The sequence below is a fragment of the Zingiber officinale genome, chromosome 7B (genome assembly GCF_018446385.1).
Source record: "Zingiber officinale cultivar Zhangliang chromosome 7B, Zo_v1.1, whole genome shotgun sequence".
Classification (NCBI taxonomy): Eukaryota; Viridiplantae; Streptophyta; class Magnoliopsida; order Zingiberales; family Zingiberaceae; genus Zingiber; species Zingiber officinale.
Window position 1 is genome coordinate 10,227,921 of NC_055999.1, and position 72,089 is coordinate 10,300,009.

General features: G+C 40.1%; 2 protein-coding genes and 1 long non-coding RNA gene across 3 annotated transcripts; 2 read left to right on the forward strand and 1 right to left on the reverse strand.

The window, feature by feature from the left end:
* The first annotated feature begins 13,911 nt into the window (after positions 1-13,911).
* On the forward strand, positions 13,912-18,311 carry LOC122004154 (glucan endo-1,3-beta-glucosidase-like). The gene is made up of 3 exons (XM_042559082.1): positions 13,912-13,992; positions 17,922-18,174; positions 18,286-18,311. The coding sequence occupies exons 1-3, from the start codon at positions 13,912-13,914 to the stop codon at positions 18,309-18,311; spliced, it is 360 nt and encodes a 119-aa protein (XP_042415016.1).
* Positions 18,312-19,040: 729 nt separating this feature from the next.
* LOC122005279 lies at positions 19,041-27,615 on the reverse strand. Its single transcript, XR_006118363.1, has 3 exons — positions 27,306-27,615; positions 25,256-25,635; positions 19,041-19,248 (listed from the first exon to the last, which is right to left on the reverse strand). It is a non-coding gene; the product is annotated as an uncharacterized LOC122005279 (long non-coding RNA).
* Positions 27,616-62,098: 34,483 nt separating this feature from the next.
* Positions 62,099-62,751, forward strand: LOC122004155 (glucan endo-1,3-beta-D-glucosidase-like). The gene is made up of 3 exons (XM_042559083.1): positions 62,099-62,176; positions 62,362-62,614; positions 62,726-62,751. Exons 1-3 carry the CDS (start codon positions 62,099-62,101, stop codon positions 62,749-62,751), a joined length of 357 nt encoding a protein of 118 aa, XP_042415017.1.
* Positions 62,752-72,089: the final 9,338 nt, after the last annotated feature.

A 72,089-nucleotide genomic window follows, 5' to 3' on the forward strand; every position in this document is an offset into this window, starting at 1 on the left:
CCAGAGACCATGAAGGGCTTAGCCGTGTACACCACACGACCGTGCGAGATCTCCAGTGCCAGAGACTGCCCAGGCCGTGTAGATCTACACGGCCATGAGAAGGTAGAAAATGCAAGGTGTGCCATGGCCGTGTCTCACACACGGCCGTGTGAGTTGTGCAGGGAGGGAAGTGAGGCAGGCCATGTGAACCTCACACGGTCGTGCCTCGGGGTCGTGTGGCACCCAAACCTCACTTCTATATAGGCTTTCCTCCTTGATTTGAAATCGGATCTTCTCCCCTTTGGGAGAAAGGAAGATTTGGGTGATTCCTTCCATTCTTGGGTGGATTTCTGGGCGATCTAAGGGAAGATCTTCACCGATTCGACTCCAAGATCAAAGGATTGGATCCGAAGACCATTCTTCTCCGTAGATAAGTTTTTTTTCTCTCCTTTCTTGGATTTGAGGGATTAGAAATGCTTGTAATCTTTGTTTCTTTCGGATTCTTTCTTCAATTTATGGAGTAGACTTCTTGTTCTAGGATGGAGGGAGTATTTGTTAGGGAATCTTGATGTAAAACTCTTGTGGATATGTCAATTCTCATTTCTATGATTTTGTCCTATTTTGTATCTATTTGGTCTTGTGTAGAATGTTGTGATTGTGCCTAATTACCATGCTTGATTGAATGTTTGGATATCTTGTGGATCTTGTAGAGGTAATTCTTCATTCGATTTTTTGAGGGATCTTCGTGACAGGAACATGCCCGTGTAAGGACGTTTGAGGGATTATCTTAAAAGGAAAATTAGGTGTTTCAAGAGGGTGGGATAGATTTATGCACTAATCTTTAAATCTTGATGGGTTGATCAGTGATGGATTCTCATGTTGATTTTCTGAGGGACGCACGTGACAGGCAAGCCCGTGTAAGGACAACATAGATTCATTCCTAATTGATAAATCTAGGTATGGATTTCAGTCCTAGGTCGGTTCTCTATTGCAAGAGAGAACCGACAACCTTCTACAAATGATGGACAATTGAGAAAAAGGATTTGGTAGATCATTTACATTAAAGAACTTTACAAAGAAAACAAAACTCCTAGAATATCCCTTATCATTGCCTTTATTCTTGTTGTCTATTCTTTCATTCTTTCGTTTACTTTTCATAGTTACACCTAGACTTTGTTAATTCATTGATTTGTTGTCTAGCTAATTCATTTTGAGATATTCTTAGTGCTTATTCCAGTCCCTGTGGATACGATAATCTTTTATATTACTTGCGATATTTCTGTACACTTGTGGAGAGACAACAAATTTTTGGCGCCGTTGCCGGGAACTGCGCTATAACATTAGGAATTATCAATTGAGTTAGACTTGACATAACTTTTCTTTTCATTTGCATAGTTGTAACTAATTGTTAGAATTATGTTTTCATAATTTTTTTCATTTCTTGTATAACATTCTTGTCAATTTCTCTCTGTTGTAATTCTAATTCTGCATTTTTGATTCTAACATCTTGTCTAACTTTTCTCTGTTTTCTTTTGATTTAGTCTTGTTCTTTCTTTTTCTTTCGTAAACATATCTTGCTATCTTGTTCTTGTGTATGTGAAGATCTAACTTTGCAGGAGAACTTCTTCCTCTAGACCCTAAGATAGACAGAACATTTCATAGAAGAAAAATTCTGCAAAGACAACAAGAAGAACAAGAACATTCTATTATGGCAAATAGATCATTAAAAGATTATGCAGCACCTTATGCTAGAGGTTTCTGATCTAGTATTTCAAAGCCTTCAGTTGAAGCAAATAATTTTGAGATCAAACCCTCAATTATATCTTTGGTGCAGCAAAATCAATCTGGCAGAGGACCGCATGAAGACCCAAATCAACACTTGGAAGTCTTCTACGAAATATGCAGCACAATGAAAATGAATGGTGTTCCTTCAGAAGCAGTGCATTTACTATTGTTTGGGTTTTCTTTGAGAGATAGAGCCAAGCAATGGTTGAATTCTTTGGCTCCAAATAGCATCACCACATGGGAGCAATGTGAGCAACAATTCCTTGACAAATTCTATCCTCTAAGTAAAATTGCTCATATGAGGAATCTCATTGCAAGCTTCAAACAAGTAGACTCTGAATCTTTATTTGAAGCTTGGGATAGATACAACAGTATGCTTAGACAATGCCCACACCATGGTCTAGAAAGGTGGTTAGTGCTACACATGTTTTATAACGACATCAACTATCATACAAAAGTGTCCCTTGATTCAGCTATTGGAGGGGCACTTATGAACAAGAGTTTAGATGAAGCCGAGGAGATAATCGAGATCATAGCACAAAACCACCATCAATGGACTAATGAAAGAAGTGGTGGCTATTCTTGTATGAACCCAACAACAAAAGCATCAGGAAAATTTGATGTTGATGTAGTGACTTTATTGGCTGCGAAATTGGATGCTCTTACAAAAAAATTTGAGAATATGGGAGCTAGCTCAAGTACAACCAATGTCATTGTTTCTTCTTGTGAAGTATGTGGAAGTTCTGAACATTTAAATGACTCATGTCCATTGGGGGCTATTACTACACAAATCAATCAACTAGAGCAATGCGATGCAATCATGGGTTTTAATCAGAGGCAGAACAACCCATACTCAAATACCTACAACCCTGGATGGAAGAGTCATCCTAATTTCTCTTATAGAAATAACCAAGATCAAGGACCATCCATGGGGGCAAGGCCTAATTTTCAATCCGGGCAACAAAATTTTCAGCAACAATCTTCTTAAGGCTTTCCTTTGTCTAAAATTGAAAATATGTTTGAAGAAATTATGTCCAGCCAGAATGAAATGAAACAATCTCAGAACGAAATGAAGGAAGACATTTTGAAGCTTACTCAGAGAATGGATAATTCTGATAGACATCAAAAGATTTTGGAAAGTCAGATTGCCCAACTAGCTTCCTCATCTTCTAGAGCACCAGGACAATTACCTGGAAAGCTTGATGTCAATTCCATGGAGCATTGCAATAGAATTGAGCTTAGGAGCGGATGGACCTTGGGCTATCCCCAAGTGACTGCTCCAAAAGGGATGCACACTGTAGAAGAGCTCTCTCCTCCAACACCAAATCATATTCAAGTTGATGAGGAGAGTACCACTAAGGTTGAAGACACTCTTCCACCCAACCATCAAAGTATAGCAATCCCTTTTCCTCAAAGATTGATTATGTTAAAGAAAGATGAAGAGTTTGGAAAATTCTTGGAGAAGGTGAAAGAAATATGTGTTGAAGTACCACTCATTGATGCAATCCTTCAAATGCCCAAGTTTGCCAAATTCTTAAAGGGCATCATGTCGAATAAGAGAAGGAAGGGAGATGTAGAGACCATTGCACTTACAGAGGAATGCAGTGCTCTTTTTGAAAAGAACACTTCCCCAAAGTTGAAAGACCCCGGAAGCTTTTATATTCCTTGCAATATAGGAACTGAATTTATTGAAAAGGCTTTTTGTGATTTAGGGGCAAGTGTTAGCCTCATTCCTTATTCTATTTGTAATAAATTAGGTCTCAAAAACTTTAAACTTACTACCATGGTACTACAACTTGTTGATCACTCCTACAGGTACCCTATGGGTATCGTTGAGGATGTGCTGGTAGAAGTAGGTGGGAGTATAATTCTCACCGATTTTGTTGTGTTAGACATGGAGGAGGATCCAAAAATCCCTATCATATTGGGAAGACCATTCCTTGCTAGAGCAGGAGCTATTATTGATGTTAAAAATCATAAACTTTCTTTGGTGATTGGTAAGGAACGGTTGGAATATGATTTATCTAAAACCTCTAACCATGTCTCTTCTCTCTTGAATGCTTGTGGCAGGGCAAGCATTTACAAATTGGAGGAATGGAATTTTCCTCCTCATGGGAGGCCACCAGATAAAGAAAACTATGTGGTGAAAGATGTTGGGAGGAGACCTCCCAACAAAAGTGATAAATATGTCTGCCCTTCAAGGGCAAGGAAAAGAGAGGAGTAATCAGATTGGTCGAGCTAAAGACCTTAAACAAGCGCTTCTTGGGAGGCAACCCAAGGGTTTCTTTTTAGTTAGTTTCATTCCATGTCTCTATTATTCATTGGTAGTGTTGTTACTTGGTTTTTATTTTGTTTTCAGGTTGAAATTTCACTTCCATGAGCTGGCCATGACTTCTTCATGGGCATGGAAGTGTTGGAAGAGCTAGAAAGGAGGAGAAGTGTCAATTGGAGCAAAACAGAGCATGGTCGTGTGCTGCACACGGCCAGGCTTATGGTACAGAGAAGGGAGATGCTTCGGCCGTGTCTACATGACACGACCGTGTGGAGTCTCCAGAGAGGAGAGGTGTATGGTCGTGTCCCAGACACATGTCGTGTAAAGAATCCAGAGGGGGAAAGCTTCTCGGTCGTGTCTCACACACGACCGTGTGAAGGAACCAGTGCAAAAGTCTGCACTGGCCGTGCCATCTGACACGGTCGTGTGCTGAATCCAGAGGAGGAGGTTGTTGGGGACGTGTCCTAGACACGGTCATGCATGGATACCAGTGAGGAAGAAGGAGATGGTCGTGCCAATTGGCACGACCATGTGACTCAACCCGAGAAGGAGAGGGAAGGGGTCGTGTAGATCTACACGGCCCGTGTGGAGAACCTTTGCCAGGCCGTGTCTCCTATACACAGCCAGATCCAGGCCGTGTCCCCCACACACCCTCTTCATCTTAACACCCTCTTCTCTCCAAAATCCCTCTCTTCTTCAACCCTTCTCTCAAACCTTCTCAGATCTAGGTCTAAAACTTTTCCTTTTCTACAAACTTCACCTAGATCTAGATTCTTCTCTTCTCCTACATCTAAGATCTCCATTTCCTTAACCAAAGATCTTGTTCTTTGAGATCTATTTCCTCAAGATCTAGTTCCTCCAACCATAAATAGTACCCATCCCCACTCAAATTTGACATTATGTCCAACTTTTTGAAGAAACTACACAAGGGAGGTGGTGGATCAAGCGGAGACAAAGGGAAGGAGCCAAGCAAGGATAAAGGGAAACAACCGGTCAATGGCAAAAGAAAGAGGACATCACACGACGAAGGTAACGACAATGAATTCAATATTGTATTTAGAAATGATGATCATATAACTAGATTTGCAATTCTTGTCAATAGAAAGATTGTGTGTACAAGATATATGGACCCAACTGTATTTGACATGATAGGAATTAAAGATGATGTAGATTGGATGATAGGGGTTCCTAGATTAGAGTGATATATTGTACTCACATCTACCAACTTATCCTCGACTTGTTTTGGAGTTTTTAAGTTCTCTAGATGTCCATTTTGGCAATGAAGATGATTTTATTGGCAAGATAACTTTTAGGCTGATAAATCAAGACTTTCAATGGGCATTTAGTGACTTTAACACTTGTTTTGGATTGTCTTCCGGTAGTTCTCGAAGGTTTGATTCTTGGTTTAATTGGAATCATTTTTGGAATTCAATCACCGGAGTAGATCACCCTTGTGAACCCTCTAGAGCCAAGACTTCTCACATGCAAAACCCTGTTTTTAGATATCTACATAGAATCATGAGCAAAACTATTTTTGGTAGGGGGGAAAGTGATGGAGTCGTCAAAAAAGTAGAACTTTATTCTCTATGGGCTATGCTACATAAGGTTGATTTTGATTCCGGTTTTCATTTCTTACAAACCTTAGTGAGAATTGCGAGGGCGTCCTCGGGATCAATAGTTCTTGGTGGGTTGAGTACTCAAGTAGCAGTTAACTTGGAACTTGATTTAGATGGGTTGGAGGTTGCCCATGGCAATGATATGATCGATATGGATGCATGTCTTGCCATGAAAATGATTATTAGGGATGAGAACGGTTTTGCATTTCCTAGGAGGAATGGTTTTCCTCTACCTCTTCCTTGTCCCGAACGTACCTCCATTCGTAATCCAGCTAATTGGGTAATCACCGATGTAGACCCCGAGAATGTCCCCTCCATATCCGGAGACACAGAGCCACATGTTGAGCCCTCGACATCTGGATACCCGCAGCCTTTCGGACATCCGGATCCTGCTAGGCATTCTTTTGCCTATGGTACGGGTCCCTCCATATTTGACTTTTTTTATTTTCGTACTTCTCTAGAATCTCTTCACGAGAAGCATGATGCCCAACGAAGAATGTTGGAAGGTCGCTTCTCTTTATCAGATAATCAGTTTAGAGAAGTACAAGAGCACTTTCAGTTCACGAGGAACTTTCAGGGTCAAGTGGCCGAATTTGTCGAGGATTATGATACGGATCAAGCTAGAATGAGGGATTTTATGCAAAGCATGAGTGTCACTAGCCAACAAGTAGATGCTTTGTTTGAGTATCATATAATCCTGAGTGAAACTCCAGGTTTCCCTAGTTTTCCCATTGGCCAACCACGTCATAGGCATCCTTTTCCTCGTCCCCCTCCACCTCCACCTCCACCATATTGATTTCATCGGGACGATGAAAAGTTTAAGTCTGGGGGGGTGTCATTCTAGTTTCATTTTTTGCTTGTTTTCTTGTTTTCTTCATGTTTAGTTTTTGTTTTGCACTTTATTTCGATTGTCTTGCTTTGATTGCTTGTTTTGATAGTCACTTGACAGTCCTTTGAAATTTTGTGGCATACATCTTGAGAACATCAAACTTCTCTTATATGCTTTCTTGTCTTCAAGATTAAATGTTAGCACGTTCATTATCTAGATTCATGATGTTCATATGATGCTAGTAGTATGCTTAATGTACCTCTTTTCTCTAACTTGGGTAGCATGATATAAGCTAATTGAGTATCATTTGGAGATGAGTTTTAGTTTTGGCTTGACCTTAAGGATCTTATTTTCACTACACTTTGACTTGATGCTTGAATGGTTGATATCATTGAAATAGTCATGACTCATCTTGCTTGTTTAGTACTTGGTTTCCATGGTGATTTCTCAAACTTCATTTTGGTTACTGGATGAGGCTCAAATCATGTAAGCTTATTGGGAAAAATCAAAATATCCCAACATTTGTGCTAAAAGTACATTTGTGAATAAGATTTGCACAATGCAAATACTTGGGAAAAATAAAGTGTGGCGCCCAAACCTCACCTCTATATAAGCTTTCCTCCTTGATTTGAAAGGGGATCTTCTCCCCTTTGGGAGAAAGGAAGATTTGGGCGATTCCTTCCATTCTTGGGTGGATTTCTGGGCGATCTAAGGGAAGATCTTCACCGATTCGACTCCAAGATCGAAGGATTGGATCCGAAGACCATTCTTCTCCGTAGATAAGTTTTCTTTCTCTCCTTTCTTGGATTTGAGGGATTAGAAATGCTTGTAATCTTTGTTTCTTTTGGATTCCTTCTTCAATTTATGGAGTAGACTTCTTGTTCTAGGATGGAGGGAGTATTTGTAAAGGAATCTTAATGTAAAACTCTTGTGGATATGCCAATTTCCCATTTATATGATTTTGTCCTATTTTGTATCTATTTGGTCTTGTGTAGAATGTTGTGATTGTGCCTAATTACCATGCTTGATTGAATGTTTGGATATCTTGTGGATCTTGTAGAGGTAATTCTTCATTCGATTTTCCGAGGGATCTTCATGACAGGAACATGCCCGTGTAAGGACGTTTGAGGGATTATCTTGAAAGGGAAATTAGGTATTTCAAGAGGGTATGATAGATTTATGCACTAATCTTTATATCTTGATGGGTTGATGAGTGACGGATTCTCATGTTGATTTTCTAAGGGATGCACGTGACAGGCAAGCCCGTGTAAGGACAACATAGATTCATTCCTAATTGATAAATCTAGGTATGGATTTCAGTCCTAGGTCGGTTCTCTATTGCAAGAGAGAACCGACAACCTTCTACAAATGATGGACAATTGAGAAAAAGGATTTGGTAGATCATTTACATTAAAGAACCTTACAAAGAAACCAAAACTCCTAGAATATCCCTTATCATTGCCTTTATTCTTGTTGCCTATTCTTTCATTCTTTCGTTTATTTTTCATAGTTACACCTAGACTTTGTTAATCCATTGATTTGTTCTCTAGCTAATTCATTTTGAGATATTCTTAGTGCTTATTCCAGTCCCTGTGGATACGATAATCTTTTATATTACTTGCGATATTTCCGTACACTTGTGGAGAGACAACATAACCCTATATGGAAAGTCCTGGTGTCGCGAACCAGGTGGAAGACTGGATGAGTCGGGAAGCGGGAGTCCAGCAGAAAGTCTGGAAGCATCGAGTGCCGAGTAAAAGTCCAGTCGATCTGGAGGATCGTACTGGCAATAGGTAAAACTCCTGAGTGGAGTAGGTGAGGACGTGTTCCCCGCAGAGGGAACAATAGGCGTCGGGTCGACCTAGGATTTCCGGTCGGAAATTCGAAGTCAAATCCAGACAGTCCGAAGACTATCAGAATACTCTATTATCATGATTAATATCTGTGTTAACTTGGTTTTGCAGGATGTGTTTGTATTTGTAGAATAACATGTTTTGTAGGGCCAAGAACTAGAGTTTAGCCTTGGATGAACAGTGTCCGAGGCGCCTCCATGGAGCTTGGACGCGCCTCGAGTGCAAGCCGAAGCCAGCTTTCCAGAGGAGATGGAGGCACCTCGAATGAAGCTGGAGGCGCCTTGGACCAAGGCTTGAAGGTGCCTTGAGGAGGCTTGAAGGCGCCTTAAACCTGATAAGGTGCGACGAGGTTTGTGCTGATCCACCCATGCGACTCGGTAGCCTGGAGGCGCCTTGGACAGGCTTGGAGGCGCCTCCAGCACAGTATAAAAGAAGGGTTTGAGGCAGCACTTAGACAATCAATTTCCAAGCAATCCTTACGCTATAAGCTGCTAACGAGACGATTCCAAAGTGCTGCAACGACTTCCCGACGACCCAGAGCATCAGTTTATCATTTCTCTGTTGTCGGTATTAATCTAATTACTGTCTTTCTCAGTACTTAGTTTGTAATAATTTTCAAACTTATAGTTGTTGCCCACCGGAAGCGATCAACGATCGCGGGCCTTGGAGTAGAAGTCGTCATAGGCTCCGAACAAAGTAACTCCTTATGTCGTTTTATGAGTGTTCCTCTGTTCTTTTATTTCTGCTGCTTAAACTCTCGAACGATTTACGATTCCGAAATGAGTGAAAGTCATGAGCGTTATTCCCCCCCCCCCCCCCCCCTCTAGCACTTCTCGATCCAACACAAATTGCGTTCTCAAGTAGTGTTCCACCAACTTCGAGAAAAGAATACGATTACGAAAACAAAACTAGATCGAAAGACGGTAAGAATACCGATTCCAATCGACTCCGAAAAACTTTAAAAACACCACGAAAAACGTGCTTGATTGGTGGTTGCACCAAATCGAAGCTACCCCGCTCTGATACTAATTGTTGGATCGAGATGCGCTAGAGGGGGGTGAATAGCACTCGTGGCTTTCATGCGTTTTGGTTCGAAAAACCCAACAAGTAATGCAGTGGAAATTTAAATAAGCACAACACAGAAGAACCCAAGTATTTACTTGGTTCGGAGCCTTGGGCGACTTTTACTCCAAGGCCCACGATCGTTGATCGCTTTCGGTGGGCAACAACTATAATATCGTAAAGAGAACAAATGTATATTACAATGAGTGTAATAAAAAATATACCGACAACATGAAATGGAAATCTCGAAGCTCAGGGTCGTTGGGAACTAGTAACAACGCTTCTGGATCGTCTTGTTAGCAGCACACAGGAGACAGAACACTCTGGATTTGATGATCTGAGCTGTTGGTCGAGATGTCCTTTTATTGGACGTTGAGGGTGCCTCCATCAACAGTCCAAGGTACCTCCAAGCTGTGGTCCAAGGCGCCTCAGCTGTCCTCGAGGGCGCCTCCAAGCATGCTGCGCAACCAGCCCACCTTTGCACCCGAGGCGCCTCCAAGCTCTATGGAGGCGCCTCGGATACTGTTCATTCGAGACAAACCTTGTTCTTTTGACCCTGCAAGACATGTTAGTCCCCAAAATAAACACATATCCTGCAAAACAAGGTAGCACATAATAAAAGCATAATTATAAACGTTTGACAGTCACCGGACTGTCCGGTTCTGACTTTGGATTTCCAACCGGAAAACCTAGGTTGAACCGACGCCTACTGTTCCCTCTTCCGTGGAACGCGTCCTCACCTACTCCACTCAGGAGAGCATACCTAATGCCAGTCTGGTCCTCCAGATCAACTGGACTTTTCGCCTAGGGTTACCACCCACCAGGACTTAGGGTTACCACCCCCTAGGATTTTTCGCCATCTAGGGTTACCTCCCCCTAGGACCTAAGGTTACCCCCCTTAGGATTTCCACCACCTAGGGTTACCACCCCCTAGGACCTAAGGTTACCACCCCTTAGGATTAAACCTCCACCTAGGGTTACCATCCCCTAGAACCTAAGGTTACCGTCCCTTACGGTTTTTCACCACTTAGGGTTACCACCACCTAGGATCTAAGGTTACCACTCACTAGGATTTTCTACCTGCCGAACTATATTTAAAACTTTCCTGTAAACTCATTCACACATATCAGAAAATAAACCAACATAACTTTGAACCCTTTGACATAATCAAAACACAGGTTCGATCGTTGGATGCTTCCGCACCAACTTATTTTTCGTTTACTTCTATTCTGCTGTATATTTTGGAAACAAACGTTAAACCCCCAAGCCCTTTTCCCCCCCCCCCCCCCCCCCCCCACCCCCTCTAGTACTTTCGATCCTACAATTAGATCGGACAACAAGGAATCCCGCTCGGATGTTTGGGCCCTTAGCTTAAACTTTTTGGAGATCAATTTAACAACATGTTTAGTCTGCAATTCTTGTAGCTGGGCAGACAGTTGTGTATAGAGCTATTTGTTGGTACGGGAAGCATCCGACGATCAAACCTGTGTTTTGATTATGTCAAAGGGTTCAACGTTAAGTTGTTTTCTAATTTGATATGTTGATTGAGCTTTGCAGGAAAGTCCTAACTGTGGTTAGCCAGGTGGAAAACCCTAGGGGGTGGTAACCCTAGGGGGTGGTAACCCTAGGTGGTGGAAAATCCTAAGGGGTGGTAACCTTAGGTCCTAGGGGGTGGTAACCCAAGGTGGAGGAAAACCCTAAGGGGCGGTAACCTTAGGTCCTAGGGGGTGGTAACCCTAGGTGGTGGAAAATCCTAAGGGGAGGTAACCTTAGGTCCTAGGGGGAGGTAACCCTATGTAGCGAAAAACCCTAGGGGGTGCTAACCCTAGGTCATAGAGGGTGGTAACCCTAGGCAGAAAGTCCAATCGGCCTGGAGGACCGGACTGACATCAGGTATGTTCTCCTGAGTGGAATAGGTGAGGACGCGTTCCCCGTGGAGGGAACATTAGGCGTCGATTCGACCTAGGTTTCCCAGTTGAAAATCCGAAGTCAGTACCGAACAGTCCGGAGACTGTAAGAATATTTTATTATCATGTTTATTATGTGCTAACTTTGTTTTATAGGATATGTGGTTATTTTTGTGGACTAACATATTTTGCAGGGACAAAAGAGCATCTTATGCCTTGGATGAACAGTACCCAAGGCACCCTCATGGAGCTTGGTGGCGCCTCGGGTGAAAGGCTAGAGTGTGCGCACTGCGGAGCTGGAGGCACCCTCATGGAGACTTGAGGCACCTCGGACAGCTTTGAAAGCGCCCTCAAGGAGTATGGAGGCGCCTTCAAGAGGATCAGCGACGACATCTTCAGCGCTTATCCGCGCGGCTGACTTGGTGATTGGAGGCACCCTCAAAGAGGTTGAGGGCCCCCTCAACAAGCTTTATAAGGAGCACTCGACCGGCACATTGAAGATAACACATTCCAAGAGATCCTACTTCCGTGTGCTGCTCAAGAGACATTCCAGAAGTACTGTAGCAACACCCTGACAACTCGGAGCTTCAAATTTGTGATTTCTTATTGTCAGTATAATTTCTAGTACATTTAACTATAATATTCAATTGTACTCATTTGCGCTATTATAGTCGTTGCCCAAAGTAAACACTCAATGAGCGTGGGCCTTGGAGTAGGAGTCGCCCTAGGCTCCGAACCAACTAAATACATGACATCTTTGTGTGTTTGTTTTCTTATTCTGTTGCTTAACTCTCGTCGAATTTCCGAATACAAAAAGTGAACGCCACGAGCGTTATTCACCCCTTCTAGTGCTTCTCGATCCTAGACAGTTGTGTATAGAGCTATTCTCTCTCCGACTCCACTGGTACTCGGGAGTCATGATATCGATCTTATTATTCTCTTCTGACTCAAACATAATTGCATATCAAGTTATTATCTCTTTGACTCCATGGATACTTGTGAATCGCAAGATCAAGCTTATTATTTTCTATCAACTTGAATATAGTCGCAAATCGACCCATTCTCTTCCAACTCAGACATAGTTATGAATCGAGCTATTCTCTCTCCGATTCCATGGGTACTCAAGTGTCATGAGATCAAGCGCACTATTCTCCTGACTAGGATTTAATCATGGATTTGTTACTCTTCTAAGCTTTGACAAACTTCGACTCAATGTCTTCACACCAGGTTTGATCATATGCATTCCATTATTGAATATATTTTGTAGTCCTCCCTTTCAGCTATGCCTTGAGGTACTCAGTCACATGGATGTGGATGATCATTGAACATAATACTTGTCTAGTCAGTCGTCATACACCCTCCTTCGACTAAATTTGAAGGGGATGCAAAGATTAACTAGATGGAACTATTCTTGACACTTTCTTTCTAGTGTGTCGCAGCTAAGATTTCATCCTTTGATGCCTAGTTAACTACTTAAAAAAGCCTAACCACTACACCATTATCACCGGGACAAATTCTTATGACTTTCTAAAACATTGGGCCAAGGATCATGTTTGAAATCTTTGGTCCCTTGAGAATGGCTTGTGAAACTCCTAGTGAAGCATAAACACATTGCATTATTATTTCAGAATCCATGATGGTAAGCTATCAATGAAGGCAATGAATTATATCTTTGCACATTATCTAAATAACCGTTCGAATTTTAAAGTTACGTTGGGTTAATTTAGAATTTTATTTTATTTTTAAAACAATCTCAATATTTTGGTTTATTTGATTCAGTCATGATTTTAAAATTCAGAAATTGATTAAACCAAATCGGTATCAATCAACTATTATATCTTGAGCATTCAATTGATATACCTGAACTAGTGTCTCAAAGAAAATCTCTAAATTACAACTTGACTCTTGATCGGTGAGTCATGGTTCGACTGTCCAATAACAGTCATATAATATGCAAAATAAGTTGGCTGATATGAAAAGTTTGATTAATTTAATAGTCGATTGAATGAATCAATTTTATATTGGATCAATTTTTTCAATTTTATTGACAAATTTTGATCAGTTTATTTATTGAAAAAATTGATTAGATTGGTTTTGATTTGTTCAATTTGATTTTAAATTGATTGCTCGCCCAATAGTAACAAAGGATTAACATGTTATTCACACAGAATAACTAAAAAAAACTAAAAAAAAATAATAAACACTACATCCAGATAAAAATGTCAAACCACTTAGAAACTTTGAATGAAGTTAATGAAGCAGATAACCTCACATGAAAAGATTAAATTAAAAGTTATATAGGTGGTCTTTGGTTCTTTCTTAGGAATCAAAGTGAGAATCAGAATCATAGTATTGTATAATAGGAATGAGTATAAGTATGAATATCACTGTTAAAAATAATATTTAGTCAGTTGAATATTTTCTATCAAAATAAATTAAAATTTCCTTTTATACCCTTAGAGGAAAATAAGAAAAAAAATTAGATGTGATAGAAAGTTGAATGTCAGAGAAAAATATGATGAGAGAAAGTATGACGAGAGAGAAGATGTTAAGGGAAAGAATGAAGAGAGAAAAAGTCTGATGAGAGAAAATAAGGAAAGAGACTGTGATGGAAGAGACCATGGTGGCAAAGCCGACAACGCTCGCCTCCAGTGCCTCGCCAACCCTTTCCAGAACCAACACGGAGAAGGTAAATCACAGGTAGCTAATAGCTTTTAGAATAGTGACTGGCGCATGTGGGAGGCATTTACCTCGGCTCTGCCGAGATTCAAACCCTAGATCTCATGGTGGCAACACCTCATGCAATAGCCACTAGACCGTCCCAAGGGGACAAAAAAAACTATCCGGGTAAATTTTTTATAGTGACCTGCCCCACCGTCGAAACAATCCCATATTAGAAACACACTAAGGGTGCATTTGGTTGGGGGTTATCCTTGATAACCTTGGTTATCCATTCAAGGTTATCAATGAAAATCCTGTTTGGTTTAGGTAATCAATGATTCCCGAGTAATTTCGATGCCTGATATGTCAATAAAAGGGGCATGCAATCCGAAATTAGAAAACCTCGGAAAACTGAGGTTTTTCTTGATTTGAAGGTTAACAAAATTTTTTTACACAAAATACCCTTGAATATTAGAAAAATATGATAAAAAAGAAAAATGTAAAGCAAAAAATAAAAAAAAAAAAAACATAAAAAAAGAAAAAGACGTAAAAAATTGAAAAAATCTAAAAAATTAATAAAATAATTTTAAAAATATTAAAAAATAAAAATAGAAAAATGTAAAAAAAATTAAAAATAAAAAAAATTGGGAAAAAATAAAAAAAACATAAAAATAGAAAAAACGTAAAAATAGAAAAAAAAACTTAAAAATAGAAAAAACGTAAAAAATTTAAAAAAACATTAAAAACATTAAAAGAAATAAAATATAAAAAAAACGTAAAAAATCTTTAATAAATAAAAAAAATTAAAAGGTCAAAAAAATTAAAAAAACATAAAAATAAAGAAAAATGTGAAAAAGAAAAAATAAAAAAACGTAGAGGGTAAATAATAATAATAATAATAATAATATATGATTGGTTTTGTAACTTAGAGTAATATAGTAAAATATTAAACTAGGTTATTCATTAAAACTTTCAAATAAACAAATTTTTGTTGCATTACTTACATTGAAACAAACAACATTTGGTTATGTTTTATTCTCCGTAACCTTGGTTATATGATTACTTGGTAATCATATAACCAAAGTTATACATGATAACTTGAATCAAACACGCCCTTATAAGGGATTTTTTTTGGAGGCACGATACCACTGTGTTGATAAGAGGTCCCACTACCGAGATAGCACCTCAGTCAACAGACCCCTCAAAGGGGGATTTATTTGTTGTTAAGGGGACTCGAACCCGGAACCCCAGTCAACACAAGTCTCCATGCTTACCACTTGGGATAAGTCACTTTGATAAAAAAAAAAATTATGTTGGGTTATTTTTTTAACGTGACTGGCCCCATCGCAGAATGATCTCATACTCTAGAAACCCCAAAAGGGATTTTTTTGAAGAGGGATAGTACCACACTGTTGTTAAGAGGGATTGAACACGGCACTGCAGGCAACATTAATATGTTACTAAGACGACTCAAACCCAGCACCTCAGACAACAGATCTCTTCGTGCTTACCACTAGGACAAAGGTACTTTGATGTGATGAGAGAGACCATGATGAGAGAGGATGAGCAGAAAGAAAATATGATCAGAGAGAAAGTGTGATGGAGAGAGAATGAAGAGAAAGAAAGTGTAATGAGAGAAAATAAGGAAAGAGTGTGTGATGGGAGAAATTGAGGAGAACGAAAGTATGATGAGAGAGAAAGTGTATTGAGAGAGAAAGTGCGATGAGAAAAAATGAGGAAAGAGGGTCTGATGGAAAGAAAATATGATGAGAGAGGATGAGGAGAGAATGAAGAGAGATAAATTGTGATATGAGAATATGAGAAGAGAGAGTGTGATGAGAGAGATTGAAGAAAAAGAAAGTATGATTAGAGAGAAAGTATGATGTGGAAAAATAAGAAAAAAGAGTGTAATGAGAGAGAAAGCATGAAGAGAGAGAATGAGGAGAGAGAAAGTGTGATGAGAGAGAAAATGTAATGGGAGAGAATGAGAGAAAATGTGATGAGAAAAAAAATGAGGAGAGAGAATGTATGATGTAAGAGATTGAGAAGAGAGAAAGTGTAATGATAAAATGAAAAGAGAGAAAGCATGTTGAGAGAGAATAAGGAGAAAGAAAGTGATATGAAAGAAAAATTGAATAAATATATTAAGGATATTTTCGTCCAAAACTTAATTCGCATTCTTATGCCCGTCAAAATATAAAGGAAGATGTGAGTTTCATCAATACTCATATTTTTAGATTTTATTTCAAAATTTTAATTCCATTTCTATCAACCATACATAAGTTAAAATAAATCCATTCTTTTATTTCCAAATCCCTACACCGAATGCCACTTAATTTCAAACTACCTAAAATACAAGACAATATACTTTTTGATAATAAATATAGGAATAAATATTTTCAATAAAACATACTATTTATAATAGATATTATAATTATTTATTATTAAAATAAAAATATTAATCATCATATGATATAAATTAATTTTTTAATTAATTATAATCTTATTTTTAAAAATTGTATTTTTTATTTATCATGTATAAAATTTATTAATATGTTTTTTTATTTTATTTATTTCCTTTCATCTAATGCGATTAACTTTTACTTTTAAAATTCAACCCCGTCATTTTGTCACAAGTGCATCATCTATAAATAGAAACATATCTATTTATAATAGATATTATAATTATTTTTTTATTATTTAAATAAAAATATTAATTATCGTATCATATGATATAAATTTATTTTTTCATTAATTATAATCTTATTTTAAAATATTTATATTTTTATTTATCATGTATAGAATTTATTAATATATATTTTTATTTTGTTAGGACGCATCGTGTTTCAACTCTAAGATCTCATGTGATAATATCTCAAGTCTCAATTATCGCAACACTCCGATAAAACTAAAGTATCATGGTACATCCTTGAAGATTTTTTCATTCAAAATGCAATCTTTAAACATGACTAATTATAATAATAAATTTTATATATAGTGAGAATTTCAAAATGTAACAATCTAAAGTTTTTTATTTTTCTTTTGTATCAAAAAAAAGTGTAATATATATAGCTAATTATATAAATTCTATATAGTAATATGGTTCATATTAATATTTAATTCAATTAGGAAGGTATTATAAATTGAATGAATTTTTTTCCTGGACTATTTAGTAAAGTCATTATTTGATTTTTTTGGGTGAATATTTTATAATAATAGATAGATTTATCATGATATTCTTATAGTATTTATGGGTTGATTCAATCTAAAATTTATTTAAATATTAATGTATAATTACTATTTGCATCTTTTCTCCGCCTTCAGCCTTCCCAATACACAATAATAGAGTTGTCGGGTTGACTAGACCTGTCCTAGAATTTGTTTAAATATTAATGTATAATTATTATTTGCATCTTTGGGTTATATTAATGTAATTATTATTTGTATTTTTTATTTATATATTAAATGTCTAATTAATTATAATAAGCAGTTTCAAAACTTGGCACGGCTAATATTTTTTTTTAATGACATTCTTTTCTAATTTTCCTTTCTCATTCCCTCTGAGTCAAAATAGATAATGTAATAAGACTCTTAATTATTTGCCTTTCTGTTTTTTTCCTCCCACTTCAAGTAGCGCTATATAAACCTTCTTCGAGCCTTTAAAATCCATCAGCAATTTCGATCCAACAATAATGATGAACGTAGTGAGGAAGGCCATAAGTCTACTTATTTTATCTTGGTTCCTCCTCCCGTGCCTAACGAATGGCTGGGTGAGATTCTCTCTCATAAACGCAAATTCATGTTATTTTTTTTTCAATCTTTTGCCAGATAAATAATTATCATTTGATTATTTGATTAAAGTTGAAACCACTTAGAATTTTTTTCTTCCATATTTTGAACTCTATGTCTTGTCATCAAGATTGATCTAATCGATGAATAAATTAATGAATGTGACAGGTAGCATTGGCGGCGAGATCGTGGTGCCTGTCCATGCCAGGAACGACAAGAGAGAAACTCATGGCGAACATCCAATATGCTTGCGGGGGAGGCATAGCAGATTGCAGAGCGATACAGGAAGACGGCCCATGCTACTCCACGGACATCATCAAAGTGGCAAACTACGCCATGAACGCCTATTACTACGCCACCGGGCATGAGGCCCTCAACTGCTACTTCGATGGTACCGGCCGCATAGTCTACGACGACCCCAGTAAGTCGATAATCAATTTTTTGATTAAAATTGCTAATTAATTAATTTGATCAATTTGCACGCCTTTACTATTCTTGATTCTGATGCTTGGTTCACCTCTCATTGTGGTAGCTTACGATAGCTGCGTATATCATTAATGAAGCCTACTGGATCCTTCATGAAGCAAGCTGGATTGCTTGAGGATAAGGTAGCGTTTGAGGTTTAGTTTGGTCGCACCAAAAATAAAACGAACAAATAAATAAAAATTTGCTTATGTGTTTCCATGTATTAAATTCATTAATAAAGCGATCGCTTATCTTTTTTTTTTATTTTCATGCATCAGAGGGATAAATATAAGTATATATAAGGTTAAACATATTAAAAAATAATATCAGCGTACATATTTTTTTCTCTAAATACAACAATCAAATCTAAAAAATCCACACACGTCTCCACACGTCTCCTATGTTAGAAATAAAAAAGAATTTTGAAACCATTTTTATTATATCCGACAATTGTAAAAATTTTGAAAAGGAATAAAACTTTTACGATTACTAGTACGGATTATAACAAGTGATTACAAAAAATGATTTATTAGTTAAAGTTAAGGTGACGTGGTGATTAAAGTAGAGATAAAGGGGTATCCCACACCTGATTCTGTTGATTACTCAGCCTCTATGTTTTTGGATCTCGCTCAGGGAACTCTATAACAGGACACCCAAGCAAGGACGACTGTATATGAACCCGATTAGATATAAAGACTTTAGGCTTTCTGAAACATCTCAAGTTACCCCTCAGTTTTCTTTTTTTTTTTACAAACACTCTCGACATCTGCAATGTAGATAACCGTAATACAATTCTATTGAAATGATATAGCTTATTCCATGTAATGATAGCTTCTCAAACAAGAGTTTAATAGAAAGAGTCAATGAATCCTCAAACATAAGAACCTCTCACAATAGGACAAGTAAGCTTTGCAATCCTAAAATGCCCGGACAGTGTCACGCGTCCATTCTGTCTTCTCGTCTACTCCGTCCGTAGGCCTTCTGTCATTTCTTGGGAGACATCTTCACTTGTAACGTAGACATCATGAGTCTACGAACCCAGCAAGTACAATCCGATATGAATAAGATGACATCCATAAAGTAGCAGGAATAGCAACTAGTAGACATAAAACATAACTTAAATACAGTATAGCGAAGAAAATACGATATGTACAAGGTTCTACATAGCTAATGAGGGTGAGTATGTCACATATCCGGTAACCACTATTATAGCCAATCAACAGTCCCATGACCCTAGAGGTACCTCCTAGGAGAACATACAGTCATTTAACCGAAGGTAACAATAAATTACAATATCAGTCATAAATTACAGTATCAGTCATAAATTACAGTATCAGTCATGTTTGGAAGGGACCTCCCCAGAGCTCATCCCAGGGCACCCAACCCGTACTGCTACCATATATGCTCATACTCATTCTATTAGCCACATAAGAAAAGAAACAACATCTATCCCCATTTTCTTGTAATCAGTTAATCATGCTTAACTATTCCTTTCATACTGTAACCATTCCTATGTTGAAGGAAAACACGGAATCATGCATCCACGAAAGAGAGCGATATAAAGAAATGGAAATTCAACTTTTAAATCATATAACAATACTGGAAAGAACAAATGAAAACTTGCATCGCGGTAAATAGCTAGAGTAGATTACAATCCCCACAGCCACTAAAAGCAAATAAAAGCCTACTCATATACTAGATTCTATGATAGAACCTTAACACCTACGGCATGCAGAAAACTGGTAATAGACTAAGTTCCGAACCACATCAGAATTAAGCTCCCATCGAATCAAACTCATCCACATGGCAAAACAATCTCAATGAATTCCATGATCATCAAATAAACTCACAACCCAAAGCTGTACAACAACAAAAAAAAAACCAACAGATACGAACTTAAACCTCCAGAAAACTGTAGCTATTTATTGGTACAGAACATCAAAGATAGCATCAAGGATTAACTATACTACAAACTGACCGAAACCTTCTAGTATCAAAAAGGAAAACATTTCAATCAAAACTCCACCGAAGAACAAGAGCAGCCCCATACAAATCCCAACTACCAGGTACAGAAAATCCAACCAAAACTTTTGGTAGATGAAGAACAGAGTAAACAATATCATCCACCCAATTCTGATATCAGAACTCGAGTAAGAATACAAGGAGATGTGCAGCATCAATGGAATTAATAATCAAACCTTTAGCATTGTGGAGAGATCTTGTGAGTTGAAACCAATTAGCACTGAAACACCCAAACCCACACACAAAGATCACAAATTCAGAGCAAGGAAACTCAAGAATAAAACCCATCTGTTAAAGAACATCACAGAACCTCGATTCGAATCAAGAACCTCACGGAATACAACTGCATCACCATGAACACAACCGATCAAGAAATCTTTGCACTGAAACCATACTGCTAAGTCATAATTCCTCAATTCACCAGAAAGGCCCGATCTAATCTAGTACCAAATCATGAGCGCCCAAATCCGAATCGGAAACCAGAACAACTCAAAACAAAACGAGGTCATTTCAGAAGAATCACATCACAATTCATTCATCTATTGAGCATCTCTTTTAGGCATCTAGACAAACATATAATCCGTAGGAACACATAACACTAACACCACGGAACAACAATCAAAACGAACCCAATTCCAATCACAATCCATCAAGCTTCGGAAGCAAACGATCGACTTCTACTAGTTCCTAAACCTTACCTCACAGAAGCCATGCCCACATAATAGAAGTACTTGCCTTTTCTTCCTCATTCCTCCGAAAGTAGTGTCGTCAATTGAGAAGGTTGCGGGGTTTGACGTCTGTTCGCCTCGTCCCCATAGAGTCACTCGCATGAGGTGGCACCAGGCCGGATCTCAGAGCCCAACGATGAGGCTGGTCGGAGACCATGTCGCGATTTCGGCATAGGAGATGAGCGATTTCGACAGAAATAAAGAAGTAGGTATCAGCGTTTTCTAGGGCAAGCAAGGGAGAGGTTCGGCCGGATCTTATATCTAGGTTATCACCCAAATTTTGGGTAATCAACCCAATCAATTCCCAGCTTAATGGGGTATTATCTAGTATCCCATCAATATTAATTATTCTATCCCATTAAACATGTCATACTGATTCATTTTAAACCCCCAAAAATTTATAAAAATTTGTAGAAAATTTCTGTAATTTAATTCCTCGACTATCGCTTGTGGGACTTTACAATTCTCCCCTCCTTGTAAAAATTTCGTCAAACAGTTTGGGATAGCGGTTGTGCACATCCAATTCAGCTCTCAAATAGCTTACTCCATCTGCTGATTTTCGCATAAGACCTTTACTATGCTGAGCCCTTGCTCCTCAGCCTTCGGACTTGACAATCAAGGATTTATTTTAGCCCCTCGTTGTAAAGATCCGGATTTAAATTTTGGATCTCTATCTGACATAATCTGAGCTAGAATTTCATGTAATTATACTAACTCTCATATGTATAGTTCTGCATATCGCGTCATAGTGAAAATGTGTATGTAAATGTAACTATATTCCACTATGCCAAAGTTGTTAGGATTAGATCTACCTAAGCATAAGATCCCAAACCAATCAAGATCCTGCTAGGGATATGAAATCAGTAAACCAGATATCAGTCATTAAATTGGTAAAATTGTATGAACTTAAAAGAATCTTCCTACACAGAGAAAAGGGAATAATCTACACTAATTACCATTAAAAAAATGTAAATAACCAGGAAAATAAACTTGCTCTAAGTAATTTAAACTCTTACTAAATATCTTACAAAGATAGTTAAGAATTGAACCTTTCTCAATTAATATCTTCATATTTCAATAGCATCACAATTTACTATCATCAACACCGGACGTGATGTCATCTAGTGGACGAAATGCTCGCAAGAAGCTTGATGATTAGAAAGCAACGTGAACCTGAGCAACTAGAGGAGTTGGATTACAATGGATCTAGCTTTATATGAAGCAACTAGACAAGTTGGACTACTTCTAATGAAGCTTTTCCTATGTCAATCACTGGATGAGAGGCAATGGTGGACCAAAGCAGCTTACCAAAGGCAGAAACAGCATCACAGGTCAACATTGCCTCCAGCAATCACTTCATTAGAAGCACAGGAGTGATTAACAATGATATAGCATTTGGTACTATAGTATAGTTAATATCTGTATATTTTCCAGAACAGGTGATTCCTAACAAAACTAACCGAAATAAATGATGGTCTACCTACTGGTACTTGTGACAAATGCTCAGACAATTTCTGGAAGAACATGTGTTCTAAAAATCTTGCAATTACTATGAAGACCATCATTTCAAAAAAAAAAATTATGCCTACTGTGAATATATAAACTCCAAAGATCTCTGGGCTCATTTCTCTCTGCATCAGCCTTGAATGTTAGTGTTCAAAATAGATAAGGAAATTGGAAATTGAACTTGGAACATACATTTAGCATGCACTTTTATTAGGATATTAAACAAACTTGCATTCTTACAATTCAAATTCAGATATTTCTTTTCATCAAGTCTTGCTCAAAATAAGAAAAATTCACAAATGTCTTATTCACAATCAATATACCCATGAGAAGTTACAGCATATCACAAGAGAAAGTTAGCAAGTGACGATGCCCATTTTGACGTACAAGAAGCAATAATGCCAGTCAAATAGTACATGGATAAGAAAACATAACAATTTTCCACACTCAATATCTGGCTTGTCTTCAGTTTGGCAAGTATTAAGTATATCAATGCAGTAATAGTATCAGCATGAGGGTTTGTCTTTTTAACCTAAATATCCTTATATGCTTCATGTAATTACACTACCTTCCCATATAAACCCAAACCCCACTGGGCATTGGCTTTGTTCTATTACAACTTTCTCTAGGGACCCCTAGTATTCATATATAAATTAAATTGGTTTTTAACTGGTCTTATAGTTGGGCATTAACTTGATGATGGAGCTGTCAACCTAATTTTAGCTAATAGCTTATGTGATGCAAGTATGAACAAGCATGACTTGATGATGATACTAACACCTAATACATGAAGAAGAATGCTTTGCTTAGTTGATAATAGAACTGTAAACATAATCTTCACTAAAGAAGGAGAAACCTAACCTTCACATAGAGACTAGAAGTACCTCCAACTCAACATTCGATAACTGGAACATCTCCAGTGGACATTAGCTTAATTCTATAGAATTTTCCCTCGGCACCCAACTTGCTATGATCAATTACATGGCCATCCCATATAAACATAGGCCTTAGCATTCCTATATCTATTCAATTGTTTTGCTTTGCTGATATTAAACCTATAAACCTAATCTCCGCTAATATCTAACAACATAAAAAGAAGAAGAGGTATACAAAATGGCATCCAATGGGTAAGATACTGATGACTCTGGAATGATATGTGAAATGGCAACACAATTCTGAATCCTGATGGGCTTGGAACATTATTCCTCTTGACATATTGGACAAGACACAACTTGACCAGTTACATTATTACAACTCGTCAACCTTGTCCATTAAGCTCGTGTCTCTAGACATTTAAAGTTATTTCCCCTGCTTTCTTGACAGTATAACTCAGTCTTATATGTTTATTCAAAAAAAAATATTTTTTTACTTGAAAGATCCCTGTGAAATTTCATTGTATATCTATTACTTAGATTTGGCTAACAAAGATGGTTGCATTTCATGTATTTAGTTATATGAATTGCCTTAGGTTTATAGCCAAATATTCTAACAAATGCATAACTGTTAATTTTCTTATAATTTACTGGCATGAAATGCATTACCATCAATGCACTAAAAACATATACTCTTCATTACCTCACCTATACATATTTAGGGGGCGTTTGGTTCTTTCCTAGGAATAGGAATCGGAATGGGAATCATTGTATTGTGGAATGGGAATGGGTATGAGCATGGATATCACTCTTAAAAGCAATGTTTGGTTAGTTGCATATTTTCTATCGGAATAAATCAAAATTTCCTTTTTTACCCTTAAAAGAAAATAAGAGAAAAAATTAGATGTGAGAGAAAGATGAATGTGAGAGAAAAATATGATGAAAGAGAATTATGAGAGAGAAAGTCTCATGAGAGAGAAAGTGTGATGAGAAAGAATGAAAAGAGAGAAAGTGTACTGAGAGAAAATGAAAAAAGAGTGTGATAGGAGAGAGCATGATGAGAGAAGATGAGAGAGAAAATATGATGTAAGAGAAAGTATAATGGGAGAGGATGAAGAGAGAGAAAATGTAATGAGAAAAATGAGGAGAGAGTGTGTGATGAGAGAGATTGAGGAGAGAGAAAGTATGGTGTGAGAGAAAATATGATGAGAGAGAAAGTGTGATGAGAAAAAAAGAGAACAATGAGTGTGATGGGAGAGATTAAAGAGAGAGAAAGTATGATGAGAGAGAAAGTGTGTTGAGGAAAAAAAAAGGAGGGAGTGTGACAAGAGAGATTGAGGAGAGAGAAAGTATGATGACAGAGAAATTATGATGAGAGAAAAAGAAGGAAAAGAGTGTGATGGAAGAGATTGAGGAGAGATAAAGTATGATGAGAGAGAAAGTATGATGAGAGAAAAAAGAGGAAAGAGAGTGTGATAGAAGAGATTAAGGAGAGAGAAAGTATGTGATAAAATGATGAGAGAGAAAATATGATGAACAGAAAAAGGAGAGAGAAGTGAATGAAAGAAAAATAAATAAATATATTTTGATATTTGATATTAAGGGAGAAAATTTTAGTTTTAGGTCAAGGGTATTTTTGGAATAAGGGAATATTTTGATTGATGAAAATAGGGTAATGGCTCATTGAAGGGGAGGTACATGGGAATGAGTTATTACCCAATTTCAAGGATTCATTCCCTTATTTGCATTCCTATTCCTATAATCCAAACATTAACAATGACAATCAATGATTCTCATTCCCATTCCCCACTCATATTCCCCTAAACCAAACGCCCCCTTATATAACATTCATGTCCTAGCTAGGTTATCAACTCAAATTCAGGTTTGTATTAAGGTAAATCTTACAAACCTGAAGGCAGGAGTAGCCGAGTTCTTGGCGAGATGGCGTGCGCACACTGTCCTTTAGGAGTGTCTGCTCTGATAGCAACTGAAACATCCCCAAGTTACCCCTCAGATTTTTTTTTTTTTTTACAAACACTCTCAACATCTGCAATGTAGATAACCGTAATACAATTCTATCGAAATGATCTAGCTTATTCCATGTAATGATAGCTTCTCAAACAAGAGTTTAATAGAAAGAGTCAATGAATCCTCAAACATAAGAACCTCTCACAATAGGACAAGTAAGTTGTGCACTCCTAAAATGCTCGGACAATGTCACGCGTCCATTCCGTCTTCTCATCTACTCCGTCCGTACGCCTTCCGTCATTTCCTAGGAGATATCCTCACCTGTAACGTAGGCATCATGAGTCTCGAACCCAGCAAGTACAATCCGATATGAATAAGATGACATCCATAAAGTAGCAGGAATAGCAACTAGTAGACATAAAACATAACTTAAATACAGTATAGCGAAGAGAATACGATATGTACAAGGTTCTACATAGCTAATGAGGGTGAGTATGTCACATATCCGGTAACCACTATTAGAGCCAGTCAATAGTCCCATGACCCTAGAGGTACCTCCTAGGAAAACATAAAGTCATTAAGCCGAAGGTAACAATAAATTACAGTATCAATCATGATTGGAAGAGCCCTCCCCGGAGCACATCCCAGGGCACCCAACCCATACTGCTACCGCATATGCTCATACTCATTCTATTAGCCACATAAGAAAAGAAACATCATCTATCCCCATTTTCCTGTAATCAGTTAATCATGCTTAACTATTCCTTTCATACTGTAACCATTCCTATGTTGAAGGAAAACACGGAATCATGCATCCACGGAAGAGAGCGATATAAAGAAATGGAAATTCAACTTTTAAATCATATAACAATAGTGGAAAGAACAAATGAAAACTTGCATCGCGGTAAATAGCTAGAGTATATTACAATCCCCACAACCACTAAAAGCAAATAAAAGCCTACTCATATACTAGATTCTATGATAGAACCTTAACACCTACGACATGTAGAAAACTGGTAACAGACTATGTTCCGAACCACATCAGAATTAAGCTCCCATCGAATCAAACTCATCAACATGGCAAAACAATCTCAATGAATTCCATGATCATCAAATAAACTCACAACCCAAAGCTGTACAACAACAAAAAAAACCAACAGATACGTACTTAAACCTCCATAAAACTGTAGCTATTTATTGGTACAAAACATCAAAGATAGCATCAAGGATTAACTATACTACAAACTAACCGAAACCTTCTAGTATCAAAAAGGAAAACATTTCAATCAAAACTCCACCGAAGAACAAGAGCAGCTCCATACAAATCCCAACTACCAGATACAGAAAATCCAACCAAAACTTCGGTAGATGAAGAACAGAGTAAACAATATCATCCACCCAAATCTGATATCAGAACTCGAGTAAGAATACAAGGAGATGTGCAACATCAATGGAATTAATAATCAAACCTTTAGCATTGTGGAGAGATCTTGTGAGTTGAAACCAATTAGCACTGAAACACCCAAACCCACACATAAAGATCACAAATCCAGAGCAAGGAAACTCAAGAATAAAACCCATCTGTTAAAGAACATCACAAAACCTCGATTTAAATCAAGAACCTCACGGAATACAACTGCATCACCATGAACACAACCGATCATGAAATCTTTGCGCTGAAACCATACCGCAAAGTCACAATTCCTCAATTCACCAGGAAGGCCCGATCTAATCCAGTACCAAATCATGAGCGCCCAAATCCGAATAGAAAACCAGAACAACTCAAAACAAAACGAGGTCATTTCGGAAGAATCGCATCACAATTCATTCATCTATTGAGCATCTCGTTTAGGCATTTAGACAAACATATAATCCGCAGGAACACAGAACACTAACACCACGGAACAACAATCAAAACGAACCCAATTCCAATCACAATCCATCAAGCTTCGGAAGCAAATGATAAACTTCTACTAGTTCCTAAACCTTACCTCACAGAAGCCATGCCCATATAATAGAAGTACTTGCCTTTTCTTCCTCGTTCCTCCGAAAGTAGTGCCGTCAATTGAGAAGGTTGCGGGGTTCGGCGTCTGTTCGCGTCATCCCCAGAGAGTCACCCGCATGAGGTGGCACCTAGCCGGATCTCAGAGCCCAATGATGAGGCTGGTCGGAGATCGTAAGGTGGAGAGGAAGAAGAGGCGCCGCGATTTGGGAATAGGCGATGAGCGATTTCGGCAGAAACAAAGAAGTAGGTGTCAGCATTTTCTAGGGCAGGCAAGGGAGATGTTCAACCGGATCTTATATCTAGGTTATCACGCAAATTTTTGGTAATTAACCCAATTAATTCCCAACTTAATGGGGTATTATCTAATATCCCATCAATATTAATTATTCTATCCCATTAAACATGTCATACCGATTCATTTTAAACCCCCAAAAATTTATAGAAAATTTCTGTAATTTAATTCCCCGACTATCGCTTGTGGGACCTTACACTTTCACACTAGAGAGGACGCGCTCGATCAGTCAAGGGCATGCCGGGTTCAAATGAGTCTGACCGGATAAAAGAATAACCAGGTTCTAGGTCTTCCAAAAACTCTTTACATCTGTATAATCGAGTGACGGACTAACAGGGCTCAGATTACTTATGGTTCTTTTGGTTCGCCCCAGCCGAGTAAAGGCCAGCCGATTTTATCACCCTTAGCCTCACAAAGGTTTCGATACAAAAATAGGCAGATAAAATCCGACCGAGAAAAAATTGGGCAAGCTTAACAACAATTAGCCTCATTAAAAATCTTAATATATGAATGGTCAGATAGAGGTCGGTCGAACATAAGACTCTCTATATACGCCCGGCCAGGCAAGGACCGAGCAAGCTTAGCAACAGTTAGCCTCATTAACAACCTTAATATACGAATGACCGCTTAGAGGCCGGTCGAACATAAGACTCTGTGTATGCCACGTTGGGCAAAGACCGAACGGGCTTAGAAACACTTAGCCTCATTAACAACCTTAATATACAAATGGTCGGATAGATGCTGGTCGAACATAAGACTCTCAGTATACTCCGGGCGGGCTTAGCAACACTTAGTCTCATTAAAAACTTTAATACACGAATGGCTGGATAGAGACCGATCGAATATAAGACACTGTGGGTATGCTCGACTCAGCAGGCTTAAAGAAACTTATCCTTAGGAAACTCTACATATACATTCGATCAGGCAAAGGTTGGTCGGCTCTAAAGTTACTTGATATCACATTCTCTCTTAAATTCTATTTCCATATACAATTAATCATATAACTTCTCAAATAGTTTATTAACATACTGGGGATACCATATTAGCCTCTGAATAGAATTCCATAGTATTTAAATACACAACCAAGCAGATTAATACCACGGCAGGCATAAATATGGTCAACCTGAGAGATTGGTTGAGATGTACTCAACAAATAACTTTTAACAACATTATGACAGATCATCAAAACTTATCGGGGAATATTCCTTGAAAACCCCTTTTAAAGGTTGTAAAATACCGGAAAATAGGCGAATATTAATAAGGAAATTTTTCGGAATTTTTGAAAATTTTTCGGGAATTTTTCGGAGCTCGTACGGATGAGTTGACGGGGATAAAAACGGGGTCCGGAAAAGCCTGTTTAGGCTACCCCATTTAAGTGAGGAAAAGTTTATATATTTAATTTTTTTTCTTTTTCCTTATTTTTATTCCCGTTTTCTTTTCCTTCCCTCGACGCCGAACCGTGCCATTTCTTTCCCCTCCCGCGCGTGCAGAAGCCGACGTCGAGCCCTAACCGGCAGCCGGCGGTTTCTTCCTCGCCGAAGTTTTAAACCCCTCGGCACTTCTTCTTCTCTTCTCGGTTTCCTCCTCTCCTCTTACATCTTCTCCTTTGCCGACGCCGAGCATCAGCCACAAGGTCTCCGGCGGCTTCGCTCTCTGCCCTAGCTATATTTCTTTGCTCTGCCGTTTCCGCCGAGTGACAACGCCGCCACAGCCGACGGCCGTGTTAGGACCAAAAGTAGCTAGAGGGGGGGTGAATAGCTCGTCGCTTGCTCGTCGCTCGACGTGGCTTGTTTCTTCAAGGATATGCAGTGGAAAATAACAGAAACAAACACACAACGCTAACAAGGTTGGTTTACTTGGTATCCACCTCACAAGAGGTGACTAATCCAAGGATCCACACCACGCACGCACCCTCCACTATGAAAACACTCATTTTCGGTAACTACCGAGGGCGGAGAAGCCCTACAAGACTCTCAGTACAAGAAGAAAGGAAAGGGAAACAAAATACAAGCGCAAAGCTTACAATGAGTACAGAAAACCCTAACCCTAGCTTCTCTTCTTGCCTTTGATCCGCCTCTTGACTTGGAAAGCTTCCAAGATCCTTCAAGAACTGGCGATCTGATCTTTGAGAGCGTGGAGAAGTTGGCGAAAGATCCGGAGTGAATCGAGAAGCGATATCGAAGACAACGTCATCATGGCTATAAACCCGACGAACGGTCGGATCCCGATCGATTCGAATGTTCCAATCGATGGAGGCTTGGATCGATCCATGGATCGATCCAGCGCCTATGGAACGCTCGATCGATCCACGGATCGATCCAAGGGGCTTCTGTTGCGCCCCAATCGATCCACCGATCGATTGACATCCGATCGATCCACGGATCGATCCAGAGGCTCTCTGTTCGCTAGGAAAGGCTTGGATCGATCCACTGATCGATCCAGTACTTGGTTTTTGCCCAAAACCAAGTTCCAAGCATACCAAACCAACACCCGGTCAACCTTGACCCGTTGATACATCATGCCTAGCATCTGGTCACTCCTTTGACCTGCTAGGACTTCCCACCAAGTGTCTGGTCAATCCCTTTGACCCACTTGGACTTTTCTAGTCGTGCCAAGTATCCGGTCACTCCCTTGACCTACTTGGACTTCCCAACACCAGATGTCCGATCATCCTTGATCCATCTGAATTTTCCCTTGCCTGGCTTCACTCACCAGGACTTTCACCTAGTTTAACTCACTAGGGTTTTCCATCTGCCTAGCTTCACTCACTAGGACTTTCCATCTGCCTAGCTTCACTCACTAGGACTTTCCATCTGCCTAGCTTCACTCACTAGGACTTTCACCTGGCTTCACTCACCAGGATTTCCTTCTGCCTAACATCCCAGTCAGGACTTCCCAGTCAAGTATCCGGTCAACCTTGACCTACTTGACTCTCCTTCAATCAGTATCTTATTGTCAAACATCTAAACCCAAACCAAGACTCAGCTTGGTTAACCAGGTCAACCTTGACCTGAGGGATATTGCACCAACAATCTCCCCCTTTTTGATGTTTGACAATACCACAATAACACTTACAATACCACATGTAAGTTAAGCTAATCCTATAGCCTCAATCTTCATGCCACTAGGCAATGAACACATAAATTAAGCTCTTCATTCTCCCCCTAAGAGGGCACACTCCCTCTAGGTAATGAAAGCCTAACTTACACCCATTCACAGGTCCTTTCATTCTCCCCCTATTGGCACACATCAACCCATCTTTGGGCACACATCAACCCATGTTTGGGCACACATCAACCCATGCCCCAATTTTGGGTACACATCAACAAATCTATTTGTTGACGACTCTCCCCCTGAAGAGTTGCGCATCGTTGTTCACAACATCACTCGTTGTGATCAACACGATAATGAAGGTCCCATACCCTTCATTTATCCCTAACTTCTCCCTCAATGTAGACAAATACCCAACCTTGAGCATTTTCTAACCACTTGAGTTTCCACTTGAAATAATGAGGATATCCACTCCCCATTTCAAGTTCAAAAGCTCGTCCATGAGCATTTTCTTTAAAGAAGGTTAACCACCTTCCAAGGTTCATGAAAAATAATTTTCATGCCTTTAAAGAGTCCCTCCCCCTAAAGACATGGTGGTAACTTCTGTCATTGCACCAACAATGACTTGGAATCCCTAAACCTTTAGGAAACCCAGATTTAGAAGTTTTGAGGTTCAAATGTTCAAAATTTGAAACAAACCTCAACCTAAACTTCAATGAAGTCTTCCTTAACCATTCCTTCCTTGTTTTCAACACGAACACACCCTTTTTATGTATACAAATGTATTTTAAGGGTTTGGAATGGTTACCTAGACTAAAATAGGTTTAGAGTGATGAAATCAGACATTCCCAGCCAGAATCAGTGTCCTGGATCGATTGGAGTTGGGTTCCAATCGATTCAACCTATTTGAATCGATCCACTGATCGATTCAGGATGTGTGGATCGATCGGCTGATCGATCCAGTGAGCTTCTGCTCGCAAGAGTTGCCTTCTGAATCGATCCACGGATCGATTCAGGCACTCCAATCGATCCATGGATCGATCGGAGCCTCTGATAGTTGCTGAATTTTAAATTCAGCCAACTTCAGAAACCCCTAGAAAATTCTACAAAAATCCAAAAATCATGAAATTTCGTGTAGACATTATTTAGGGCATACTTAATCATGGAAAAATAGTTTTCTATGAAAATACTTCATATTTTCAAAGATTGACACAAACTTGAAAACTTGCAAAAACTTTAGCGTTTTCTTCAAGTTTGTGTCTAACTATTCAACGGTGATTACTATCAAAAGATAGTCTTCACCAAGGATTTCCAAAGACATTTTAAAAACATTTTCAAAACTAATATCCCATCATGTTCCTTGGGCATAATGCACATGACTTGTACATTAGCTTTCCCAATGATGGGAAAAACACATAACTATGTGTTTTGATGAAACTTAAAACTCAAAAGAATGCACTAAATCAACATCTTGAGTTTTGTTCATTTTCCTAACATCTCACTTGTATCTAATGTACACTAAAACACGTACAAGTCACCTTATAGTCCTTGTGAGATGTGAGATTTTGGTTTTTGCCCTAATCTAGGGATCATGCATATCTGTCTAGGCATTTTTGAGATATTAGACATCCACCTAGGATGTCACTTGTTAATAAGTGTTGTTAAATGCCATTTGTCCTTAATTACAAGGAATTAAACTTAATGCATGATTATGTTATGGCATACATCAAAATGAAATAATTTTCAAAAGAAAATATCCTATAACTACATGATGTATGTATGTCATGACATGGTATTTTTGGATTTTTCATAATAGCACATGAATGCCCAAATAAAACATGATGTCATGGCATATAATGGGCAAACAATCATGGCAAGATTTAGCATAAATAAAATATACCTAGATTATCTATCTAAGTATCCTTAACCACTTAGCTACCTCAAAACCACTTGTTTTAACTTAAACCGTTAAACCTAGATTGCCCTAAATGCTTCAAAGAGATGCCAAAACCTAAATTGACATTTCTATTTCTCTTGATTTGTTTATGCCACTTAAAAATTAAGCATGTCCTCAAATGTTGGCATATTTCATTTTTCCTCAAGAGTGATCACATAAATCAAGGCCCGGAGTGCCTTAAAATTTATAAGAGAATACCAAAATCCCAGCTTGGTATTTCTCTAGGTTTTCCCAATTTATGCCTTTTTAAGATAAAATCAATTTTCCACCATTAGGCACATTTTACTCTTTCAAGGAGTAAATAATACTTCCATTTCATTTTCAAAGGTTAACAAAAACCTTGAAAATGCTCCTTGAGTGTCAATTTCCTCAAAGTTGGGTTAACTACCCTTCTAATCGGAGTTGACACTATCTAACCCATCTATGGGGTAGAGAAGATGCTCCTAGGAACCCAACACCTATTGGTGCTCCTTGGATGCTCTAGGTATTCACTAGGGATAACTTCCCTAGATACCTTCCTAATGACCTTGTTTGGCTTCTTGGAGGCCTTGGTCACACTTTCTAGGTCAACTCTAGGGATAGCCTCCCTTGCGACCTTGTTTGTGACTTTCTTCGACTTCTTAGAAGTCTTAGTCACATTTATTGCAAAAATACTCTTAGGGATGACTTCCCTAGTATTTTTAGCTTGACCACTAGACCTAGGGTTTGTTCCATAACTATATGGAACTCTATGGTAAGTGGGCACATCCTTCTTAGCCTTTGGTTTGTATCCCAAACCTCTATGGCCATTGGATGGCTTTTGTACCCCTAAACCTAGGTTATGCTCTTTTTGCCCTAATAGGATATTTTCCATCCTTTTTAGGGTCTTTTCCATTTTATCAAGTCTTGACCTCAAGACTTGATTTTCCATCACTAATTCCTTAGTTTTTGTTTTTCCATTAAGTTCATGAGCATTTTTGTTTCTAGGCTTGTAGCTACAATCCTTAGAGTTCTTGCCTAGACTTTTACCTACATTCCTAGCCTTAGGTGTAGTAGTTTTGGCATGTAGGGCCACATGCTTTTCCTTAAAGCCCTCATGCTTCCTATTCTTATGGTAAATCGCATTAAAATGATAAAAGTTAGAACTATCATGCTTTTTACCATAATGTAAAGGGGTAGGCTCAATAAATGTTACCTTCTTCTTTACCTTGGAGGCTCCCCCTTGACTAATGCCTCCTTGAGCCTTGACCATCTTCTTCCCTTTGGGGCATTGACTTCGGTAATGCCCTTTTTGGTTGCAAGAAAAGCACACAATGTGCTCCTTGCTCCTTTTTGTTCCGGGGATGGTCTCCTTGGGCTTCTCCTTGCCCTTTTATGCCACTTGGTCCTTCTTCTTGGCCAAGTTGGGACACTTGCTCTTGTAGTGCCCACTTTCCCTACACTCAAAACATATTATATGATTTTTATTTTTAATTGAAACATTTTTACCTTCTTGTGTAGGGTTGGCACTTCCTCCTCCATTTGCTATTTCTTGAATTTCGGAGGTGGCACCACCTTCTTCTTCTTCACTTGCCTCGGATGTCGAAGCTTCTCCTTCTTCTTGATCCGGCGTCACCAAGGATTGCTCCCCCTCAATCCTAGAGGTGGAGGCTTCATCATCTTGAACATGAAACAAGGAGTATGCTCCCTCCTTGTTCCCTTCGTTGCATTCCCTTGAGGATGAAGCTTCTTGGATTTCCTCTTCTTCGGAGGTTGAGCATCTCTCAACCTCGGAGTCCTCCTCTTGGTCTTGCTCCAAAGAGTCACCCTCTCTGGATTCTTCATGATCTTGTACAGTGGAGGGGATCTCTTCATGAAGCTTGTCCAATTTGCTCCATAATTCCTTTGCATCTTCAAATTCTCCAATTTTGCAAAGGATGGTGCTTGGCAATAAATTGACCAAAAGCTTGGTCACTTTGTCATTAGCCTCGCACCTTTGGACTTGCTCTTGGCTCCACTTGCTCCTCTTGAGAACTTTACCCTTTGAATTTCTTGGAGCCTTGAAGCCTTCCATTAGAGCAAACCATTGCTCTATCTCCATCATAAGAAAATTTTCGATTCTTGATTTCCAAGAATCGAAACTCGTAGAAGTGTATGGTGGAGCCACCCTTGTGTCAAATCCAAGTCCATCTTGGAATTGCATCTTGAAGTTGAGCTTGATAAAGTCTTGAACTTGAAGAATTTGCTCCAACTTCTTCACCCTCTAGCTTTTCTTGTTATGCTTGACCCTTCCGGCGATGATTCCGGTGAAGAGCGGCCTCGCTCTGATTAGCTAGAGGGGGGGGTGAATAGCTCGTCGCTTGCTCGTCGCTCGGCGTGGCTTGTTTCTTCAAGGATATGCAGCGGAAAATAACAGAAACAAACACACAACGCTAACAAGGTTGGTTTACTTGGTATCCACCTCACAAGAGGTGACTAATCCAAGGATCCACACCACGCACCCACCCTCCACTATGAAAACACTCCTTTTCGGTAACTACCGAGGGCGGAGAAGCCCTACAAGACTCTCAGTACAAGAAGAAAGGAAAGGGAAACAAAATACAAGCGCAAAGCTTACAATGAGTACAGAAAACCCTAACCCTAGCTTCTCTTCTTGCCTTTGATCCGCCTCTTGACTTGGAAAGCTTCCATGATCCTTCAAGAACTGGCGATCTGATCTTTGAGAGCGCTGTGGAGAAGTTGGCGAAAGATCTGGAGTGAATCGGAGAAGCGATACCGAAGACAACGTCCGCCTGCGGCTATAAACCCGACGCAACGGTCGGATCCCGATCGATTCGAATGTTCCCAATCGATCGGGGAGGCTTTGGATCGATCCATGGATCGATCCAGAGCGCCTCTGTGCTCTGGAAAAACGCCTGGATCGATCCACGGATCGATCCAAGGCAGCCGCGTCCCAATCGATCCACTGATCGATTGGGACATCTGGATCGATCCACGGATCGATCCAGAGGCTCTTTGTTCGCTAGGAAAGGCTTGGATCGATCCACTGATCGATCCAGCTCCTGGATCGATCCACTGATCGATCCAGTACTTGGTTTTTGCCCAAAACCAAGTTCCAAGCATACCAAACCAACACCCGGTCAACCTTGACCCGTTGATACATCATGCCTAGCATCTGGTCACTCCTTTGACCTGCTAGGACTTCCCACCAAGTGTCTGGTCAATCCCTTTGACCCACTTGGACTTTTCTAGTCGTGCCAAGTATCCGGTCACTCCCTTGACCTACTTGGACTTCCCAACACCAGATGTCCGATCATCCTTGATCCATCTGAATTTTCCCTTGCCTGGCTTCACTCACCAGGACTTTCACCTAGTTTAACTCACTAGGGTTTTCCATCTGCCTAGCTTCACTCACTAGGACTTTCCATCTGCCTAGCTTCACTCACTAGGACTTTCCATCTGCCTAGCTTCACTCACTAGGACTTTCCATCTGCCTAGCTTCACTCACTAGGACTTTCACCTGGCTTCACTCACCAGGATTTCCTTCTGCCTAACATCCCAGTCAGGACTTCCCAGTCAAGTATCCGGTCAACCTTGACCTACTTGACTCTCCTTCAATCAGTATCTTATTGTCAAACATCTAAACCCAAACCAAGACTCAGCTTGGTTAACCAGGTCAACCTTGACCTGAGGGATATTGCACCAACAGGCCGAGGCCTAGCGCCGGCCACCCCGAGTTTAGCCTCCAGCCGTGTGCCCTGGTGTGGGTTCACAACCGCCGGCGCTACTGCCCCTTCTGTACCCTAACCTCAGCCCGCGACACCCATCTCCACGGCGCCACCCCACAGTATACTGCCGAGCCTTCTGCCGATCCTTAGAGAGGAAGGGATTTGGCACAGAATTGGGTAGGTATGGTTGAGATCAGTGAGGTGAGTTTTGGTTACTATGATGTTCTGTGGTGTTCTTGATCTCACCTTGATCCGAATGGTAGGGGAGAATCCAGCAGAGAGGAGGTTCTGTTCCATTCTATTGAGATCTGTGGATTTGCTTGGTTCCAGCGTCAACAGTAGGTTGTTTGCTGTGGAAAGTAGCTGTGGTCGATCACCACTTCCTCCTTCTTGATCCAGTTGATTTGAGGTAAGGTGTAGAGCATTTTATACATGCTATAGAATATGGTTTTGATTCGATTGTTTGGATGGATGATTATGAGTAGATTGAGGTTGTGTATATTGATTAGGGTTTGTCTTAATTTAGGGTTAGAGATTTCATTTAGCTATTTATGATAATTGTAGCTAAATAAAAATATACACATTGATCTCACAGGACTTTGACGCGAGACGAGTATCTCGACGTCCGGATCTGGATTGATTGGACCATTTCTTTTGGAGGCGGGTACTTTTGACTTATTGTCTTTGATATGCTTAGTAATTAAATTAACAAGATGCATTAATTGTGTTTCTTACTTGTTTCGGTTAATCACTGCCCAATACATGCTACCTGTTGATTGATTGTTTGTTTACATCTTGTATGGATATGTACCTGATTCCACATGCTCATGGGTAGTGATATAACCATATTTTACCATGTCAGGACCTAGGTTTGATACCTTATATGATCAGATACCTTGATATGATTCATTCGCTTTGGTGCACATTATGATATGTCCAGAGGTTGGTTTAGTATATTACCATGTTTAGTGACATGCACCATTCGCATGATTGCATGCTGAGTGATTGATTGCTCCTTTATTGTCGAGCACTTTGCCAGTTTCATCACTGTTCGGTGCTCCGTTGTGACGCTCATGGGTAGCGGGACACAGCGTGGTAGCACGTCAGTTTGGCTCTTCCGGTGCTCCGTTGATCCGCTCATGGGTAGTGTGACGCAGCGTGTAGCACGTTAGAGATCCCTCCTCGTCACGAGTACTGGGAGATGAGAGCATGGCGCTCCCCCATTTATGATTTGGGGTAGGAGTATGTGTGTATTCCGACAGCATCCCGTCCACTCGGTCACTCATCAGGAGTAGTGATGCAGAGTGCACGGTCGTCACAGCCCTACCCACTCGGTCCCACTGTTGTTGTGAGTCGGCTGACTGGCGTCAGGGGTGACCATGACATTGGCATCATATGCATGATGCATTTATTGTTTGTGTTTGTGTTTGTTGCACTTATATGCTGCACATTGCTTGGATACCTTGATTGACATGCATACAGGTCTTCTATACCTTCCGGACTGTTTGTCCTTTTACCGGGTCCTGGTTAGTGCAGATTCTCTCCTGTTCTCTTCGATTTGCATCTATCTTTATTATTGTCAGGAGAACCTGATGAGTGTTGGACTCACCCCGCCTCCATTGTTGTTATTTTCAGGTTGATGCTGTCCGGAGGGAGTTCCAGTCGCTAGTCCCCACAGCACGTAGTGCTAGATCCCTGCAGACCTCCAGCTATTTGCTATCGTTTGTATTGTTTTTGATTCTCACTTGACTATATTTGGGTTTGGATGTTGAATACTTAGATATTATATAATTTGTCTCGTTGATGGATTTGTTTTCGATTTTATACTACTACATGCCTGCCTGGACGGCAGAAGAGGTAAGAAAAATCGGATTTGGGCTTTACGAGTGTAGTTGAGTAGGGTTGATTTCGAGTCAGAGTATTACTATGTTGTTTATTTTATTAACTGCGTGGTTGTGACAGCCAGAGGCTGAATACATATATAAACTGCGTGGTGATTGTTTTATTTACTGTTATTATTCCAGCCGCCTATGGCTGAGGTATATGGGTTATGTAGAAGTTTCAGATTGTCCGCCGTACAGGGGAGATGCTGTCGAAATTTCTTCGGACAGGGACTCCTCTGGGGCGTGACAATTTAGTGGTATCAGAGCCAGGTTTACGATACTTGCTATGTGTTCTGGATTTTCGGGATTTATCTTATACCAATTTAGTGGTATCAGAGCGCCAGAGTTCGGCGACGCTTGTTGGATTTCCGTGTGTTGGATTTTCGAGATTGGGCTGATACCAATTTATTTGGTATCAGTGCGGGTTATGATACCTGCTTTTGGTATTCTGGAGATTTATCTGATACCTGTTTTGGTATTCTGGATATTTGGTTTAGCCAGGTTTACGAGTCAAACTGGGCATTTGCGGATTTTCGATATGGTTATGTTTCGGATCTCCGTTTCGGATTTATTTGGATTTCCGGCGATGTTTCTCGTTCGGAATTTTGAGGTCAAAAGTTGGGGACTGGACAGCGACGGAACATCTCCAGACAGCAATTAGGTATGATGTCATTTTGGTAATTGTTTATACCTGTAGTAATATCTGTAATTTAAATTTAACAGATATGAGACGATCTACTCGTATTGTTGCGAGACGTGGTGCTGGACGACCACGTGCGAGGACCACGGGATCTCTGGATATGCCAGAGATGCCCACTGTTAGTGAGCCTGTCAGTCAGGGACAGACTCAGCATGCTGCGGGCACGTTGGGCTCTCAGACCCCGACGACTCCTATAGAGGTACCTACTTCGGTTGTGCCGAGCGCACCTATTCCTACTGTAGTTCCGGTACCATCAGGGGTACCATTGTCGTACCCGACATCTACTCCAGCGCAGCCTACTGCGTATTCAGTACCACCGCCACCTGGACCTACAGCGTACCCGACACCAGTGGCACCTGTACCCCCACTGCCTACAGTAGCAACAGCTGCACCATATCCGGTACCATTACCTACCGTACCTCCTGCTACGGCCACTTATGTTCACCCGGCAGTACCACCGACGGCTTATGCTCCAGTTTATACAGCAGCACCGGGAGTTCCTCCTCCGGTTTATTCCGCGGTACCACCTGTAGTATCAGCTCCAGTGTTTCCGCCAGTTCCTGCAGCCGTCCCGACACAGCTCACTGATATTGTCGCTGCACGAGCTAGGATTCCAGCATTGGCTGAGTCGATGAAGACTCGATTCACTCTTTTCCGAGGAGATCTCGATCCGAGTATGGCTCTGTCCTGGATAGAGACGATGGAGCAGACTTTCTTTTATATGGCTTGCTCCGAGTGGGAGAAAGCAGAGCTGGCTGCCTACCATTTACGGGATGAAGCTAATGCCTGGTGGATTACTCAGCGTTCTATTATTGGTGAGCGCAACGTCACGTGGACCAGGTTCAGAGAGGCTTTTGAGAGCTACTTCTTTCCACTGTCTTATCAGATGGCTCGCCGACAGGATTTTATGAGTTTGAGGCAGAACGACCGCTCAGTGACCGAGTATACTACTGAATTCAACCGGTTGGCTAAGTTTTGTCCAGAGTTAGTTGCGGAGGACAGAACTCGCAGGATGCAGTTTATACAGGGACTTGATCCTTATCTGCAAGTACGGCTTGCCGATTTAGGGATCACATCTTACTCAGATGCACTGGATCGAGCTTTGATGATGGAGTTAGCTCAGCAGACAACATATCCGGACAGGAAGAGGAAGCATACGGGTCAGACATCAGGGCAGATCCAGCGGACACAGGCGACAGGACAGCATCAGAGTAGTCACAGACGGTCAGGTCAGAGTTCTTCTGGGGTATCTCGTAGGCCTCAGAAGTCAGGACAGTCTTCCTCAGAACGTTTCCGGTCTTCTCAGCAGGATCGAAAATAGTCCACCAGCGATATACAGTGTTTCCGATGTGGGTCCAGAGACCACATCACTTCAGCCTGCACTCTAGGACAGTCAGTTTGCTTTTATTGCAAACTGCCTGGGCACCAGAGCCGAGATTGTCAGCTGAAGGCTCAGCACATAGCTTCCGGAGGGTCTGGTCAGAGGGGACAGTCTAGTCAGTCAGGGGCTCGACGAGGAGGGCGGAGATTCTCACCCTCACAGCGTCAGCAGGGAGCAGCTCCCTCTGCAGCAGCATTTGGCATGCTTGGACAGGAGTACTCCAGTGCAGCTGCATAATATCAGTCACCATCCTCTCAGTCTTATCTGGCACATAGTCCAGCAGCGCCTCAGTGGCAGGCTTCTGCCCAGCCGCAGCAGCTGCTGGCAGCGTTACCACCTCCTCCTCCGCCAGAGACTGGACGAGTTCATGCGATTACCAGAGAGGATGCTCAGCGGGCCGACGGATCCGTTTACCACGGTACGATTTCCATTTATGCATTTTCCGCTGATATTTTGATTGATACTGGTAGTTCGCATTCTTTTATATCCCGTACCTTTATGCGGGAGGTTGGTAGATTACCTACTGTTAGACTGCAGCGGTTGACCGTTTCCCTACCGTCCGGTGATACTTTAGACGTCACCCAAGAGGTCAGAGGTTGCCCGTTAGACTTTGGCAACATGACACTTACGGTAGATCTTCTAGTATTGGAGATGATCGAGTTTGATATCATACTTGGCATGGATTGGCTATCAGTATATCATGCTACCGTTGATTTCCAGACGAGGGTGGTCACCTTCCAGCCTCCGAACCAACCCTCGTGGAGTTTCACTGGCATCAGAGACGACGGTATCTCGATTATTTTGGCGATTCAGGCGCAGAAGCTGCTGTCTCACGACTGTCATAGTTTCCTATTATCTTTGATTAGTACAGACGACAGCAGCAGTTCGCAGCTCTCCGACATTTCTGTAGTCCGAGAATATCCAGATGTATTCCCTGAGGAGCTTCCTGGTTTGCCTCGCAGAAGGCCAGTGGAGTTCACTATTGAGCTGATTCCGGGAACCTCATCGACATCGAAAGCTCCTTATCGTATGACACCAAAAGAGTTGAACGAGCTGAAGGTTCAACTCCAGGAGCTTTTGGATAGGGGATTTATTCGCCCTAGTGTTTCACCATGGGGTTCTCCAGTTCTATTTGTCAAGAAGAAAGACGGTACCATGAGGTTATGTATTGACTACAGGCAGCTGAATTCAGTAACTGTCAGAAATAAATATCCATTACCACGGATTGAGGATTTGTTTGATCAGCTCAGAGGTACATCAGTGTATTCTAAGATTGATCTGCGATCCGGATATCATCAGAGACTCAGATATCCAGAAGACAGCTTTCCGTACGAGATACGGTCATTATGAGTTTTTGGTAATGCCATTTGGGCTTACCAATGCTCCAGCGGTGTTTATGGACTTGATGAACCGCATTTTTCTTGAGTATCTGGATCAGTTTGTTATCGTTTTCATTGATGACATATTGGTCTACTCGCATTCCGAGGAGGAGCATGCACAGCATCTTCGTATAGTCTTGGAGATTCTTAGACGACAGCAGCTGTACGCGAAGTTCAGCAAGTGTGCATTCTGGTTATCCTCAGTTGGTTTTCTTGGACACGTGGTTTCTAGCAGAGGTATTTCAGTTGATCCTCAGAAGATCGAGGCTGTCACCAGTTGGGAGCAGCCGAAGTCAGTGCAGGAGATCCGCAGTTTTCTGGGACTAGCAGGATATTACCGACGTTTTGTCGAGGGTTTTTCGCGTATTGCTATGCCGCTGACACGCCTTACCAGGAAGGGAGTGAAGTTTACATGGACAGAGGATTGTGAGACCATCTTTCAGGAGCTGAAGCGGAGATTAGTGTCGGCTCCAGTTTTGGTTTTACCTTCTGGAGAGGATGGATTTGTACTATACACCGACGCGTCTCTACAGGGTTTGGGCGCTGTTCTGATGCAGCACGGCAGAGTAGTCTCTTATGCTTCTCGTCAGCTGAAGGAGCATGAGAAGAACTACCCAATTCATGACTTGGAGTTAGCTGTCATCATCTTTGCTCTGAAGCTTTGGCGTCATCATTTATACGGTATCACATTTGAGATTCTCACTGATCATAAGAGTCTCAAATACATTTTCACTCAGAAGGAGCTTAATCTCCGACAGAGGAGATGGATGGAGTTCCTGAAGGACTACGATTGTACCATTAGCAACCACCCGGGGAAAGCTAATGTGGTTGCCGATGCGCTCAGCAGGAAGTCCAGAGGGACTTTAGCTTGCCACCGGATTTTGGTTACAGATTTGATTCAGAGTTTTTCTAAGTTAGACCTTGAGGAGCAGGGACCGACAGAGCAGGGTATTCTGGTTACCATGGTTGCTCAGTCGTCAATCAGGACGAGGATCCGAGAGGCACAGGCTGGTGATCAACATTTGTAGTTCATCAGCAGTCAGATAGCTTCTGGGCAGCAGACCGAGTTCACACGAGACGAGGAGGGTGTTATATACTTCCGAGGCAGATTATGCGTACCTCAGTCTCATCCGGTCTTACAGGAGCTACTATAGGAGGCACATCGTTCTCGATTTGCGATCCATCCAGGCGGAACTCGTATGTATCGAGACTTGAGGCGTTCCTACTGGTGGAACAGCATGAAGAAAGACATCACGGATTTCGTAGCTAGATGTCTTGTGTGTCAGCAGGTGAAGGCTGAACATCAGAGACCTGCAGGATTACTTCAGCGGATTCCTATTCCTGAGTGGAAGTGGGATCACATTACCATGGACTTTGTGGTAGGATTGCCGAGGACACGACGAGGCCATGACGCGATTTGGGTAATCGTAGATCGATTAACCAAATCCGTGCACTTCTTAGCGATTCGGAGGACTGATTCCCTGGATCGATTGGCAGATCTGTATTGCCGAGAGATTATCAGACTACATGGTGTTCCATTGAGTATCATTTCGGATAGAGATCCACGGTTCACGTCTCGTTTCTGGCAGAGTCTGCAGCAGGCCTTGGGCACACAGCTCCGTTTCAGTACAGCTTTCCATCCACAGACAGATGGACAGTCAGAGCGGATCATTCAGACTTTAGAGGACCTGCTGAGGTAATGTGTTATGGATTTCGGAGGCAGTTGGGAGGACCATTTGCCATTGGTAGAGTTTGCCTACAACAATAGCTTTCATTCGGCTATCCAGATGGCACCGTTTGAGGTGTTGTATGGTAGACCTTGTCGGACACCCGTCCTCTGGGATGAGGTTGGAGAGGCCCAGTTGTTGGGACCTCATAGAGTTCAGCAGGATGCAGAGTTGGTTCGTACTATCAGACGGAGGATGTCAGAGGCACAGGACCGTCAGAAGAGGTATGCTGATCGGAGACGCATACCACTAGAGTTCTCTGTTGGCGACCATGTATTTTTGCGTGTTTCACCCACGAAAGGGGTGAAGAGATTTGGCCTCAGAGGTAAGTTAGCTCCGCGGTATATTGGTCCTTTCGAGATCTTGGAGAGGATCGGAGCAGTAGCTTACCGACTGGCACTACCACCGTCCCTGTCAGGCGTCCATGATGTATTTCACGTATCCATGCTGAGGAGATACATTCCTGACCCGACACATGTGCTGGCTGATATTCCCGTTCCAGTTCAGCCTGACATTACATATAAGGAGGTTCCGGTACGGATTCTCGACCGGAAGGAGCGTCAGTTGCGGAACAAGACTATCCGGCTGGTTAAAGTCGGATGGCAGCATCATTCAGACGAGGAGGCTACTTGGGAGCTCGAGGATACTATCCGAGCTCGATATCCCCATCTTTTCACTTGAGGTATGTGATGTGTTTACCGTTCAGCATCTATACTTTCTGTCTGTTATTAGTACTTGCTGATGGTAGATAACGAAATTTGGGGACCAAATTTTTATTAGTGGGGGAGAATGTAAAATACCGGAAAATAGGCGAATATTAATAAGGGAATTTTTCGAAATTTTTGGAAATTTTTCGGAGCTCGTACGGATGAGTTGACGGGGATAAAAACGGGGTCCGGAAAAGCCTGTTTAGGCTACCCCATTTAAGTGAGGAAAAGTTTATATATTTAATTTTTTTTCTTTTTCCTTATTTTTATTCCCGTTTTCTTTTCCTTCCCTCGACGCCGAACCGTGCCATTTCTTTCCCCTCCTGCGCGTGCAGAAGCCGACGCCGAGCCCTAACCGCCGGCCGACGGTTTCTTCCTCGCCGAAGTTTTAAACCCCTCGGCACTTCTTCTTCTCTTCTCGGTTTCCTCCTCTCCTCTTACATCTTCTCCTTTGCCGACGCCGAGCATCAGCCACAAGGTCTCCGGCGGCTTCGCTCTCTGCCCTAGCCGAACCCTTCTCCTCCTCTGCCCTAGCTATATTGCTTTGCTCTGCCGTTTCCGCCGAGTGACAACGCCGCCACAGCCGACGGCCGAGGCCTAGCACCGGCCACCCCGAGTTTAGCCTCCAGCCGTGTGCCCTGGTGTGGGTTCACAACCGCCGGCGCTACTGCCCCTTCTGTACCCTAACCTCAGCCCGCGACACCCATCTCCACGGCGCCACCCCACAGTATACTGCCGAGCCTTCTGCCGATCCTTAGAGAGGAAGGGATTTGGCACAGAATTGGGTAGGTATGGTTGAGATCAGTGAGGTGAGTTTTGGTTACTATGATGTTCTGTGGTGTTCTTGATCTCACCTTGATCCGAATGGTAGGGGAGAATCCAGCAGAGAGGAGGTTCTGTTCCATTCTATTGAGATCTGTGGATTTGCTTGGTTCCAGCGTCAACAGTAGGTTGTTTGCTGTGGAAAGTAGCTGTGGTCGATCACCACTTCCTCCTTCTTGATCCGGTTGATTTGAGGTAAGGTGTAGAGCATTTTATACATGCTATAGAATATGGTTTTGATTCGATTGTTTGGATGGATGATTATGAGTAGATTGAGGTTGTGTATATTGATTAGGGTTTGTCTTAATTTAGGGTTAGAGATTTCATTTAGTTATTTATGATAATTGTAGCTAAATAAAAATATACACATTGATCTCACAGGACTTTGACGCGAGACGAGTATCTCGACGTCCGGATCTGGATTGATTGGACCATTTCTTTTGGAGGCGGGTACTTTTGACTTATTGTCTTTGATATGCTTAGTAATTAAATTAACAAGATGCATTAATTGTGTTTCTTACTTGTTTCGGTTAATCACTGCCCAATACATGCTACCTGTTGATTGATTGTTTGTTTACATCTTGTATGGATATGTACCTGATTCCACATGCTCATGGGTAGTGATATAACCATATTTTACCATGTCAGGACCTAGGTTTGATACCTTATATGATCAGATACCTTGATATGATTCATTCGCTTTGGTGCACATTATGATATGTCCAGAGATTGGTTTAGTATATTACCATGTTTAGTGACATGCACCATTCGCATGATTGCATGCTGAGTGATTGATTGCTCCTTTATTGTCGAGCACTTTGCCAGTTTCATCACTGTTCGGTGCTCCGTTGTGACGCGCGAGCGTGGTAGCACGTCAGTTTGCTCTTCCGGTGCTCCGTTGGTCTGCTCATGGGTAGTGTGACGCAGCGTGTAGCACGTTAGAGATCCCTCCCCGTCACAGTATACCGGGAGATGAGAGCATGGCGCTCCCCCATTTATGATTTGGGGTAGGAGTATGTGTGTACTCCGACATCATCCCGTTCACTTCGGTCACTCATCAGGAGTAGTGATGCAGAGTGCACGGTTGTCACAGCCCTACCCACTCGGTCCCACTGTTGTTACTGGCGTCAGGGGTGACCATGACATTGGCATCATATGCATGATGCATTTATTATTTGTGTTTGTGTTTGTTGCACTTATATGCTGCACATTGCTTGGATACCTTGATTGACATGCATACAGGTCTTCTATACCTTTCGGATTGTTTGTCCTTTTACCGGGTCCTGGTTAGTGCAGATTCTCTCCTGTTCTCTTCGATTTGCATCTATCTTTATTATTGTCAGGAGACTGTACGCATGATTAGTGCTAAGTGTTATTTCTTTACTTTGCATATCCACTGTACCTGCTGAGTGTTGGACTCACCCCGCCTCCATTGTTGTTATTTTCAGGTTGATGCTGTCAGGAGGGAGTTCCAGTTGCTAGTCCCCTGCAGACCTCCAGCTATTTGCTATCGTTTGTATTGTTTTTGATTCTCACTTGACTATATTTGGGTTTGGATGTTGAATACTTAGATATTATATAATTTGTCTCGTTGATGGATTTGTTTTCGATTTTATACTACTACATGCCTGCCTGGACGGCAGAAGAGGTAAGAAAAATCGGATTTGGGCTTTACGAGTCAGAGTATTACTATGTTGTTTATTTTATTAACTGCGTGGTTGTGACAGCCAGAGGCTGAATACATATATAAACTGTGTGGTGATTGATTTTATTTACTGTTATTATTCCAGCCGCCTGTGGCTGAGGTATATGGGTTATGTAGAAGTTTCAGATTGTCCGCCGTACAGGGGAGATGCTGTCGAAATTTCTTCGGACAGGGATTCCTCTGGGGCGTGACAAAGGTTATTATATTTCTCATATGCCAGCTAAGCATGACATCATATTCCTCTAATCACTTCAGTAATGGCGTGAAGTATAAACAACAAAAGAGGTACATTATTGGGTAAGAAAAAAATTCCTTGGATAATCATTTTGCATGTTCTAGGTTGTATACTTCTTATCACCTAACAAACTCTAATAAATTGAGCCACCTCATGATGACGGAGATTACAAGAGGTGGTATATAAAGGAGGGTCCTTTCCGTTGGTAAGGTACACAATTAGTATCATTTGAGTTTTTCTCTCGCGCGAGCACTTTCTCTACTGTTCTTCATTCCTCCATTCGGGGCCATACTGACTTGAGTATTGGAGGCCCTTGCCAAGGACCCCTTCCCTGGTTTTTGGTCACTAACGCCCATTGGATCATCGGATTGTGTGCAGGATTAGAAGAAATCCCATTTCTCTGTTTAAGAAGTCATCCAACGACCAACAAATCATTCACCAGAGCTAGTGCACTATCTCCCTAGCCTTCAGACAAGATCAAATTTGGTGTTGTATGTGGGAATCTTCGTTTGAATCTGAAGCTTCGAGATGGAGGAGGTAGGAAAACTCACCATAGTCGCTTTAATGGCAGAAGAGTTCGAGATGATTGTTGAAGGCCCAGTGTAAAAAGCATTACAACAGAGGAAAGTGGCTACTGGAGGTATGTTACCACCACCAAACTCGATAGGATCAACAACCGCACATCTGAGTGAAAGAGGGGCTCAAAAGGAAGGCCTCACCCAGTTGCTTCCTGTGCCTCTTTCATTAATCTGATGTCCCTGAGCACTCTTTCGCACATCGCTTGAGCAAAAAGGCTAAGGAGGGGCGTCTCAAGAATCTTCAGGAGAAGCACCTGTCCGAGACAGGTGTAAAGGGAAATCCATGGTTAGCGATAACTCTCGGGAGCAAATTGTCACACTATTCTCGTAGCAAGTATCGGATGATCCACTGCCAAAGCATTATCATAATCTAAACGTAAGAGAATACTCAGGAACAACTAACCCGGATGATCATCTGTAACACCCATAAATTTCCTCTCCTCCAAAAGAGCAAAAAGAAATAGAAGAAGAGAAAAGAAATAAAAATATATATATAAATGACCCAGGCTGAGATTTGAAACCTAAACCCTTGATTTAAGTAGCTATTAAGTGGTGGTAAAGCATCACAATGGAAATAGAAAACTATTCATTATATGTAGGTTATGTGTGAAAAGATGCTTCAACTTCCATTTAGTATAAAAGGGAATGGAAGAGACCAAAAACCTAATTTTTTTCATTTCCTCTACTCCTCCCTAGCCGAAATTCCTCTTCTCTCTTGTTAGTTTTCGGCCAAGAACCCTAGGGTTCCAAGCTTCTAAGTTTCCTCAAGAGGAGAATCTAAGAGGAGAGTTTTCACAAGGATTAATACACGCATGAAGGGTGACATGGAGATTAAGGCATACAAGTAAGGATTGTCTTTCCTACACCGTATAATAGTAAGATCTAATGAAAGGAGGTAAGTACTACTCACCAGCAGTATAAGTTGCTTCGATGATGCATGTTGTGATATGTTTTATGCATGTTAAAGAAGATACATGTTGTGATATGTTTTATGCATGTTCAAGAAGATACATGTTATGATTGTAAGATGCCCTCTAAAGTTTTGGCATTAAGAGCATGTTTAGAGTATCTTGAATTGCTTCCCATTTAGTTTTGAGGCTGAGAAGTATATTCAAGTGCCCTAAAGTACTTCCCTATATGTATAGGGGATCAAGCACATATAAGGTGCTTGTTTAAATGAAAAGTAAGTGCATGTATAAGAAAGCGGATTAAGAGCACATAAGGTTCTTGTTTAAATGACAAGTAAGTGCAAGTATAAGAAAACAATATTTAAAAGAAAGTATTTTACTTTAAAGTGACATGTACTAGACACAAGGTCCATGGGTGGGCTCCTGGATCACCCTGAGGCCCCTAGATCACCTAGTAGTACCTTAATATGTTCGAGATTAGCTACCTCGGATCTTATTAAGGATGCGCGCAAAGTGGTACAACGCTGGGTTCAAGCAAGTTTATTATTATTTTTACTAGTATGTAATATAAAGTTTTCAAACTTCGTTATTTGTTTTAGTGGAAGCCTTCTTAAGTTTGAGAACTTGAGTTATGAAGTGTAGCATGGATGAACTCCAAAGTATGGCAAGACTTGTGTTTCCATTACATGTTTACATTGCTAGCATAGTTTTAAGTTGATGTTTTGCATGATAAACCTATTTAAAAATGCATGTCATGTACATATTTCTGAATTATGTGTTTTAGCGTGAATTATTGTCAAGTGCGAGTTTTGTATTTTCCCTTATTAGTTTTGAAAAGCATATTCTTGTTTTAATGCTTTTTTTGTGAGTAGATGGTACTTACTAAGTATTCGCTTATAAATTTGTATTTCCTTATACTGCAGATAAAGGTAAAGGAAAGCTCGAGTAGGAGGTGGCAGCAGGAGCGATGTTTTGTGTGTGTGTGACGAAACAGTGGAAGGAGATCTGGGAACTTGCTATTGTTTGGAATGAATTTAGATCTTGATGCTAAAGTATTTCTTTCTCTCCGCTCTACATGAAATACTACCAATAGTTGCTTAGGATGAATTTATCAGTTTGGCAATAACAAGAGAGGCAAGGAGGGAAGATCTAAGGCCTCCCCAAAGAGGAGGACCCCTCCTCAAACAATATGAGAGAACCCTAAGCCAAGGATGAGTACAAAGGGGAGAACAATCCCTTTTTGCAGAGCAGGGTGTGACCCCCACACGGCCCGTGACACAGCCGTGTGGATTCACATGGCCGTGCACCTCTTCCTTTCGGCCAAGGTGACACGGCTATGTGGATGCACACAACCGTGCACCTCTTCCTCTCGGCCAAGGTGACACGGCCGTGTGGATTCATACGGCTGTGCATTGCCAAGGTTACACGGTCGTGTAACCTTCACACGGTTGTGGCTTACGCCAACCGAGAATACCTTACACGGCAGTGTGGCACACACGGGCGTGCCAACACGGTCGATCATCGCCACACGGCCAGATATTGCTTCTTCTCTGGTAAGGCTACACGGTCGGTCAGGGCCACACAGCCAGACCCCCTAGAAGCTCTAGACTCCCTTCCAGCTCCACTTGGCTCCAAATCATGTCCTATCAGTTGAAACAAGTTCAGAGTAGATCTCTGAACTGAGCATTATATAATGGAAAAAGTATAAAATTAGAAATTAAAGAGTAACGTCTGACCAGATAGGTAAGGTTAGAAGGTTGAGGCGTTACATCATCTCCTTAAATTTGAGAATGTCGCTCTGCCCCAGAAATTTATGGACGGTGTAAAAGGCCGTATGCTCCTGACCACAATTGGTGGGGTGGGTCAACAATGGTTTGAATAACTACCAGATAACTCCATCTTTCGTTTCAAAGATTTTTGCAAAGTCATTCTTCAATATTTCACTAGCAACCGGTGTTATAATAAGATGCCCTGGAACCTCTTCTCGCTTAAACAGGAGCCTAAAGAGACACTACGAGCTTACATTAAAAAGTTCAATCAGGTGGCTATGGACGTCCCTATCGCCACCACAGAGATTTTGGTGAATTCCTTCTCTCAATGACTCATCGACAACGACTTCTTTTGTGATATAGCCACAAGGTCTGCACAGAATTTTTACCTTCTACTAAATCGGGCCACGGAGTTTATAAATGTTGAAGAAGCACAAGCTGCTTAGAGGAAGGAGGTCACCACACCAGCCATAGTGGTCGATCATCCAATGCAGCTTGCTACACCGCCAAGAGGACCTCAGGCGGGTCCCCAGATTTACCATCAAGAATCATGGCCTCAGGTCATACAACATGTGGAGGCCCCACAAGAAGTCCGCGAAGATGGTGTACATACCATCGAGCTTCTACCAATAACACTGAGGATTGTTATACTTTGCAGCGACAATATAACAATCCTTGATATCACTCACAACACTACTAGCAACAGAATAGTCCACTCAAGATTGAATACCGGGTGACCGAGCCACAACAGAGGGCCTTGTAGCCCCCAGCCAAACAATCCCAAGAGCCCGCCCGAGTTCAACAAGAACAACCCTCAGCATAGTAGGAAGAAAATGACAACAATGTTGCCTGGGGTAATATTAATATGATAGCGGGTTGACCGACTGATGGTGATTCCAACCGAGCAAGGAAGTCACACGCTCGACGTTTGGAAATCCATGTGATCGGGTGCAGTACAGAGCAAGCAACAGGGTCAGAAATAAGCTTTGGGTCTCAAGATCTAGAGGAGTGGAAATACCCCATGATGATGCTTTAATAATAAAAGTTATTATAACTAACTATAACATTGCCTATACTTTTATTGATACAGGCAGCTCGATGAACATCATCTTCAAACAAGCATTTGAGCAATTGCAAATAGATTTGAGTGACCTTCAACCCATGGCGACTACTTTGTACGGGTTCACGGGTAATTAAGTTCACCCACTTAGCCAGATAAAACTGGCCATATCATTGGGGGCGGAGCCCCTGATGAGGACACATAGATCCATGTTCATAGTTGTAGATACCCCCTCAGTCTACAACATTATTTTGGGTCGATTGGCCCTCAATGAGTTTCAGACAGTTATCTCAACATTCTGCTAGAAAATAAACTTTCTCGTAGATTACCAAGTAAGGAAAGTCAAAGGTGATCAGCTAGTAACGCGTAAATGCTACATTGAGATAGTCAAGACAAAGGCCAATATTGCCCAGAAAATCCAAAGGATGGAAGTTAATACCATTCAAGAAAAGCCACTCGTCCTAGTGTATGAAGAAAAAGAGGAAATACAAAGTCAAATTGGTAGGTCAAAGCCATCACTCAGATAGCAGCTAACCTGGCTCCTGAACTTAAGGATGAGCTGGTGGAATGCCTTACACTCAATACTGACATATTTGCCTAGACGCCCAAAGAGGTAACAGGTGTATCTCCAACAGTTATGGAGCATATACTCCATGTTTATCCTGATACTCACCCAGTCAAACAGAGGAAGTGAGATTTCGGTGTTGACCAAAACAAAATCATCAAAAAGGAGGTTGACAAGTTACTGGAGGCAGGCAACATCTGGGAGTTGCAGTTCCAAACTGGCTGGCCAGTGTTATCCTATTTTCCAAACCAAGGAACAAGTGGAGAGTCTGTATCATTTTCAGAGATCTTAATAAGGCTTTCCCAAAAGATTATTATCCCCTTTTTATATCACCTAGGAAGGAAAAAAAATGCAATTATCTGTTCAGTTGAATTATAGAGTTACTAATAATGAGGTAGAATATGCGGCATCGATAGCTGGATTGCAAGTCGTACAGTATGTAGGGGCGGCTCGGATCTTAATTTATTCAAATTCTCAATTGGTAGCCCAACAACTATTCGACAATTTGAAGATCAATAATGAGCGACTCAAGTTATATGCAGAGGCATTGATAGGTTGAAAATTGAGTTTCAAGAAGTGACTATACAAAAAATTCCTCGTTGAGATAATCAAACAATAGATGAATTTGCTAAGTTAGCTTCTGCCATAATTCCCTAGAATGTAGATAAGCCTATTAAGGAGATAGTATTAGTGGATTGTATTGAGTGGTAGGCCGATCTAGAACTGCAAAGTGATTGGAGAGTGCTGATTATCTCATTCTTAGAGTAGGGCACTCTATTGACTAATTGAGAATAAGCACGCTTACTCAAGAAAAGAGTGAGTTGGTTCACCATGATTGGGGATCCGTTATACAAGAGAGCTTTCTCTTGTCCTTTACTCAAGTGTGTTGGATCGGATAATGTATCCTATATTTTAAGAAAGTGCATCAGGATTCCTATGGAAGTCATGCTGGAGGTCGGTCTCTCACTCAAAAAGTATTATTAGCCGGGTTTTTTACCAACTTTGCAGGCTGATGCAGCTTAGTTAGTTAGGACCTGTTTATCTTGTTAAAAGGATCAGAATATCTCACATTATCCTACAGAATTGCTCAAGACCTCTATTATTTCTTCTCCATTTATCCAATGGAGTATGGACATAGTAGGACATTTTCCCTTCACACCACCCTAGAAAAGGTTTCTACTGGTGGCAGTGGATTATTTTTCAAAATGGTGAATTTCGAACCTTTAACCAAAATAACTAAACAAATGATTATTAAATTCTTATAGCAGCATATTATTTGTAGATTTGGAATTCCACATAAATTGGTTTCTAATAATGGAAGACAATTTCAGGGCAGAAGAATTCGAGAATGGTGTATAAAATATAGTATCACACAGGCCTTTACTTCGTGGCTTATCCACAAAGCAATGGTCAAGATGAGTTAATAAACAAGGAGATTATCAAAGGGATTAAGACTAAATTAGATCATGTTGGAGGTAGTTGGGTGAATGAATTACCCAATGTGTTATAGGCATATCGTACAACTCCTCTAGAATCAATAGGTATAACTCATTTCCAGCTGGCTTATGGTGGTGAGGCTATAGTCCCGGTCGAGATTGTGGTGGAATTTGATTAGAGACATTTATATGATGAGGATAATGCTTATCGACGTCTTATGGAGTTTGACTTGATAGAGGAGGTTCGAGATAAGACGACAACTAGACTTATATCATATCATCAGAGAATGAGACAAAACTGTTACAAAAGGGTTATCCCTAGATTTTTTTTCAAATACACGACCTAGTCTAGAAACACATCAAGTCGGCCGGGGGCATTAATAAGCTGGAACCACAATGGGAAGGACCATACTAGGTGGTACAAAAACTTGCCTCAGGCTCATATTATCAGCATGATGCAAAGGGAAGAAAGTTAGAGCGACCCTAGAGCGTCAATCATCTCTAGCCTTATAGAATGTTATAAGTACGCCTGTGACTTACTCTTGTATGTTGTTCCATTTTTAATACATTTAATGAGAATGCAGGTGAATTATCTAGAAAATTTATGTAACTCCTGAGCAATCGGGTTTGCTTTACACAGTAGAAGTTGACTTTAAACCTTATATTGTGGAACTCGTCTTTAAACCTTATACAGTTGAACTCCAATTTAAATCTTATATAGTTGAACTCGACTTTAAACCTTATACAGTTGAACTCGACTTTAAAACTTATACAGTCGAATTTGACTTTAAACATTATATAGTCGAACTCAACTTTAAATCTTATATAGTCAAACTTGACTTTAAACCTTATACAATCGAACTCAACTTTAAACTTTGTATAGTCGAATAGCGACTTTAAACTTTACACAGTCGCAACTGACTTTAAACCTTATATAGTCGAACAACGACTTTAAACCTTACACAATCGATCTCAACTTTAAATCTTATACGGTCAAACCCGACTTTAAACCTTGCACAGTCGAACTATGACTTTAAACATTACATCCAGTCGAACGATGACTCTAAATCCTGTGTAAAATTTAGGTCCCCAAATAATCCAGTCTGTTTATTTTGTGCGACATTATATGCTGGTCCAGTTTATTTTTCAGTCCGGGATTTTTATTATAAAAGAATCTAGTAAACATTCAGTCTGTTTATTTCATGCGACATTATGTGCTCGTCCAATTTATTATTCAGTCTGGGATTTTATTATAAAAGAAGTTTGTAAACATTCGGTCTGTTTATTTGGTGTGACATTATGTGCTCGTCCAATTTATTATTCAGCCCAGGATTTCATTATAAAAGAAGCATGTAAACATCCGGTCTATTTATTTCGTGAGACATTATTTGCTCATCCAGTTTATTATTCAGTCCAGGACTTTATTATAAAAGAAGCTTGTAAACATCCGGTCTGTTTATTTCATGCGACATTATGTATTCATCCGGTTTATTATTCAATTCGGGACTTCATTATAAAAGAAGATTTTAAACATCCGGTCTATTTATTTCGTGTAACATTATGTGCTCGTCTGGATTATTATTCAGCCCGGGACTTCATTATAAAGATGCTTATAAACACCCGACCTGTTCATTCCATGTGTCCGCCCGGTGTATTATTCAACCCGGGAATTTATTATAATGGAAGATTATATATATCTATCCTAATTGTTTCGCTTGACATTATGTTTTCTCCCAACTCAATATTTAGTTTGAAAATTCCTTATGAAAATTACTTATCATTCATCTGGAGAAATATTTACAATACAAGTTGTTCGCTTAGATTGGTTCTTCTACTCATCCATTGTCGGAACTAATATATATTGCATGAAGAGCACTTGTTGGATCTATTTTTATCAGAAATATTGGTGATTCTAATGATTTACAAAGGGACAGGTAATATCTTGCAACAGTTAAGAATTATTTAATATCATTTTTGTTCAACAGTTACATATAGTTATAGGACATGATGTATGGCATGAAAACCCCTAGAGCTCTCTAAGGAGTCGGTGTTAATCTATAGATTGAATAAAAAGTTTTGGTGATAGATGACCACCCTCTTGTAGTTGCTAGATCACTCCCCCCGCTGCGTGGTTAAGTGTGCCAATTAATCTCGCAACTAATTTCCTTCTAAAATCAATAGAGTCAAGGTAAGCCTTCCTCCCTATCTCGATGTGTTCCTCTTCCCAAGATCGATAAGTGGATAGCTCGGCTCAAGCAACATCTACTTCAGCCTTCGCGGTGTTTAGTTCAGCCACTAGGAATTCTAGTTCGGTCTCTCGACAATTTAGTTCTTCCTGTTGCTTTAATAGCAAGAAATTCTTTATGGAAAGTTCTTGAGTCAATTCAGGGGACCTGGAAGTATGCGAAACTCTCAACTCTTATAATAAAGCACTCTTATGAGCTAGGTTTGAGAGGGCTTTATATTTTAGGGCTCTCACCACTTGGAGCTTAGATTTGCTGCCCTCTAATAAGATATCTAAATTTTTCTTGTCCATTTCTTGAGTCAACAGTAATTGGCGGCAGTTTTGTAAAGTTTTGTTCATACCCAAAATTGGTTCAGCCTGCGCCTCTATTTTTCCCTGTAAGTGGGTTATCTCATTGGCAGGAATAGTGGAAGTAGCCTCCAGTTCCCCACCCGATCCTTTAATACTTTATTGCCCTTTTCCATATCCCCCAACCAGTTGGCCCATATGTAGGCCCGATGCATAAAACTGGATAGAGTATTACAAAAGTTATATTTCGCAATAGTAATCTAAGAAAACTCAATCATGAACTTACCGTAGTGGCATTTCGATTGTATTTGTCAACATACTCTGAAATTGTAGTCTTTTGGGCTTGTACGTGCACTTGTGCCAAGGATTCGGCTAACAGACCTTTCAATTTTAGTATCCCATAGGGTGGAGAAGAAGCAGGGTCCACACCTTTATGAGACGGTAACCCATGAGATTGCTTGAACGAGCAGGGAGAACTGGTTGAAGGTGTCGGCCTTGAAGGGAGAACAACAGGGAGCTTGGGCGATGGTAAATGAATAACAGCTGATTGGACGGGTAGGGATGTTGATGCTTGATTAATTGGCTTGAGATTTTGCTCTAGCATTGGTCCTTCAGACACCCAAATAGTTGATCTCCTACAAGGGGTTCACCTCGAGCGAGTGACAGCCGAAGGAATGATTTAAGTTTGTGTTGAAATTGGTTAAGTAGGTAGAAGGGTGGTCATTGTCTCAGGGCGCTGCATAACTCGGGCAATCACATGAGACATAGGAATAAGAAGGCCTAGCCTCATCATAGTAATTGCAAAAAGATAACTGTTGGATTGTGAAAGTCACTAGAGGGGGGGGGGGGGGGGGGGGGGGGGATAGCGATCGAAAATTCGAAGTGAGTATGCACCGAAAAAGTAAAAATCACAACGCTAACAGGAACCAATTTTACTTGGTTCTGAACCTTCGTCGACTTCTACTCCAAGGCCCACAATCGTTGAGTGCTTTTGTTGGGCAATCACTAGTAGTTCACAAACAAGATTACAACAGTAGGTACAAGAACTATAAAAATGAAATACCAAAAGCAATAATAAAAAACTTGAACCGCAAGTTATCGGAGTAGATTCACAGCGTCGGAGGGGCAGAGCACAACATAGCAGTTGTAACAAGAAGTGTTGTTTTGATGCTCCGTGGAGGCCTTCTTTTATAGGCATTCTCTGGTCGCCCGGATCCCTTCCTGGAGCCCGGACTAGCATTTTCCAGAATACACTTTTTCCTATAAGAAAATGTTAGTTCAAGGCAAAAATAAAAGTTATACTACCCTACAAAATAAAAGTTAGTACAAATATAATAAAACAGGATAATAATTAGATTCCGTCTCACTAAGATCGAAATCTAGTCACAATCTCAACTTAGACTTTCGAAATGGATCTAAATTGGATCAACGCCTAAGTTCCCTTATTGGGAACACGTCCTCACCAAGTCACTCCCCTCTAGTGACTTACCATAACTTACCTGCCAGACGTCCGATCAGTCCGTCGACCCGTCTGGACTTCGTACTAGCTACCCGGTCAGCCCGTCGACCTAGCTGAACTTCATGCTAGACTGCCGGTTAGCCTGTCTACCAGTCTAGACTTCATGCCAGCTATCAGACCAGCCCGTCGAACAAGCTAGGCTTTGTGCCAGATGTCCGTTCAGCCCGTCGACCTGTCTGGACTTCGTGCTATCTACTCGATCATCCCATCGACCTACCTGGACTTCGTGCCACACATCCGATCAACCCGTTGACAAGGCTGGACTTTGTGCCAGCTATTAAGTCTGCCCGTCAACCTAGCTGGGCTTCGTGTCAGATATCCGGTCAGCCCGTCGACCAGTCTGGACTTCTTACCAGCTACCCGGTTAGCTAGTCGACCTAGCTAGACTTCGTGCCAGACATCTGGCCAACCCATCGACCAATCTGGACTTCATGTCAGCTATCAGGTCAGCCCTTCGACCTAGCTGGGCTTCTCCTGCATACTTCGTCAAAGTGCTAGATCACAATAAAATTAACTTGACCTATTTTGTCATTCATCAAAACCTTAGTTAGACTGTCAGTGCTAACCGTACCAACAAGAACGACTATGTTTTTGAGACTCAGGCTCTTTAACTCGGTTAAAAGAAATCTCAGCCAGGGCAAGAGAAGGATGTTGAGCAGAGGGTTGATCAGATATATCCGGGCTTGATGTTTCTTCTTGTGGCCTTTTGCGCTGAACAACTATAGGTGTCTCCTAGTTTAAGGAGCTGGAAGAGGGTTCTAGGATAGGCTCTGTGGGACGGAGTAAACCGGCGAATGCAGAAGTCTGCTCAAATTGATGCTCCTATAATAAATCTTCCCTAGCTTGTTTAAGACCAATTTGGTTAGCCGAGCATTTTTGTAAAGGAAGGTTTGAAGAATAGCCTCCGCTACAAAAATAAACACTGGGACAAATTCTTATGACTTTCTAAAACATTGGGCCAAGGATCATGTTTGAAATCTTTGGTCCCTTGAGAATGGCTTGTGGAACTCCTAGTGAAGCATAAACACATTGCATTATTATTTCATAATCCATGATGGTAAGCTATCAATGAAGGCAATGAATTATATCGCTGCACATTATCTAAATAACCGTTCAAATTTTAAAGTTACGTTGGGTTAATTTAGAATTTTCTTTTATTTTTGAAACAATCTCGATATTTTGGTTTATTTGATTCAGTCATGATTTTAAAATTCAGAAATTGATTAAACCAAATCGGTATCAATCAACTATTATATCTTGAGCATTCAATTGATATACCTAAACTAGTGTCTCAAAGAAAATCTCTAAATCACAACTTGACTCTTGATCGGTGAGTCCTGGTTCGACTGTCCTATAGCAGCCATATAATATGCAACATAAGTTGGTTGATATGAAAAGTTTGATTAATTTAATAATCGGCTGAATGAATCAATTTTATATTGGATCAATTTGTTCAATTTTATTGACAAAGTTTGATCAGCTTATTTATTAAAAAAAATGATTAGATTGGTTTTGATTTGTTCAATTTGATTTTAAATTGATTGCTCACCCAATAGTAATAAAGGATTAATATGTTATTCACACAGAATAACTAAGAAAATCTAAAAAAAATAATAAACACTACATCCAAATAAAAATGTCAAACCACTTAGAAACTTTGAATGAAGTTAATGAAGCAGACACGAAAAGATTAAATTAAAAGTTATATAGGTAGCCTTTGGTTCTTTCTTAGGAATCAAAGTGAGAATGAGAATCATAGTATTATATAATAGGAATGAGTATGAGCATGAATATCACTGTTAAAAATAATATTTAGTCAGTTGAATGTTTTCTATAAAAATAAATTAAAATATCCTATTATACCCTTAGAGGAAAAATGTGATAAAAAGAAAAATGTAAAAGAAAAAATAAAAAATAAAAAATAAAATAAAGACATAAAAAAAGACGTAAAAAATAGAAAAAAATCTAAAAAACATAAAAATATAAAAAATGTTAAAAAAATTTAAAAAATAATAAAAAATTGTGAAAAAAATAAAAATAAAAACATAAAAATAGAAAAATTTAAAAAACATAAAAAAAATTAAAAAACAAAAAAATATAAATAAAAAAAAATGTTAAAAAAAATTTATAAAAAAAAAAAAAAAGGTCAATTTTTTTTTAAAAAACACATAAAAATAAAGAAAGAAGTGAAAAAGAAAAAATAAAAAAAACGTAGAGGGTAAATAATAATAATAATAATAATAATAATAAACTTGTTGCATTACCTACATTGAAACAAACAAAATTTGGTTATGTTTTATTCTCCATAACCGTGGTTATATGATTACTTGGTAATCATATAACTAAGGTTATATGAGGCACGGTACCACTATGTTGATAAGAGGTCCCACTACCGAGACAACACCTCAGTCAACAGACCCCTCAAAGGGGGATTTATTTGTTGTTAAGGGGACTCGAACCCGGAACCCCAGGCAACACAAGTCTCCATGCTTACCACTTGGGATAAGTTACTTTGATAAAAGAAATCCTATGTTGGGTTATTTTTTTAACGTAACTGGCCCCATCGCAGAATGGCCCCCATAATCCAGAAACTCCAAAAGGGATTTTTTTGGAGAGGCACAGTACCACACTGTTGCTAAGAGGGATTGGACATGGCACCACAGGGAACATTAATTTGTTGCTAAGAGGACTTGAATCCAGCACCTCAGGCAACAGATGTCTCCGTGCTTACCACTAGGACAAAGGCACTTTGACGTGATGAGAGAGACCATGATGAGAGAGGATGAGCAAAAAGAAAATATGATGAGAGAGAAAGTTTGATGGAGAGAGAATGAAGAGAAAGAAAGTGTAATGAGAGAAAATAAGGAAAGAGAGTGTGTGATGGGAGAGATTGAGGAGAGCGAAAGTATGTTGAGAGAGAAAGTGTATTGAGAGAGAAAGTGTGATGAGGAAAAATGAGGAAAGAGAGTCTAATGGGAGAGAAAACATGATGAGAGAGGATGAGGAGAGAGAAAGTATGATGGGAGAGAATGAAGAGAGATAATTTGTGATAAGAGAATATGAGAAGAGAGAGTTTGATGAGAGAGATTGAGGAGAAAGAAAGTATGATGTCGAAAAATAAGAAAAAAGAGTGTAATGGGAGAGAAAGCATGATGAGAGAGGATGAGGAGAGATAAAGTGTGATGAGAGAGAAAATGTAATGGGAGAGAATGAGAGAAAAAAAATGTAAGAGATTGAGCAGAGAGAAAGTGTAATGATAAAATGTGGAGAGAGAAAGCATGTTGAGAGAGAATAAGGAGAAAGAAAGTGATATGAAAGAAAAATTGAATAAATATATTAAAGGTATTTTCGTCCAAAACATAATTCTCATTCTCATGCCCGTCAAAATCTAAAAGAAGATGTGAGTTTTATCAATACTCAAATTTTTGGATTTTATTTCAAAATTTTAATTCTATTTCTATCAACCATACATAAGTTTGAATAAATCCATTCTTTTATTTCCAAATCCCTATACCGAATGCCACTTAATTTCAAACTACCTAAAATACAAGACAATATACTTTTTTTATAGACTCTGATAATAAATATAGGAATAAATATTTTCAATAAAACATACTATTTATAATAGATATTATAATTATTTATTATTAAAATAAAAATATTAATCATCATATGATATAAATTATTTTTTTAATTAATTATAATCTTATTATTAAAAGTTGTATTTTTTTATTTATCCTGTATAAAATTTATTAATATATTTTTTATTTTATTTATTTCCTTTCATCTAATGCGATTAACTTTTACATTTAAAATTCAACTCCTTCATTTTGTCACAAGTGCATCATCTATAAATAGAAACATATCTATTTATAATAGATATTATAATTATTTTGTTATTATTTAAATAAAAATATTAATTATCATATCATATGATATAAATTTATTTTTTCATTAATTATAATCTTATTTTAAAAAATATATATATTTTTATTTATCTTGTATAGAATTTATTAATATATATTTTTATTTTGTTAGGACGCATCGTGTTTCAACTCTAAGATCTCATGTGATAATATCTCATGTCTCAATTATCGCAACACTCCGATAAGACTAAACTATCATGGTACATCCTGGAAGAGTAAGAGTTTTTCATTCAAAATGCAATCTTTAAACACGACTAATTATAATAATAAATTTTATATATCATGAGAATTTCAAATTGTAACAATCTAAAATTTTTTATTTTTCTCTTGTATAAAAAAAGTAAGTGTAATATATATAACTAATTATATAAATTCTATATAGTTATATGATTCATATTAATATTTAATTCAATTAGGAAGGTATCATAAATTGGATAAATTTTTTTCCTTGACTATTTAGTAAAGTCATTATCTGACTTTTTTTTTGTGTGAATATTTTATAATAATAGATAGATTTATCAGGATATTCTTATAGTATTTATGGGTTGACTCAATCTAAAATTTATTTAAATATTAATGTATAATTACTATTTGCATCTTTGTCTCCGCCTTCCCAATACACAAATGATAGAGTTCTCCTAGAATTTGTTTAAATATTAATGTATAATTATTATTTGCATCTTTGCGTTATATTAATGTAATTATTATTTGCATTTTTTATTTATATATTAAATGTCAGAATAATTATAATGAGTAGTTTCAAAACTTGGCACGGCTAATATTTTTCTTTGAATGACATTCTTTTCTAATTTTCCTTTCTTATTTACTCTGAGTCGAAATAGATAATGTAATAACACTCTTAATTATTTGCCTTTCTGTTTTTTTCCTCCCACTCCAAGTAGCGCTATATAAACCTTCTTCGAGCCATTTAAATCCATCAGCAATTCCGATCAAACAATAATGACGAACGTAGTGAGGAAGGCCATAAGTCTACTTCTTTTATCTTGGTTCCTCCTCCCGTGCCTAACGAATGGCTGGGTGAGATTCTCTCTCATAAACTCAAATTCATGTTATTTCTTTTCAATCTTTTGCCAGATAAATAATTATCATTTGATTATTTGATCAAAGTTGAAACCATCTAGAATTTTTTCTTCCATATTTTGAACTCTATGTCTTGTCATCAAGATTGATCTAATTGATGAATAAATTAATGAATGTGACAGGCAGCATTGGCGGCGAGATCGTGGTGCCTGTCCATGCCTGGAACGACAACAGAGAAACTCGTGGCGAACATCAACTATGCTTGCGGGAGCGGCTTAGCAGATTGTAGAGCGATACAGGAAGGCGGCCCGTGCTACTCCACGGACATCATCAAAGTGGCAAACTACGCCATGAACGTTTATTACTACAGCGCCGGGCATGAGGACTTCAACTGCTACTTCGATGGTTCCGGTCGCATAGTCTACGACGACCCTAGTAAGTTGATAATCAATTATTTGATTAAAATTGCTAATTAATTAATTTGATCAATTTGCACGCCTTTACTATTCTTGATTCTGATGCTTCGTTCACCTTTCTTTGTGGTAGGTTATGAGGGCTGCGTATATCCTTAATGAAGCAAACTGGATCCTTCATGAAGCAAGCTGGATTGCTTGAGGATACGATAGAGTTTGAGGTTTAGTTTGGTCGCACCAAAAATAAAACGAACAAATAAATATAAATTTGCTTACGTGTTTCCATGTATTAAAATCATTAATAAAGCGATCGTTTATCTCATTTTTTTTTAATTTTCATGCATCAGAGGGATAAATATAAGTATATATAAGGTCAAACATATTAAAAAATAATATCAGTGTACATATTTCTTTCACTAAATACAAAAATCAAATCTAAAAACTCTACACACGTCTCTTATGTTAGAAATAAAACAGATTTTTGAAACCATTTTTATTGTATCCGACAATTGTAAAAATTTTGAAAGGACTAAAACTTTTTACAGTTACTGGTACGGATTATAACGAGCGAGTACAAAAAATGATGTATTAGTTAAAGTTAAGGTGATGTGGTGATTAAAGTAGGGATAAAGGGCTATCCCGCACCTGGTTCTATTGATTGCTTAGTCTCTAAGTTTTTGGATCCCGCTCGGGTAACTCTATAGCAGGACACCCAAGCAAGGACGAATGTATATGAACCCAAATAGATATAACGACTCGAGGCTTTCACTCTAGGGAGGACGCGCTCGATCAGTCAAGGGCATGACGGGTTCAAACGAGTTTGGCCGAATAAAAGAATAACCAGGTTCTAGGCCTTCCAGAAACTCTTTACATCTGTATAACCGAGTGATGGACTAACGAGGCTCAGATTACTTAAGGTTCTTTTGGTTTGCCCCGGCTGAGAAAAGGCCAACCGATTTTATCACCCTTAGGCTCACAAAGGTTTCAATACAAAAACAGGCAGATAAAGTCCGACCGAGAAAAAAATCGGGTAGGCTTAACAACACTTAGCCTCATTAAAAATCTTAATATATGAATGACCGGTTAGAGACCGGTCGAATATAAGACTCTCTGTATACGCCCGGCCAGGCAAGGACCGGGCAAGCTTAGCAACACCTAGCCTTATTAACAACCATAATATACGAATGCCCGATTAGAGGCCGATCGAACATAAGACTTTGTGTATGCCACGCCGGGCAAAGACGGAACGGGCTTAGAAACACTTATCCTCATTAACAACCTTAATATACAAATGGTCGGATAGATCTCGGTCGAACATAAGACTCTCAGTATACGCCCGGCCAGGCAAGGACCGGACGGGCTTAGCAACACTTAGTCTAATTAAAAACTTTAATACATGAATGGCTGGATAGAGGCTGATCGAATATAAAACTCTGTGGGTATGCTGAAGTCAACAGGCTTAAAGAAACTTATCCTTAGAAAACTCTACATATACGTTCGATCAGGCAAAGGTTGGTCGGGTCTAAAGTTACTTGATATCACATTCTCTCTTAAATTCTATTTCCATATACAATTAATCATATAACTTCTCAAATAGTTCATTAACATACTGGGAATACCATAATAGCCTCTGAACGGAATTCCATAATATTTAAATACACAACCAAGCAGATTAATACCACGGTAGGCATGAATACAGCCAGCCTGAGAGACGGGTCGAGATGTACTCAACAGATAACTTTTAACAACATTATGACAGATCATCAAAGCTTATCAGGGAATAATCCTTGAAAACCCCTTTCAAAGGTTATTATGTTTCTCATATGCCAGCTAAGCATCACATCATATTCCTCTAACCTCTTCAGTAATGGCGTGGAGTATAAACGACAAAAGAGGTACATCATTGGGTAAGAAAAAAATTCCTTGGATAATCATTTAGCATGCTCTAGGTTGTATACTTCTTATCAACTAACAAACTCTAATAAACTGAGCCACCTAATGATGACGGAGATTACAAGAGGTGATATATAAAGGAGGGTCCCCTCCGTTAATTGGTAAGGTACACAATTAGTATCATTTGAGTTTTTCTCTCGTGCGAGCACTCTCTCTACTGTTCTTTATTCCTCCATCCAGGGCTGTACTGACTTGAGTATCGGAGGGCCTTGCTAAGGACCCTTTCTCTGGTTTTTGGTCATTAACATCCATTGGATCGTCAGATTGTGTGCAAGATCGGAAGAAATCCCAGCTCTTTGTTGAAGAAGTCATCCACCGACCAACAAATCATTCACCAGAGCTAGTGCACTATCTCCCTAGCCTTCAGACAAGATCAAATTTGGTGTTGTCTGAGGGAATCTTCGTTTGAATCTGAAGCTTCGATATGGAGGAGGTAGGAAAACTCACCATAGTCGCTTTAATGCTAGAAGAGTTCGAGATGATTATTGAAGCCCGAGTGCAAAAAGCATTACAACAGAGGAAAGCGGTTACTGGAGGTATGTTACCACCGCCAAACCCGACAGGATCAACAACCGCACATCAGAGTGAAAGAGGGGCTCAAAAGGAAGGCCTCACCCGGTTGCTTCCTGTGCCTCTTTCATTAATCTGATGTCCCCGAGTACTCTTTCACACATCACTTGAGCAAAAAGGCTAAGGAGGGGTGTCTCAAGAATCTTCAGGAGAAGCACCTATCTGAGACAGGTGTAAAGGGAAAGCCGCAGTTAGCGATAGCTCTCGGGAGTAAATTGTCACACTGTTCTCGCAGCGAGTATCGGATGATCCACTGCCAAAGCATTATCAGAATCTGAATGTAAGAGAATACTCAGGAACAACTAACCCGAAGGATCATCTGTAACACCCGTAAATTTCTTCTCTTCCAAAAGAGCAAAAAGAAATAAAAGAAGAGGAAATAAATAAATAAATAAATAAATATATATATATATATATATATAAACGACCCAAGCTGGGTTTTGAACCGACCCTTGATTTAAGATTGATTTAAGTTGCCATTAGGTGGTGGTAAAGCATCACATTGGAAATAGGAAACTATTCATTATATGTAGGTTATGTGTGAAGAGATGCTTCAACTTCCACTTAGCATAAAAGGGAATGGAAGAGACCAAAAACCTAATTTTTTTCATTTCCTCTTCTCCTCCCTAGCCGAAATTCCTCTTCTCTCTTGTTAGTTTTCGGCCAAGAACCCTAGGGTTCCAAGCTTCTAAGTTTCTTCAAGAGGAGAATCTAAGAGGAGAGTTTTCACAAGGATTAGTACGCGCGTGTAGGGTGACTTGAAGATTAAGGCATACAAGAAAGAATTGTCTTTCCTACACCGTATAATAGTAAGATCTAACGAAAGGAGGTAAGTACTACTCACCTGCAGTATAAGTTGCTTCGATGATGCATGTTGTGATATGTTTATGCATGTTAAAGAAGATACATGTTGTGATATTTTTTATGCATATTAAAGAAGATACATGTTATGATTGTAAGATGCCCTCTAAAGTTTTGGGATTAAGAGCATGTTTAGAGTGTCTTGAATTGCTTCCCATTTAGTTTTGGGGCTAAGAAGCATATTCAAGTGCCCTAAAGTGCTTCCCTATAAGTATGGGGGATTAAGCGCATATAAGGTGCTTGTTTAAATGACAAGTAAGTGCAAGTATAAGAAAACGGATTAAGCGCACATAAGGTGCTTGTTTAAATGACAAGTAAGTGCAAGTATAAGAAAGTATTTTAGTTTAAAGTGGCATGTACTAGATACAAGGTCCATGGGTGGGCTCCTAGATCGCCCCTAGGCCCCTAGATCGGCTAGTAGTACCTTAATAGGTTCGGGATTAGCTACCTCGGATCTTATTAAGGATGTGCATAAAGTGGTACAATGTCGGGCCCAAGCAAGTTTATTATTATTTTCGCTAGTATGTAATATAAAGTTTTTAAACTTTGTTGCTTGTTTTAGTGGATGCCTTCTTAAGTTTGAGAACTTGAGTTATGAAGTGTAGCATGGATGAACTCCATAGTATGGCAAGACTTGTGTTTCCATTACATGTTTACATTGCTAGCATAGTTTTAAGTTGATGTTTTCCGTGGCAAACGTATTTAAAAATGGATGTCATGTACATATTTCTGAATTATACATTTTAGCGTGAATTATTGTCGAGTGCGAGTTTTGTGTTTTCCCCAAACAATATTGAAAAGCATATTCTTGTTTTAATGCTTATTTTATAAGTAGATGATACTTACTAAGCATTCGCTTATAGATTTGCATTTCCTTATACTGTAGATGAAGGTAAAGTAAAGCTCGAGTAGGAGGAGGCAGCATGAGCGGTGTTTTGTGTGTGTGTGATGGAACAGTGGAAGAAGTTCTAAGAACTTGCTATTGTTTAGAATGAATTAAGATCTTGATGCTAAAGTATTTCTTTCTCTCCTCTCTACATGAAATACTACCAGTAGTTGATTAGGATGAATTTATTAGTTTGGCAATAACAACAGGGGCAAGGAGGGAAGATCTAAGGCCTCCCAAAAGAGGAGGACCCCTCCCTAAACAATGGGAGAGAACCCTAAGCAAAGGATGAGTACAAAGGGGAGAACAACCCATTTTTGCAGAGTAGGGTGTGACCCTCAAAAGCAAAATCATCTGAGGGTGATTCCTCAGTAGAAAGAGTGAGTCTCCTTTTTGAGGGGGGAGCTCTAGTGAGTTTGCGTCCCGGGCGTTTACCAGGGGCAATTTCAGTAAGGGATCTTTCTGAGCTTACAGGGGATGTAAGCTCGATAACGGGAAGGGAAGTGGCTGCTGTAGTAGCAACAACCACTGATGAAGAAGCAACTAGCAAAGATACAGTAGTAGTTTCTACAAGAGGACCCTCACAAACTTCGGGAACCACCTGATAGCTGGAAGCTTCAGTTGGAGGAGCTGGAACTTCAATTGACGAAGGCTGATTAAGTGCAGTAAGAAGCTCTTGTTCTTTAGCATGAAGGGCAGCTTCTTCAAGACGTAACTCTTCATCAATCAAAACAACATAGAAATTGGCCACTGTGCAAAGGGAAGAAAATATTTTAGTTAGTAAAAATTGATGAAAGAGGAAACATAACTTTACCTATGGAGCCACGTATCCTGCATTTGACCGGGCTCAAACCAAACAAATATAGAAGATCGCTCCTTAGCCATCTAGTGATAGAAAGACGATGATAGAGCAACTTTTCATAATAAAGAGGAAAAGAAGGGTGAAGATGAAATTCCTTGACATCAGGTAAGGGAGGTATAGAGGATCTCCAAGCATGAGACCAAGTAATAGGCCCCGGAAACTTTACAAAAAAGAAGCGAGATTTTCAAGCTTTAAGAGAAGAGGACATATCATCAAACGGGACCATCTTAGTCCAAGATTGAAAAAGAAATACACCTGGTTCTGCTACTTTTGGATAAGAAAATATGAAAATATTTTGAGGAGTAGGAGGAATATCAAGTGTAAAAAACAACATGTATATGCCGCACAAATAACGAAAGGCATTAGGCACTAGTTGTTGAAGAGAAATGTCGAAATATTGGCTTACATCGATCAAAAAAGGAGGAATGGGAAACCTTAAACTCTCTATCAACTGATCCCTACAGAAGGTTACATAGTTAGCAGGAGGGCGGTAAGGATGTTCATCTGGGTTTGGAATTATGATGTCATATTTTATAGGAATCTCATACTGCAGACGAATGGCAAGTTGAGCATCCTTGTCAAAAGAGGATAACATTTGAGTATACCAAGGAGCAATCGTCTCTTCAGCGATAGATAGAAGTAAGGGTTATCGGAACGACAGATTACTTACTGGGAGCTAAGAAAGATAATCGTTGGAAGACGGTGAGTAGGAGGATTGATCAAAGATGGCAGCAAAGAAGAAACGCCAATGTAAGGAAAAAAGAACGAAGTCGACAAGAAGATGAAAGATTTAGGGTTGAACAGACGTATGACCATCGTTCGATCAGAATGCCTTTTATCAACAGACATCGTTGACTACAGAAAGGTGCAAGCGCTGGTGTTATGAGAGAGAGAAGACACATGTCATATAACCATAAATGGGCATTTATGATGGATGCGACAAATCGAATCGTATAGGGGTTGGTGGTGCCTCGTCACACGCCTCCAACATTCTCTTACCATTGAAGAACCAATCATAATCAAGGAAATCTGAAAAGGCATGGTTTACTATGTGTAATAAAAAAGGACGGGCTGGATTTGACAAATCCCGGACCGAAAAAGGAAAATATCAAATAATGATAGTCAATCATATGGGAAGCAATGTTTGAATTAATGTAACTATAGTAGACAGGTTAATATCAGTCGGGATAACAACGTTAATGATATACAAGTCAATATTGGCCGGGTCATCACGTCTATTCTTATGAACTAGAAGGATTCAAGAAGGTCACCTAGTTCGATACAAAAGATTGTTCGATTTTACACTTAGAACATGATCAGATACATAACATTACATTTTCCTCTCAAAACATTAGACCTCGAAAGGTCAACAAAAGTTATAAACATGAGCTCTCAGACTCCTTAGTAAACTTCAACCCCACTAAGGATAGATTTGACCAAGGCACGAAGGAAGCTTGCCCGGGTAGAAGAAGTGGAAATATTTTACCTAGACGAAGGAAACTATGAAGTAGAGTGGTCTCATGAACAAGAAAGCACAAACTTGTTCATACCCTCTCCAACATGTGACTAAAAGGTCCACCTCCCGCCTGAGTCTTTTGAGCTCTGATTCCAGAACACCCACCTTAGCCTGAAACCGAAGCAACCTGGGCTGCGATGGCAACATTAGCTGATCACTAATAGCATGTCGGGTCATCAAGCCTTTCCACTCTGGGGTCTTACGCTCTTGATCCCGACAAACTTCATTCTTTAAGGTCGTTCCTGACCTTTCCACTCTGAGTTATGAAGTGTAGCATGGATGAACTCCATAGTATGGCAAGACTTGTGTTTCCATTACATGTTTACATTGCTAGCATAGTTTTAAGTTGATGTTTTGCATGATAAACCTATTTAAAAATGCATGCCATGTACATATTTCTGAATTATGTGTTTTAGCGTGAATTATTGTCAAGTGCGAGTTTTGTATTTTCCCCTATTAGTTTTGAAAAGCATATTCTTGTTTTAATGCTTGTTTTGTGAGTAGATGGTACTTACTAAGTATTCGCTTATAGATTTGTATTTCCTTATACTGCAGATAAAGGTAAAGGAAAGCTCGAGTAGGAGGTGGCAGCAGGAGCGGTGTTTTGTGTGTGTGTGATGAAACAGTGGAAGGAGATCTGGGAACTTGCTATTGTTTGGAATGAATTTAGATCTTGATGCTAAAGTATTTCTTTCTCTCCGCTCTACATGAAATACTACCAATAGTTGCTTAGGATGAATTTATCAGTTTGGCAATAACAAGAGAGGCAAGGAGGGAAGATCTAAGGCCTCCCCAAAGAGGAGGACCCCTCCTCAAACAATATGAGAGAACCCTAAGCCAAGGATGAGTACAAAGGGGAGAACAATCCCTTTTTGCAGAGCAGGGTGTGACCCCCACACGGCCCGTGACACAGCCGTGTGGATTCACATGGTCGTGCACCTCTTCCTTTCGGCCAAGGTGACACGGCAGTGTGGATTCACACAGCTGTGCACCTCTTCCTCTCGGCCAAGGTGACACGGCCATGTAGATTCACACGGCTGTGCACTGCCAAGGTGACACGGCTGTGTGGATTCACACGACTGTGCACTGCCAAGGTGACACGGCCGTGTAACCCTCACACGGTTGTGCCTTACGCCAATCGGGGATTCTTTACACGACCGTGTGGCACACACGGGCGTGCCAAAATTTAAGCCTCAGCAAGGCTACAATGTCAGTCATCGCCACACGGCCAGGTATTGCTCCTTCTCGGGTAAGGCTACTCGGTAGGTTAGGGCCACACAGCCAGACCCCCTAGAAGCTCTAGACTCCCTTCCAGCTCCACTTGGCTCCAAATCATGTCCTATCAGTTGAAACAAGTTCAGAGTAGATCTCTGAACTGAGCATTATATAATGGAAAAAGTATAAAATTAGAAATTAAAGAGTAACGTCTGACCAGATAGGTAAGGTTAGAAGGTTGGGGTGTTACATCATCTCCTTAAATTTGAGAATGTCGCTCTGCCCCAGAAATTTATGGACGGTGTAAAAGGCCGTATGTTCCTCACCACAATTGGTGGGGTGGGTCAACAATGGTTTGAATGACTACCAGATAACTCCATCTTTCATTTCAAAGATTTTTGCAAAGTCATTCTTCAACATTTCACTAGCAACCGGTGTTATAATAAGATGCCCTGGAACCTTTTCTCGCTTAAACAGGAGCCTAAAGAGACACTACAAGCTTATATTAAAAAGTTCAATCAGGTGGCTATGGACGTCCCTATCGCCACCACAGAGATTTTGGTGAATTCCTTCTCTCAAGAACTCATCGACAACGACTTCTTTTGTGATCTAGCCACAAGGCCCGCACAGAATTTTTACCTTCTACTAAATCGGGCCACGGAGTTTATAAATGTTGAAGAAGCACAGCTGCCCGGAGAAAGGAGGTCACCACACCAGCCATAGTGGTCGATCATCCAATGCAGCCTGCTACACCGCCAAGAGGACCTCAAGCGGGTCCCCAGATTCACCATCAAGAATCATGGCCACAGGTCATACAACATGTGGAGGCCCCACAAGAAGTCCGCGAAGATGGTGTACATACCATCGGGCTTCTACCAATAACACTGAGGATTGTTATACTTTGAAGCGGCAATGTAACAATCCTAGATATCACTCACAACACTACTAGCAATAGAATAGTCCGCTCAAGATTGAATACCGGGTGACCGAGCCACAACAGAGGGCCTTGTAGCCCCCAGCCAAACAATCCCAAGAGCTCGCCCGAGTTCAACAAGAACAACCCTCAGCATAGTAGGAAGAAAATGACAACAATATCGCCTGGGGTAATATTAATATGATAGTGGGTTGACCGACTGATGGTGATTCCAACCGAGCAAGGAAGTCACACGCTCGACGTTTGGAAATCCATGTGATCGGGTGCAGTACAGAGCAAGCAACAGGGTCAGAATTAAGCTTTGGGTCTCTAGATCTAGAAGAGTGGAAATACCCCATGATGATGCTTTAATAATAAAAGTTATTATAGCTAACTATAACATTGCCCATACTTTTATTGATACAGGTAGCTCGATGAATATCATCTTCAAACAAGCATTTGAGCAATTGCAAATTGATCTGAGTGACCTTCAACCCATGGCGACTCCTTTGTACGAGTTCACGGGTAATGAAGTTCACCCACTTAGCCAGATAAAACTGGCCATATCATTGGGGGCGGAGCCCCTGATGAGGACACGTAGATCCATGTTCATAGTTGTAGATACCCCCTCAGTCTACAACATTATTTTGGGTCGATTGGCCCTCAATGAGTTTCAGACAGTTATCTCAACATTCTGCTAGAAAATAAACTTCCTCGTAGA

What these genes read in the sequence shown, in the direction of transcription:
- LOC122004155 (XM_042559083.1), top strand. Translation starts at nt 62,099, where the DNA reads ATGACGAACGTAGTGAGGAAGGCCATAAGTCTACTTCTTTTATCTTGG. An exon ending in CGTGCCTAACGAATGGCTGG is followed by an intron (nt 62,177 to 62,361) that starts GTGAGATTCTCT and finishes TGAATGTGACAG; the next exon opens with GCAGCATTGGCGGCGAGATC. An exon ending in CATAGTCTACGACGACCCTA is followed by an intron (nt 62,615 to 62,725) that starts GTAAGTTGATAA and finishes TCTTTGTGGTAG; the next exon opens with GTTATGAGGGCTGCGTATAT.
- LOC122004154 (XM_042559082.1), top strand. Translation starts at nt 13,912, where the DNA reads ATGGAAGAGACCATGGTGGCAAAGCCGACAACGCTCGCCTCCAGTGCC. An exon ending in CCAGAACCAACACGGAGAAG is followed by an intron (nt 13,993 to 17,921) that starts GTAAATCACAGG and finishes TGAATGTGACAG; the next exon opens with GTAGCATTGGCGGCGAGATC. An exon ending in CATAGTCTACGACGACCCCA is followed by an intron (nt 18,175 to 18,285) that starts GTAAGTCGATAA and finishes TCATTGTGGTAG; the next exon opens with CTTACGATAGCTGCGTATAT.